The sequence below is a fragment of the Callospermophilus lateralis genome, chromosome 11 (genome assembly GCF_048772815.1).
Source record: "Callospermophilus lateralis isolate mCalLat2 chromosome 11, mCalLat2.hap1, whole genome shotgun sequence".
Lineage (NCBI taxonomy): Eukaryota > Metazoa > Chordata > Mammalia > Rodentia > Sciuridae > Callospermophilus > Callospermophilus lateralis.
The window spans coordinates 20603162-20671225 of NC_135315.1; the positions used below are offsets into that span (position 1 = coordinate 20603162).

General features: G+C 52.3%; 5 protein-coding genes across 9 annotated transcripts; all 5 read left to right on the top strand.

Annotated features, from left to right (window-relative positions):
• Positions 1-1307: 1307 nt before the first annotated feature.
• Positions 1308-7805, top strand: LOC143410050 (keratin, type I cytoskeletal 42). Its single transcript, XM_076870726.2, has 8 exons — positions 1308-1616; positions 3756-3838; positions 3968-4124; positions 5194-5355; positions 5913-6038; positions 6276-6496; positions 7489-7538; positions 7708-7805. The coding sequence occupies exons 1-8, from the start codon at positions 1308-1310 to the stop codon at positions 7803-7805; spliced, it is 1206 nt and encodes a 401-aa protein (XP_076726841.2).
• A 2103-nt stretch (positions 7806-9908) lies between these two features.
• On the top strand, positions 9909-14727 carry LOC143410049 (keratin, type I cytoskeletal 17). Of its 2 annotated transcripts, XM_076870725.2 has the most exons (9): positions 10114-10188; positions 10230-10340; positions 11345-11427; positions 11827-11983; positions 12582-12743; positions 13301-13426; positions 13519-13739; positions 13836-13861; positions 14633-14727. In XM_076870725.2, exons 1-9 carry the CDS (start codon positions 10114-10116, stop codon positions 14725-14727), a joined length of 1056 nt encoding a protein of 351 aa, XP_076726840.2. The 2 variants fall into 2 exon arrangements, with proteins under 2 accessions (XP_076726839.2, XP_076726840.2); XM_076870724.2 differs by having other exon boundaries at positions 9909-10340.
• A 6463-nt stretch (positions 14728-21190) lies between these two features.
• LOC143410950 (keratin, type I cytoskeletal 16-like) lies at positions 21191-23513 on the top strand. Its single transcript, XM_076871766.2, has 6 exons — positions 21191-21688; positions 22132-22214; positions 22341-22497; positions 22612-22773; positions 22869-22994; positions 23289-23513. The coding sequence occupies exons 1-6, from the start codon at positions 21191-21193 to the stop codon at positions 23511-23513; spliced, it is 1251 nt and encodes a 416-aa protein (XP_076727881.2).
• A 17809-nt stretch (positions 23514-41322) lies between these two features.
• Positions 41323-45594, top strand: LOC143410845 (keratin, type I cytoskeletal 14-like). Of its 4 annotated transcripts, XM_076871583.2 has the most exons (8): positions 41323-41841; positions 43058-43140; positions 43669-43825; positions 43985-44146; positions 44230-44355; positions 44448-44668; positions 44759-44805; positions 45359-45594. In XM_076871583.2, exons 1-8 carry the CDS (start codon positions 41323-41325, stop codon positions 45454-45456), a joined length of 1413 nt encoding a protein of 470 aa, XP_076727698.1. In that variant the 3' UTR covers positions 45457-45594. The 4 variants fall into 4 exon arrangements, with proteins under 4 accessions (XP_076727698.1, XP_076727699.1, XP_076727700.1 ...); XM_076871584.2 differs by lacking the exon at positions 43985-44146 and having other exon boundaries at positions 44239-44355; XM_076871585.2 differs by lacking the exons at positions 44759-44805; positions 45359-45594 and having other exon boundaries at positions 41323-41456; positions 41535-41841; positions 44448-44672.
• Positions 45595-53844: 8250 nt separating this feature from the next.
• On the top strand, positions 53845-59961 carry Krt9 (keratin 9). Its single transcript, XM_076870068.2, has 8 exons — positions 53845-54414; positions 55550-55632; positions 55755-55911; positions 56164-56325; positions 57071-57196; positions 57322-57545; positions 58135-58880; positions 59942-59961. The coding sequence occupies exons 1-8, from the start codon at positions 53845-53847 to the stop codon at positions 59959-59961; spliced, it is 2088 nt and encodes a 695-aa protein (XP_076726183.2).
• The last annotated feature ends 8103 nt before the right edge of the window (positions 59962-68064 follow it).

A 68064-nucleotide genomic window follows, 5' to 3' on the forward strand; every position in this document is an offset into this window, starting at 1 on the left:
TGGCTGCCCCCTGAGGCTCCACATTCAAACAGGCCCAGCGCAGACGCCAGTGTCCTGGCAGCGCCTAAATCATTAGTGCCGCTGTGATTAGGCTGCTAATCTCTGTTGGGTGGAGTGGGTGCCGGCTGCCAGGCTATGGGATCCTGCTGGCTGCTGGGACAGGGACATGGTTCTTCACTGGGGCAGGATGCCCACTGAGGGCCACCCTGGCCATCAGCCTGCTTCCTCCCACTCCCCGGGCGCCTCCTCTGGGATTCCCTCTGGACGGGCTCAGACGCAGGGCTGAGAGCTGTGGAGGGTGAGCTGGGAGGTCACCTTCACCCTCTGACCTCAGGCCCCGTCCCCTTGGCCCCCACCCTTGCCTACAGTGTTGACAGAGCTTGACTGCTGTCACTGTCCCTCCAGATTCCTCCCAAAGCCTTGAGAGACAGAATGAGCTCCTTTTACAAGTGAGGAAACTGGGCTCCCACACTGGCTTCCTGACAGAATTGGATCCAAAGCTCCCTCGGGTCGGTGACCATGTCTGTTCCCCTGACTCAGGAATCCCCCAGGCCTGGGGCGACGTCTCCTCTTGCAGACTCAGAATAGTCCCAAGGGAGCTGGGGGTTTCCTCAAGTCATCCTCCCCACTCAGATGTAGGGACTGTTGGGGCCACGCTACACCTGGGGGAGGAGGTTGGGCTCCAAGTCTCTCCACCTTCTCCCCCGAGGCCCTGACATGCTCAGTGGGGGGTCAGACCAGCCCTCTGGCTCCCAGGCCTGTGCAGCCTTGTTCCAGGCCCTTCTGGCTCCCAGGGTTGGGTTCTCCGGACTCCCCCCAAGAATGAGCTCAGCCTCCTAATTGCGGCTGAAGATGGAGGATCACCCTACCCCGGGGCTGAGCTCCAACACCACCTTTGTTTCTGAACAATGAACTGCTAAGAGGCCATCTTGCCCAGGCTGGGCCTGGGCACAGGAAGGGGCCTAGGGGAAGCATTTGGCATGTCCAGCCTGAGCCCCAGGCCCTGGGTGGCTGGTACAGAGGAAAATTATATGGCTGGGGTTTTGGCTTGGACTTCAAGGGCCAGGGGCCCAGCCTCCCTTCAGTTTGGCTATAAAGAGTGGCCCAGGGTCTCTGTCCAGACCAGACCCTGTGCCTGACCTGTGGATACCATGGCTGCCACCACCACCAGCATCCGCCAGTTCTCATCCTCTGGCTCTGTCAAGGGCCTGTGCGTGCCTGGTGGGGGTTTCTCCCGGACGTCCTCGGTCCGCGTCGGGGGTGCCTGTCGGGCCCCCAGCCTCCTGGGAGGCGGCAGCTGCGGCAACATGTCTGTCACCTCGTCCCGCTTCTCGTCGGGTTTCGGGGGTGGCTATGGCGGTGGCTACACCTGCAACCTGGGTGGGGGCTTTGGCTCCAGCTTTGGGGTGTCGGATGCCCTGCTGGGGGGCGGTGAGAAGGAGACCATGCAGAACCTCAACGACCGCCTGGCCTCCTACCTGGACAAGGTGCACACCCTGGAGGAGGCCAACGCCGACCTGGAGATGAAGATCCGTGAATGGTACAAGAAGCAGGGTCCCGGGCCTGCCCGCGACTACAGCCACTACTTCAAGACCATCGAGGACCTGCGCAGCAAGGTGGGAGCCCGCTCTCTGCCCTCTGTCCTCTGCCCTGCGTTCCTGCTTTGAACTCACCCCATCCAACTGCAGATCCTGGCAAACAAGGATCTAGACTCCCACCCCTCCCTCTCCCTCCCTTTCTCTGAACCCAGCCCTGACAATCATACCCTGGGGGCTGACCTGGAGGACATCCTGTGCTGTGAGGTCACTGGGCGCTCTCCAGGGGGACAGAGTAGAACACCTCCCTCCCTAGAGAGAGCACATTGGGGTGGGTGTTGGGAGGAGGGGTGATGTTCCTGGGGAAGTCTTCAGAACCTTGGAGGCAGAGATGGCGTTCCTGGTGTAGAGAACAGCTTGGCAAAGGCAGAGGACTGGGAAGGATTTGTGTGGCGGTTGGAACAGGAGGCTGGAGTGTCTTTGCTATCCCTTGCCCCTCTGAGGCTGCCCTCCTGCCTGCCATGCCTCCTTCAGGCAGCCCTCCTGGATGGATGTCACTTGCCTTCTGTCCCCAGGTCTTCGGGTCTCTTTGACATTCTGAGGTTCAGTCTGTGTGCTTTAGTTGTGGGTCTTCCCTACTCTCTGTGATGGTCTCTTGAATGGCAGGGACCATGTCTCTCCTGGCAGACTGAGGGGCCCCTGAGCTCAGAAGCTGCATTTTCCCACTCAGTCTGAAGCTAGTCTAATGGAGGAGACCCCCCACCAAACCCCCACCACCTTCCCCTGCACTCATACATGCTCTCATGCCCTCTAAGGACATGGCCGTAGTGGTCTGTAAACGTGATCATTCTCATCTTTGGTACTGACTTATTCTGGGAGTGTCTGCCAAGCTGTGGTCCTAGTGGGGGTTGAGGGGGCAGCAGGGCATGCTGGGCCTGGCTGGGCCTGGGCGTTGAGGCCTGCCCAGGCTGCTGGGTGGAGAGCCAGGCCTGAGGCTGCCCTGTGAGGGGCTCTGTCTGCTCCTGCCCGGGACCTCCACCAGGCAGGGAATTCCTGCCATTTCGCCTTGGAAGCGGAGGCACTGGCAATGCCAGATCAGATACCAGTTTGGTTGGGGAGTCGGGGAACCCGGGGGAGCCCTGGTGAGTCAATGCTCTGAGCTACGGGGTTAGCCAGCACCTCACCGCCAGCCCCCGGTGCACCCGGCACCAGACTCGGTCCCTCTGAAGTGTTCACAGTGGACCCTCCCTGTCCCAGCCGGCCTCCTGGGCACTGAGGTGGGTAGGAACTGAGCTCTGATAGATGTCGGCTATAGAGGGGCCCACTGAGGCCCGGAGAGGGGAGCAAATTGGTCTTCAGGCTCAGCGGCTCCAGGGTCACTTCCCAGAACTCAGGGCCTCGAGTGAGGCCTGAGAGGGGAGCTGGTGTGACCCTGGATGCCAGGGATGGCCTGGCTGGGGATCGTCCCTCCCACACCCTCAGCCTTTGGTCTTTTGTCCCAGTCCAACATCTACCCAGCTTAAGTGCCACCTGCAAGCTCTTCCCTCTGCACCCCGGGGTTCTCGATCGGGGCTTTTCTTGCATGTGTCCAAGGATCCCAGTGACAGCAGCAGTGATGATAACCAGCCCTCTGCTCCTCCTCATGCTCATTCAACTGCCCAGCAGGCCTTGCAAAAACCAACCAAACCAAACCAAACAGCTTTGCTCTGGGTTAGAGGCGGAGCTGTCATAACCTCCTCAATCAATAAATGAATCCATCATTTAATTAGACAATCGTACCCTGGGGGCTGACTCTGGGCCGGGCGCTGTGCCCAGTCCTTAGGATTCCAAAAGGAATGAGGTGGATATGGCCTTGTCTGGCTCCCCTGCAACTCAGATTCTAGGGGAAGAGGAAATAATCCAAAAAGTCTTGGAAACCAGACTGCCACCTGGAGAGTGGGAGGGAGGGGGCCTGGGGAGAGGGTCCAGATGGGGCACGTGGGAGGGCTTCCTGGAGAGGATGACAGTGATGGGGGAGGGGTGCATAAGCATCTTTGTCCTGGGCATGGTGTCCCCACTGCTCCTAGGCTCCTGGAATTCACATCAGGGTGCTCAGAGGAGGACACCACAGGGACCCTCATCACCCTCACTCTAGCGCATTCCCTAAAGGCTGCAAGAGGGGTGTGGCCAGGCCTCAGGGATGCCTAGGGAGTGTCTCATGGAACCCACCACCTCTTCCAGATCCTGGCAGCTACCATCGACAATGCCAGCTTGGTGCTCCAGATTGACAATGCCCGGCTGGCCGCTGACGACTTCCGCACTAAGTGAGTCTGGGCTCACAGGCTGCCCGGGGGGCTGGTGGTGGGTTCCCAGCTCTGCACATCACCAGTGCCCTGTGTGTTGACTGGGGAGTCCTGGTGGCACCCTGTGGCTCAGACCTCCAACCCCTCCAGGTACGAGACAGAGCTGAACCTGCGCATGAGCGTGGAGGCCGACATCAACGGCCTGCGCAGGGTGCTGGACGAGCTGACCCTGGCCAGGGCTGACCTGGAGATGCAGATCGAGAGCCTGAAGGAGGAGCTGGCCTACCTCAAGAAGAACCACGAGGAGGTGAGGCCCGGTCCCGGAACCCGGGAAAGGCCCTCCTGGGAGAGAGCAAGCAGGCCTGGGCTGCAGAATCTCCCCAGGTGGGGCGGTGAACTCAGTCCACTTCCTAGCCCTGACCCTGACACCACCCCCCCCAGCCTAGAGGGCCCTGGGGGAGGCCTGGAGGGGCCCATCCTCCAAAGACTCTTCCCTTGCCCCTTGAGGCTTGGCTCGCTGCTTCCTGGCAGTTAACTCACTAATGAGTAAATCAGTCTAACACACAATGCTAATTATTATAATTAATTATAATAGTGATAGTCCTAACAACAAGAAGCCTTTGCCCAGCACATTACATGTGATTCACAGCAATTACTGCAGCTGATATTGACAACATTGCTGGGAGAAAGATACTCTTTCCTTCTTTCTGCCAGTAAAGCAACCGAGGCTCAGAGAGGTTAAGGAATTTAGCCAAGTCTGCACAGGGACCTCACCCCAGGTCTGTCTGACCAGATCTACACTCAGGTCTGACTCCCCCTCTCCTGCCTCCTTTTTCCAGAAAGTTCTGGGTTTTAGGTACCCAAAGGCTTAGTCCAAGAATGGAGATCCAGGGTTCTCTCAGGGACACAAGTAGTCTTCGATCCCCTTCTTGTGGCTGTAGGGGGTGCCTGATTCTCACACAGTAGGACATACAGAAAGTGTTTCCCTCGTGCAGTTGCTTCAGTGAGGCCTGGCTCCTGCTGACACCAACACAGGGCTGGTCCTGTTCCTGTGCTCCCGGGTGGTAGCAGGGACAGGGCAGGCGTCAGTGTGGCCAGTGAGATTGCCTTGGCTCATCTTCCGCATGCTGGGAGTTGCTGTCTCTCTCCTGCCCCCCCCCCCACTGGAGATAGGTGGAATCTCCCCTCAGCTTCTCAGTGTGTGTTGGGGACATTGTCGCTATCCCTAGCTCTGTGCATTTGAGACTTGACATCTGCCTCGGGCTGTCAGGATGAGGAGCCGTTGGTCTGTCTGTCATCAGCACATGCCTCTCTGAGGTCCCGGGGTCTCTCCTTAGGATGGCCCTGGGTGAGCGCCTGCTGTTTTCTCTGCCCAGGAAATGAATGCCCTTCGTGGCCAGGTGGGCGGGGACGTCAGCGTGGAGATGGACGCGGCCCCGGGCGTGGACCTGAGCCGCATCCTGAATGAGATGCGCGACCAGTATGAGAAGATGGCCGAGAAGAACCGCAAGGATGCCGAGGACTGGTTCTTCACCAAGGTGGGTGGCCGAGTGGGAGCAGGTGTGCTTCACGTGTGGGCACATGTGCCAGCGCTGTTGTATGCTGGAGCCCTCGCAGATCCGCAGGCTGTCCCAGTTGGAAGGACCTTTGGAAACCAATTGGACCAGCCCTCATGCTTAAATGTGAACCATGAGATGGGAGAGGCTTCAGCCCTCCGTGGTGGCCAGGGGAACAGGTCCAGGTCTCCACAGCCCTGGCCAGGGCCCCTCCCACCACAGGTGTTGCAGGATATGTTTTCGGATCCATAACTCACACGCGGGGTAAACACACACTGAGCATCTGTAGGGTGCCAGGGTCATTGACATACAAAAAATAAAGCCTGATCCCTGTTTTTGAGGTCCTCCTGGTCAGTCGGGGATAACGGTGCAAATGTCTGCTCAGTTCCATGTAGGCGCAGAGGGTCTCTGGGGACGGATGCCCTTGGTTCCCCAGAGAGGCCAGGAAGATGCTGGGGGGCGTTCTGGGAGAGAGGGCAGGGGCTGCCCCAACCCCTTCTAACGTCTGCTCAAGCCCCTGCGGCCCACCTGACTTCCAGACCGAGGAGCTGAATCGCGAGGTGGCCACCAACACCGAGGCCCTGCAGAGCAGCAGGACGGAGATCACAGAGCTCCGCCGCTCGGTGCAGAACCTGGAGATCGAGCTGCAGTCGCAGATCAGCATGGTAGGCCTGGTCCCTTCCCGCCCAGGGTGGCCCCACCTTGTAGACTCCTGCTCAGAGGGCCGGGGCCCCTGCCCAGCCTTCACTGGCACTCCATGGCCTGGGTCTCTGCCCAGCTACAGCCCCACTGTGCTGGTTGCACCCACAGCCCCACCCGGGGGGGGGGCCCCTGTGGGGTGCCCCGCCTCAGGAAAGTGTCCCAGCTCACGGTCACCGTGACCCCTGCCTCTCGCTCCACAGAAAGCATCCCTGGAGAACAGCCTGGCGGAGACGGAGGCGCGCTACGGGGTCCAGCTGGCCCAGCTGCAGGGGCTCATCAGCAGCATCGAGCAGCAGCTTTGCGAGCTGCGCTGCGACATGGAGCGCCAGAACCACGAGTACCAGGTGCTGCTGGACGTGAAGACCCGGCTGGAGCAGGAGATTGCCACTTACCGTCGCCTGCTGGAGGGCGAGGACTCCCAGTGAGTGGGGGCGCCAGCTGGAGGGCGAGGACTCCCAGTGAGCAGGAGATTGCCACTGACCCACACCTGCTGGGGTGGGCTGGAGGCGACTCTGCCCAGGGAGTGAGATGGAGCAGCCCACTGGGGCCTGACGTGAGGAGCTGCCAGAGGACAGCATCTGGAGTGGATTGTGTAGGCAGTTGGGAGCCATGGAGGGATTTGGAGCCGAGAAGGGAGCGACCTTGTAGATCTTTTAGAACATTCACTTGGGCTGAAGAGGGAGAAATGGATCAGAGGGGTTAGGGTGGGCTGGAGAGATCAGTCAGGAGAGAGAGTCAGGCCAGAGGAGTCCTGCTGTGTGTGGGAGAAGGGGCAGGAGAGAGGCAGGGCTGGACACCCAGCATCGGGCCCACGTGCCTCAGTCAGTGCTCAGTGAACGTCAAGTGAGCACGTGGGGAAGTGGGTAATGATGGCCCCCAGTTTCTGGTCTGGTTGACTGTATGGCTGGTGACGCTATCAGCCAGGACAAGCCTAGGAGCAGGGCGGGTGAGCCTCTGGTTTGGAGTTGGGAATGTTGATGGAGACCCTGCTGTGAAGGGCTGGCCACGTGGTGAGTCTCCACCCTGAGTCACATGTTCTAGCCCTTTGCTTCCTGACAGTGGTGGAGTCCATCTGTAGTCTAACCACAGTCTCTCCTGAATCTATTTGCTGGGCCCTTCAGGATATGGAAAAACCACTTGCTCAGCTCCTCCTTGTAAATTCTGGGTTAGTGGTCACAAAGTAGCCACAAAGTGCCTTGAGGCTGTCCCTTTTTCTTCCTCCTGCTGTGCGGAGTCTGTGAGGCTTGATCCTCCACCTGTGCACTCTGCGCTCCCAGCTGTGAGTTCCCAGTTTGTGGGGAACTCTCTCCCCTCCTCCTGGGCCTCCCTCATTGCAGATCCTCCCCAGCATGCTCCCAGGGGCCCGCTGACCAGCCAGCACCCTTGGGCTGACCCGTCCCCTTCTCCTTGCAGCCTGGCCTCTCAGTATTCCTCGTCCCTGGCCTCGCAGCCCTCCCGCGAAGGTAAGAGCTTGCCCCATCCTGCCCAAGGGAGGGGCAGCGCAGACCCAGCGGGAGGGGAGAGGCTGAGGATCTTTCTGTGTGGGAGACTGGGGGAGCCACAGGTGGGGTGGCTGGTGTGGGTAGGGTCTCCTGCCTGAGGCTCCTGTGCCCCGTCCTCCACCACCTGCAGCCACGGTGACAAGCCGCCAGGTGCGCACCATCGTGGAGGAAGTCCAGGATGGCAAGGTGGTCTCCTCCCGCGAGCAGGTCCACCGCTCCACTCACTGAAGCCCCTTTCAGCATATTGAAGGCCAAGGGGCAGCCATCGCCTCCAGCTCCCAGCACGCTGCTGCCAGGCCCCAAGCGCCTGCCTGGGCCCCACCCCATGAGCTGCTCAGCCTTTCTGTATCTGCTTCCTGCAGCCCCCCAGTCAGGGGCCTCCTGAGTTTGCCTCGTGACTGCAATTAAAGCTTTGCTGAAGTTCGGTCCTTCAACTTGTGATCTGGTCTGGTCATTGGCTTGGGCAGCGTGGGCTGAGGGATTTTGGGGGAGGAGAGTTCACTGAGAGGAGAGTTCACTGAGCGTCTGGTATCGCTTGTCACCTGCCCACCTGTCCTGCCCACTCCATTCAGGCCTGGGGCTCCTGGGAAGATGAGAGGGGAGGAGGCGGTGTTGAGGGTGGAGGCCTGGGATAGCCCGCCAGGCCCGGGAAGTTTCCAGGAATCAGCCTCCGGGTCCCCGTATTCTGTGGCTGGTCTCTGGCAGGACCCCACAGACTTTCTGGGGAACACTGCAATTAAAGAATGCTCCTTGCATCAGGCCCTGGGGGGGGGGAGTTCAAGGGCAGAAGGACAGGGGCTGGGCAGGGGCCTTTCCAGAGGAGTGGTCCAGAGCACTACTGATGGATGAGAGGGGGTGGCAGCTGCCCAGCCTGCCCAGGAAACCAGACCGGCTCTGCCTGGCTCAGCTGGGGGTGTGTGTGGGGCGGGGTGGCCACTGTGCATGTGAGCGTGGGGGGCGTCCTGTTTGCTTTGGTGGCTTGGCAGCGGCTGGGCTATTGGGGAAACGCTCTCAGCTGCTGTCTGGGGGCTGCCTGGGCCTGTCTGGGAGGTGGAACACATTGGCAGCCTGAAACACGACCACATTCCGCCCAGCGGGCCTGTCGGGACCCTGGGACCCAGGGCTGGGCTTGGGATGGTGGGTAGGGCAGGGTGGAGCCGTGGGGCAGGGCACATGGCCGCCCTGGGAAGTCACATCTTGGGGAGTCTGGAGAGGAAGGGCTCCGGGGGCGGGGGGAGTCTTTTTTGGAGCCATGTCCGTTAGGTTTCTGTTTGGCTGTGGGATAAGGGCCCCTCACCCTTCCCTTAGGTCTCTTGGGGCACAGGAGGGTGGAAATGAACACACCACTCACAGATACCCTCTTACCACCACACTCCTCCCACAGCCCCCATTTCCCCATCCTGTAGCTAAGCTCTGCTTTGCATACCTCAGCCCTGGATGTCACCTATAGCGGGAAGGAAAGGGAAGATTTAGAAGAGAAGGCTGGGTTCCAATACCCAGGGATGGGGTCAGAGCCAGAAACCTGACCAGAAGGAGCCTTTGCCCCAGAAGTGCATCCCTAGGTGCCAGGGTGTCACAGAAGGGGAGTCCTGGGGAGAATGGGCATAGTGGCTTGGTGAAGGGTTAAGAGGTAGCTCCGCCAGCCCAGGCTGGCGTGAGGCTGGCTCCCTTGCTAAGCCCTAGTTTCCTCAGTGGGACCTGGACTAGTGACCTGAGGCTCAGGGAGTTCCTGTGTTGTTGGGGGCTAGGGGGTTCAGGTTAGATTCCAAGGCAGGACGGGTGCTCCATCCTTTCTGTCTCCCCAGCACCCAGCCTCGGGACTGCTACGTGTATGTGGTGATGTGTGGCAAAGGAAAGCTACCTGGTGGGGGCGGGGGCCATCCCATTTCTCCATTGGACCCAGCGTCCAGGAAGCCTTTGCTGAGGTGGCAGCTGTTTGGGAGGGCCTGTGACGGTGACGTCCTGCCTTCTCCTCTTCTCCGTATTAGGTCATGGGAAAGCATAGCTGGAGGGCCATCCTGATTCACAGGTGACGGACCTGAGACCAGAGACACACACATGCACATGCAGACGCCCAGCGCGGGGGTTTGGAGAAATGAGGCAAAGCCCTGATGTTGGGAGGGGAGGGGGGCCCACAGCCACCTGGGAGCTGGCAGGTAGCCAAGGGTGATGAAAGCCCAGGGGAATGGAAACAGAGCAGCGAGCCTGTTGTAATCGCTACGCCCACTTGCCGGCCTATAAAGGAAGCAGCGAGCCCCAACAGTAACACGCACCTTGGCGCCTCGCTACCTCCTGAGCCCTCTCGTTCTGTGCCCGCCACCCGCTGCCACCATGACGACCACCATCCGCCAGTTCACCTCCTCCAGCTCCATCAAGGGCTCCTCTGGCCTGGGGGGCGGCTCATCCCGCGCCTCCTGCCGACTGTCTGGCAGCCTGGGTGGTGGCTCCTGCAGGCTGGGGTCAGCTAGTGGCCTGGGCAGTGCCCTGGGGGGTGCCAACTACTCTAGCTGCTACAGCTTTGGCTCTGGCAGCAGCTATGGAGGCAGCTTTGGGGGCGTTGATGGGCTGCTGGCCGGAGGTGAGAAAGCCACCATGCAGAACCTCAACGACCGCCTGGCCTCCTACCTGGACAAGGTGCGGGCCCTGGAGGAGGCCAATACCGAGCTGGAGGTGAAGATCCGAGACTGGTACAAGAAGCAGGCCCCTGGGCCCGCCCCTGACTACAGCCACTACTACCACATCATTGACGACCTGAAGAACAAGGTAGGGCCTGCTGGCAGGAGGGGCCCCGGGAGCATGACTTCTCCCATGAACTGTAGAGAAGGCCTGGAGTCTAGTCTGGGCTGCCACAGGGTTGCAGGAAATCCAGGGCCTGGTGTCCAGAGCCTGTCGTGGAGACCCTACGTGGCCCACATTGCCCTTTCCTGGGGCAGCATCCTGGGCCACAGAGAAGCAGGCTCCGTGAGGCTACTTGGAGATCGATCGTCCCCTCAGGGAGTGTCTTGTCTCCTCGTGCGGTTGCGGGATAGTTCTCGAGGATGTATGTGGAGGCCTGGTCCCAGGCGGGGCATCTGGACACATGGGCATCTCTCCTTTAGAGCAGAGGCCGGCAGGACCTGGAGTAGTGGGATGGGGGTCTGAGCCAGCTCCTGATGGCACCTGCTGGGAGGAGAGGCAGGAGGGCAGGGGTAGAGCTCGGCATAGGGGTGGTCTCTCATGGGCCTTGTTCAGGGATTTCTCTGTCCCTCAAGATTGGGGCTCTGCAAACCCCAGGGAGTGGGACTGAATGATGGAGTCCCAGGTTAGCACTTCCCAGGGGTTGTGATTTCTGATTTGAAATTACTGTTGGAGAGGGTTCCTCTAGCAATCTTTAGGGGGAGACCCTCAGGGGCACCATCTGGCCAACTGTCAACAGGGGATTGGTCACACTCCCTCTTCACTTTCTGGAATTCTGGAAGAGCTGAATGTCTGGGCTGAAGTCATTCTCCCATGCTCCTCTGGAGCTGCCACCGTCCCAGCCGGCTACCTCCTCTGCTTTGAGGGCGAGCCCTGCAGGGGGGATTAGGGATAGATAGGCGTAGGGGAGGCGAGTTTTGGCTCATGAGAGTCCCTCTTGCCTGCCTCTGTCAACAATGATGGTGCAGTGTACGGGAGAGGCTGGTGGGAAGATGGGGTTCCTGAAAAGGTAGCTGGTCCTGGCCCCCAGGCGGGGAGGCCTGCTCGGAATCTGGAGCTAAGCTGACCTGGTTGCCTTCCCAACTCCCCAGATCCTCACAGCCACCGTGGACAATGCCAACATCCTGCTGCAGATTGACAATGCCCGTCTGGCTGCTGATGACTTCCGTACCAAGTAAGTCCCTTTCAGGTGACTGGCCGGGGGAGAGCAGGGGGCACCCCGTCCTCACTCCAGGACTCCCCTGTTGCTTGTGGCTAGGTCGAAATTGGGGTGGGGAAGTCCTAGGGGCCAAGAGCCCACCCCCTTAGTTCAGAATGAAAAATGTGGCCAGGTCTGAGGGTCACTGGGCTTGGGCAGGTGGTAGGAGAGGGAGAGGAGGAAGGAGGCAGAGAGGGGGAGAAGCAAGGGAGAGGGGCGGAGTGGGGTCCTGCTCTATGATGGTTCTAGGGTCCCAGGCTGGAATTTGTTTCCACTTTATAAGTCCTTAGAGCCCTGGCAGAATGAAGGCAGGGCAGGGGCCAGGGCCTTGTCCTGCAAGTCCAAGTCCACTGGAGTCCCTGGTTGCCATTGCAGGTTTGAGACGGAGCAGGCCCTGCGTCTGAGTGTGGAGGCCGACATCAACGGCCTGCGCAGGGTGCTGGACGAGCTGACCCTGGCCAGGGCTGACCTGGAGATGCAGATTGAGAATCTCAAGGAGGAGCTGGCCTACCTCAGGAAGAACCACGAGGAGGTGAGGTGGCAGGGGCAGCAGGTCAAAGAGGCTGAGGAGTGGGTGGCAGGGCCCCGGGGCTGGGCTGTGGTTGAGGCAATGGGAGAGAGCAGAGCAGGCTCGCTGGGTTAGTCACCGCACAGGGCTGCCCCATCTACAGAGCCCTGAGCCCAGTGGTCCAGAAGGCAACCTCCTCCATGTACCACACTGCTTCTCTGCATCCAAAACCTCCCAGGAGCCACCAGGGCCTCCCTCACAATGACAGCAGATGAGTGGGGAGGTGGAATCCTGCCTCAGTTTTTAAACCCACAAATCCATACCCTGCAAATCTGTTTGGAAGTTGGAGGAGGAAATTTTGGGGAGGACAGGCCTAAGAATTAGCTCATTGGAGAGTCTCAGTCTAATGAAGGGAGGCACAATCTGATGGTTTAGGCGGGACCCATGGTGAGTAGAGGATCAGAAATCCTTAAAGGGGTCTGAGGAAAGCAGCTGGGCAGAGCAGAAGAGGGGTCCGTAGGAGTAGGGCGTGGAGAGACCCAGATGAAGGGTGTGGGGAACTTGGGAGTGGGGGGGCCAAGACAGGCTCAGCTGCTCATGCCCACATCCCCCTTGTCCACAGGAAATGAACTCCCTGCGAGGCCAGGTGGGCGGTGAGATCAATGTGGAGATGGACGCAGCCCCTGGTGTGGACCTGAGCCGGATCCTGTCTGAGATGCGCGACCAGTATGAGAAGATGGCGGAGAAGAACCGCAAGGATGCTGAGGATTGGTTCTTTAGCAAGGTGGGGGGCTGTTGCAGGTCAGATGGGGGTGCAGGAGCATGAGCCCCAACAGTAGCCCACTGCCTGGCATCTTGGGGCTGCTCCATCCTCAGTGAGGGGCCTGGACTCGAGAGATCAGGGTCACCAAATACATCAACAGACCTGGAACTTAGCAAAAGCTGGGGCTTGGGGGACGGGCGGGGAGGAGGGGAGCCCCCAAGGAAAAAAGGCAGAGGGAGTTTCCATTGCTCTCTAAGAAGTCAGGAACTAGCACAGGCGCCAGGCTACATGTCCTGGCTGGCCCTCAAGTTTCCTGTTCTCTGCGTCCCACTTGTGGGGTTAACCATAAAGATTGAACACTTCAGAGTTCCTTCCTGGGCTTCAGGAAGTGAGAAGTGGGTGAGAAGGAGGAGAGAGGTTCAGGGTAGGTCAGGAAGGTGGCCATGGCCCTGGGGAGGGGGATGTGCTGGGGAGTGAGAAGAGTCAAGGTGCTTGTCTGAGCCTGTGGTGGCCGGGGGCCATCTGATTTGGAGAAGGGACCCAGGCTCATGCTGCTCTGTCCCATGTCCTGTCTGCAGACAGAGGAGCTGAACCGCGAAGTGGCCACCAACAGCGAGCTGGTGCAGAGCGGCAAGAGTGAGATCTCCGAGCTCCGGCGCACCATGCAGGCCTTGGAGATCGAACTGCAGTCCCAGCTCAGCATGGTAGGAATGCTGCTGTGTGTCGGGGGTGGACCCAGTGCTGGGGAGGGGGCACTGCCACCCTCACTGACCCCTGCTTCCCGCCTTTCCTATAGAAAGCATCCCTGGAGGGCAGCCTGGCAGAGACGGAGAACCGCTACTGCGTGCAGCTGTCCCAGATCCAGGGGCTGATTGGCAGCGTGGAGGAGCAGCTGGCACAGCTGCGCTGCGAGATGGAGCAGCAGAACCAGGAGTACAAGATCCTGCTGGACGTGAAGACGAGGCTGGAGCAGGAGATCGCCACCTACCGCCGCCTGCTGGAGGGCGAGGATGCCCAGTGAGTGGGGCCTAGGGCCAGGGCTGGGGGCCTCGGGGCGAGGCACCGACTCTCAGACCTCCATCTAATCTCCTCCCTGTCTGTGTTTCTTTGCAGCCTGACTCAGTACAAGCCAAAAGAACGTAAGGACCTTGATGGCTGGGGATGGGCCAGGGCAAGGGGCAGGAAACCCACCTGCACGTTGCTGGGACAGAGTCCCCAAGGAGCTCCTCATTGATGACTGGGGGTGGCTGAGTGGACCTATTAGGACTCAGAGTTGATGTTCAGGGAAAGGATCAAATAAGAGGCCCTGGCTGTTCTGAGGAGGGGGCGGGGCAGGGAACTGGTCCTTACCCTGTTAGCCTGGAGACATGGTCCCAGCTCTGGAGATTCTCACCTGATGGGAGTATAGAGACATGGTCTCAGATGTTTGCTCCTGAGGCCTGATAGGTGAGCAAAAGCAGTCCTGTCTCCTGGGGACTCTAGCCAGTGGGAGATAGAGACGCTGTCCTTGTCCTCCAGATCCCCAGTCTAATGCAAAGATGGATCCTAGTTTAATGGGGGGTAATGGGAACCTGGATTTTGTCTTGGAGACTCCAGTCTGATGGGGAAGCTGGAGGCATGATCCCTGTATCAGAGACTGCACAGAATTGGAGATAGAACCCCTTTCATGGGGCATCTGGTCTACATGCCCTTCTCTTGCAGAAGGGTGCAGTGTGTCAGAATCAAATAACCCACTCAGGGAACATGAAGTCACCGGGAAGGGTGGGATGGAATGGAGGTGTTGGCAAGGACAGGAGGGACATGTGATGTTGAGGGGACAGCACAAACATTCACAGCAGCTGGGAGAGGACCAGGGGAGGGGGCTGGCTGCCACTCAGGGGCATAGCTCTAAGTGTCGGTTCCTCCTGCAGCCGTGACCACCCGACAGGTGCGCACCATTGTGGAAGAGGTCCAGGATGGCAAGGTCATCTCCTCCCGCGAGCAGGTCCACCAGACCACCCGCTGAGGACTCAGCTCCTCCTGGAAAGCCCCCCACGTGGCAGGGAGGTGGCTGTCCCCTCTGCCCCACAGCCTCTGGCCTCTCCAGCCTCAGTACCTTGCTTCAGTCCCTTTCTCATATTGTCCCGTCTGATACCAATAAAGCTTGTTGACCCAGATGTGAACTGTGTGCTTGCCTTGGCTATTGAAGTGGGCATAAGTGACAAAGGATGGACTGGGAGGGGACTGGGGAGGGGTAGCAGTCCTCAGACACCCACCCTATTGACATGCAGGTCAGGGGTCAGCTTGGACCAGGTAAAGAGTAAGTCTGGGGAGAGGTTGGGCTGCTTTTCTGCTTCCTGAGCCACCGTCCCCTGGTCATCTGGAGGGTTGTCTGGGTCCAGCCAGACATGGAGTAGGGTCAGCGTATCAGGTTGGGCCTCGGTAGCCTCCCGTAGCCTCCCGTGGAGTTCTGAGACCTTGGGCAGTGGGAAAGTGTCTTCCTCTCACTGGGCCTCATTTCTTATCCATAAATGGACAGAAGATCTCAGGTGCAGGACTGAATTCCAAGGATGACTCATTCAGTTCTTGCTCCTCCCCTGAGAGGGGGCAGGAGGTGGGCGAGAATTGGGAGAGGCCCAGAGGTTGGGTAGGTGGAGGAGGCAGGCTGGGGTGAGGACCCAGGTTCCCGTGGGAGTTTCAGGAAACCCCCCATAGGGGCTCCCGAGGCCCCTCCCCAGGAACAGGGGCTGGGAAGCCTGTGTATCTGGGAAGGCTGTGGCCCCAGGCCATGTAGGGGAAAGGGTGGGGCCTCTCTGGGGATGTCTCAGACGGTCAGCTAGCACCGGGTGGGGCAGGGTGGGGTGGGACTCCGCAGGGTGGCTGTGCCCGGAGTCAGGGCCCTTCTCCCTGGCCATTGGCCCCTCTTGGCTTCCCACCCGGGGCAGGGGTGTTGTGAGGGAGGGTGGGAAACTGCATGGCAGGGAAGGGGAGGAGGGGCAGTCCTGCCCCACCACTCCTGCCACTACTCGGACACCCCAAGCACCAGCCCTGTTTCATTCTGGGGCAGGTGAGGGGCAGGTGTGGGGCAGGTGTGGGAAATAATGAGGAAACACCTGGAAGTCTGAGGAAACACCTGTGTCTTCCTTCGAGTAAATCCGGAAGCCACTGGGTCGGGCCCTGCCTTTCTGGTTTTCTTTGAGGAGTGAAGGCAGGTGGAAGGGGTTAATGAGAGGAGGGTGTCCCCACCCCAGTTCACTGCAGGGCCTGGGGAGGGGTTTGGCTTCTGCAGAATCAAATCAGGGTCCTGCAATATCTTCCAGTGCCTGGAGGTGGGGGTGAGAACTGGGTGGGGGGAGACAGGAACTGCCAGGCCCCCTGAGGCTGGGCATGGTGGGGGCTTGGGACAAGCAGAGTTGGGACAAGCAGGTGGGGGCAATGGCAAGAACAATGGTCACTGGGGTGTGGGTTCATCGGGTGGTGGCAGGTCATCTCTGGACTTTGGAAGCTGCGGTGTGTAAAACAAGGGTGAGAGGAGTTGCTAACGGCCTTCCAGTCTGGGACTGGATAGAGCCCAGAGTTGAGCCCATGGGGGCACCTGCAGGACTCAAAGCCAGGCAGACTCTTCTCCATCAGAGCTGGTTCCTCTCTGCTGTCTAGCAGCAAATATGACAATCGGGATCTGATGGGGGCAGGCGGGAGGCCCATTCCCCCACCCCCCGCGGCACATCTGCCCACAACCAGAAGAACCAGCCTGGGACTGTGCATGGCTCATCTTGGAGGGTGAGCTCATTTATCTGAACCAGAGTCCAGGAACTGGGAAGAGTCTTGGGAAAGGCACCCCATTGTATGGATGGGGACACTGAGGCTCCCAGGAGCAGTGACTCAGCCCTTCTTCTGGAGCCTGGCATGTCAAGGGTGGAGCAGGGCGGGAGAGGGGAGTGATCCCGGTCTGTGCTGGGAAGAGGTGCCCAGCCCCACTGGCTCTCAGACAGGGCTGTCCCTCTTCTGGAGACTCTGGGGATCCACTCTTCCTGAGGGGGTGGGTGAGGAGGGGCCAGAGTATAGGGAGGACTGGTGACGGCTCTGGTTGTACCTGTCTGGGGGGGGGGTCTAAGTCCCTCCCCACAGATTGAGGGGGCGGGTGGCAGAGACGGTGGCTGTCATGTTGAGGGGGGGTTCCCAAGGGATGGTGTGGGGAGATTTAGTGTTTTATCTGGGCACCCCAAACAAGCTCAGGCTTCTGGGTTCATGCAACTGACCCTGGATTGGGGACCTAGTGTTGGGACGACATGGAGAGGGCTCATCATTCACCCACACCAGCTTGCAACCCCGTCCCCATCACCCTGGCCACAGCTGTGGTCTGTGATTGCCCCTGGAGTAGCGGCACCCACTCTCCTATGACGACACACACCTGATTCCCAGGCCACGCCCAGGCCCGCTGAAGCCAGCCCTGGGACTCTTCCTCCACCTTGCTGCTGCCCTGGCAGGGGCTGACCTGACAGATGGCCTGGGGAAGAAGGATGTGGTTGGTGGGCAGCTTTGCCCACAACATGGCCTGGCTCTGCGCCTGGCTTCACACTGAGTGGGAGGGAGAGGACACAGGCTTTGGCTCAGAGGGACAGTGTCTGCTCTGAGAGGCCCTAGCTTAGGGGTGGCAAGCAGGGCAGAGTGGCGGGCCTGTGGGTCTCTTGGGGAGCCGAGGGGAGCAGAGAAGCCAGAGTCAGGGCTGTCCTGCCCCAGGCACAAAGGAGGCTGCATCTGAGCTTGATAGAACGTCGGGCTCCCTTGAAGGCCCCTTGTTTATGACCAGTGTGAGGGGATGTGACTGCTCTCCCCCAGATGGTGGGCATCAAACGTGCAGGAGGAGAAAGGACCACTGAAGTCCTCCTGACTTGGGAACCAGGCACGGAGCCAGGGTCTGGACCAAGACATTTGTTTGCCATTAGGGACCCTGCCCGCTCTTTCCCTTGTACCCATCATGACCCGACCACAGAGTACCGGCACTGTCTTTACCACCCTCTCTCACCCGCTAGATTATGTATTCTGAGGGCTGCTCTGTCTTGCTCTTTGACTCTGAGGGCCTGGCACATGGTGGGTACTTATAGACACCTTTTGAATAAATGTGGTGGTGGCCACAGTCCTCCAGGGGCTTTGTTTATGTCCTTCCTTCTCCTCTCACGTGCCTGTACGATCCCGCTGTTATTCCCATTTCCCAGAGAAGGAAACCAAGGCTCAGAGAGGCTAAAGGGCTTGCCAATCTCCGCCCTGCTGGCCCCATTTCTAGGCTGCTCTGTCCTGGTCCAGTGGGGCTCTGAAGCCCACGGCTCTGGCCTGCCCCCTAGGGGCTGGGGGTTTGTAGCTCCCCCCACCACCACCTCCCAGCACCCTGGGCTACCTTCTGCCTCTCCAGCATGGGAATCTCCTGGGGAGCTTGTAAAAACAGTCCCAGGACCAGGCTTGTCCTGGGCAATGCTAATAGAGGGTTTGGAGCAGGGGCTGGAGTCTGCGTGGGGATTCTGATGATCACGGCAAGCTGAGGCGGGGCATTGGCCAATGATGTTTCCGGGATAACTCCAAGAGTGACATGACCTCATCCTGAGAGGGGTGGGGCTAAGGATGGAGGGAAAGCAGGGCGGGGATGGTGCCTAGATTTGGTAGGAGTCTGCACTCTGTGCCGCCCAGGCTGAGAGGTCCTGGTCTTGATGAGCTTGGGGCAGGTGTGCAACCTTGACCTGGAGGAATTGTCCCAACTCCTTCTCTGCCAACCTGGCTCCTCCCAAGCCCAGCTGCGGCCTCTCCAGGAGAGGACCCTTCAGAGGGTTCAGAAGAGGAGGGCAGCTCCCTCCTTAACCACCGAGGCTTGGGGTGACCCTCCTAAGCTGCTTCCTGCAATGGGGCATGACTGAGGACTGAGCACCCCAGGGTTCCCTGCAGGGAGTGCTGTATTTCTGGCTGCAGTTTTTTCTCCAGGGTCAAGTGACAAATTCTTCTAAGGTTGGAGTCTATGCCATCATCTCCCGCACCCCAGCCTCTGAGTGCTGGGTACACAGTGGGCATGTGATCTGTGGTGTTGGCTGAGTGGTTTGATGGGGCAGTGAGCACACCCTAAGACCTTCAGTGGTGGGGTACAAACACACACGCTGGGGGCAGAGAATGAAGAGATCCCTGAGACCCCAGGCTGAGAGCCGGTGTGGACCTTGGCTGGGCAGTTGGAGCTGGATCCCAGGCTCTGCTTCTCCATTTGCGTGGTGTTCAACCCCGGGCCAGTCTTTCACTCTCTCTCTGGTTGGGGCCTGGTGGCCTTTGAGGCCATTTCTAGCCCTGAGGGTGAAGTCTGTGGTTGAACTCCAGGCCTGGACACTGGGGTTTTGGTCCCTAATTCTGAAGTCTCTTTACTCATATTTTGTGCTAGGGCTAGGCAGTATCAGGTTCTTTTTCCCAGGTCCAGCCCCAAAAGTGCCTGCATCAGCTCTGCTCATACCTCTGAGCTGATGGCCCATGAGCCTGAATGAGATGTGGCAATAACCCTGTGTCTCAGCTCTGGTCATGCTGAGACAGAATTTCCTGTCCCAGCACAGTTCAGGCACAGGCAGGCCTCTCTGGACTTCTCTCACCCCAACAGAGACACCACAGAACAAGGACAGTGGCCAGCGTCTCGGGTTACCCCACAGCACCCAAGGAGGCCTCCGTGTTTTGGCCCAGATCCCCAATCCTCCCTCCGGTTTTCAGTGCCGGGGCAGGCTCTCAGGCCAAGGTCATGACCACTGTGGGCAGAGCTCATACCAGGCACTGCTGGGAGGTGGGTGGAAATTAAAGTTCCTTGGCCCCTGCCTGCAGGGCATTGTGGGAGTTTGGAGAGCCTCTGTTCCAAGGCTTAACGCTGAAAACTTAGGTGAATCCCCTCCTCTCTCTGATTCTCCCTCAGTCCTCCTTACTTTATAGGGTTAATTCAAGGATCAGGAAAATTATATACATTTAAGAAGTTCAATGAGAGTGGCTCCGGATAGTGGACAGGGCATAGGTTGGGGCTCATATATTATCCCCTGTTGACTGATGATGTCTTGGGAAGCCAGCTCCCTTGACTATGGACTAGTGTGGGAGACCCACCTGAGGCCCACCTCACAGAACCGGATATAGCATGTTGGAGTCAGGCAGTCTGTGTGGTGCCTGAGGGGCCAGGGGACCAGAGATTCTTAGTGTCCTCCTCCCTTCCCCCACTGAATGAATGAAGCTGCCAAGCCCAGCCTGGGATCTGTGGACATGACAGAGATCTGTTGAGAACTGGTCCCTGGGCAGGACTCTTTTCATGTGGGGACTCTGAGGTCATGGCAGGACTGGGGGTCACATATAAAACTAGTGGACAGGACAGGGTGTCCCTCCCGCCACAGTCTAAGGTGGGTACCCCCGGTTAGATGAAGGCAGTAGGTGGAGTAGAGGAACCATGTGCTGAGTTGGGGTGCTCATCAGGTAGGAGTGTGGGGGTGCAGGGCCCTGGGTGGGGTGCTACAGTGGAGAGGTGGAGTGAGGGGCAGCTGGGCTGCAAGGGAAGGATGGGAGGCTAAGGAGAGGCCAAGGGGCAGGGCTGGTCATGGGGCAGGGACAAGGGGGTCTTCCTTGCATGTTCTTTTGTGGCTGGTGGTGTGTCCTCTCCTTGTACAGATGAGAAAGCTAGTGTCCAAGGACCAGAGGACCTGCCTGGGCTCTGCAGGCTGTGGAGAGCAGCCTAGGAATGCAGCTGGTAGTGGGTGCCTTTTCCATGGCAACCTCGGAACCAGGCTAGAGCCAATGGGGAAAGAGAGTCCTGGGATTTTTCGATCTAGAAAAGATGCCCCAACCCTCCAGCCCAGCCTTGGAAAAACAGGCCCAGAGAAGGGAGGTGAGAACCCTCAGGTCACACAGTGAGATAAACAGAATCCCACCATGAACCCGGCTCTCTCCTATGAACCCAGCATATTGAACCCCCATAGCTGCACCCCAAGACAGCCCAGGAGGGCATCGCTGAGGGCTCTTTCAATCAAGGCACTCACTGTGGGGCAAGGAGTCCTTCTATTGGGCTGACTCACTGCCTGGGGACGCGACTGGCACAAAGCAGCCTGCACCAGGGCCCCACTGTCCCCTGGGGCTCCAGGAATGGGAACCGGCTCCCGGCCGCCTGGCTGCCCAGCCTGAGTCACTACTAACTCTGGGTTGTGCGTGTTTTTCACTTGGCCCCACACCCCCAGAGTTGGGTGGGAACTCTGAGACGGCACCGCACACAGAGAAGTGAGTCCACCCTGGGCTGAATAATCCAGAGTAGGAAGTCAGATGGGACCGGAGTGATGAAATCAGAGGGGAACCCGGAGTCAGCAGTTGGAGGGCCACGCCTTCCCCAGGTGCATATAAAGGATCCCGGGGATTGAGAGGCCACAGCATCCTCTCAGCCGTCCTGAGCACCTTTCTCTTCCCTCTGCCGACTCGCTCGCTCGCTCACTCACCTCCTCCTTGGCACCATGACCACCTGCAGCCGCCAGTTCACCTCCTCCAGCTCCATGAAGGGCTCCTGCGGCATCGGTGGTGGCTCCAGCCGCATCTCCTCTGTCCTGGCCGGAGGATCCTGCCGGGCGCCCAGCACCTATGGGGGCCTGTCAGTCACCTCCTCCCGCTTCTCCTCTGGGGGAGCCTGTGGGATGGGGGGCGGCTATGGCGGTGGCTTCAGCAGCAGCAGCAGCTTTGGTGGGGCCCTAGGTAGCGGCTTTGGGGGTGGCTTCGGTGGTGGCTTTGGTGCTGGTTTTGGTGTTGGCGATGGCGGCCTCCTGTCTGGCAATGAGAAGGTGACCATGCAGAACCTCAACGACCGCCTGGCCTCCTACCTGGACAAGGTGCGCGCCCTGGAGGAGGCCAACACCGACCTGGAGGTGAAGATCCGAGACTGGTACCAGAGGCAGCGGCCCTCCGAGACCAAAGACTACAGCCCCTACTTTAGGACCATCGAGGACCTGAGGAACAAGGTGGGTGACTGATGGTTGGGGTTTTGAGAGAGACCAGGGCTGCAGTGGCCTTGAGTAAATCGCTTGTTGGCAATTCCATTTACAAACAGGGAGACAGAGGTGCCTTTGGAGAGTGGCCAGATAACTGGTGGCAGAGGGTCCCTTTTCAGCATTTCTGTCTCCGCTGGGTCTGGAGCTCTGCATCTCCATGCAAGAGTTCATTATACTGCATGCTCAATTTCTCAACTTTGGGTCCAGGATAGGGGTGGTGGGAGATGTGGGTGCATCCCTGTACACCCTGAGCCAAGTGGAGAGGTGTCTTAGCCTGGTTGGGGGAATATAGGGCTTGCCCTGCCAGACAGCTGATACTCCAGTTTGGGAAGACTCCTTTTGTCCCTCTCTGCTCTTCACCCTTGAGCAGCAGGGTCCTTGATTGACCTCCTGTCCCGTCATCCCCATTCCAGATCATTACTGCCACCATGGAGAACGCACAGCCCATTCTGCAGATCGACAATGCCAGGCTGGCAGCTGACGACTTCAGAACCAAGTGAGCATCCCGCATGATGGGCTGAGGGCAGAGGACAGGGGACAAAGGAGTAGGGCTATCCATGCAGACATCAATCCTTGGGAACCTTAAGGAGGGGACCTGAGGCTCTGAACTCTGTCTTGCCAGGTATGAGCATGAGCTGGCCCTGCGCCAGACCGTGGAGGCAGACGTCAACGGCCTGCGCAGGGTGCTGGATGAGCTGACCCTGGCCAGAGCCGATCTGGAGATGCAGATTGAAAGCCTCAAGGAGGAGTTAGCCTACCTGAAGAAGAACCACGAGGAGGTGAGGCCATAGCCGGCTTTGGGGTTAGGAGGTTTTGGTTGGTTGAGTTGCTGGATCTGCCTAGACCCGGGAGAGGGGTCAGCTGATCTGACATCCCCTTCTATCCCTTCCTAGGAGATGCTTGCCCTGAGGGGTCAGACTGGTGGGGATGTCAATGTGGAGATGGACGCGGCCCCTGGTGTGGACCTGAGCCGCATCCTGAATGAGATGCGCGACCAGTATGAGCAGATGGCCGAGAAGAACCGCAGAGATGCTGAGGCCTGGTTCATAAGCAAGGCAAGGCTTGGGTCCTCTGCACTCCTACAGAAGGACTTCCTAGCTGGGGAGGCTTAGGAGAGCCTCACACCTTTTGCTCCTGTCTCCTATCTCAGACTGAGGAACTGAACAAAGAAGTGGCCTCTAACAGCGAACTGATACAGAGCGGCCGCAGTGAGGTGACTGAGCTCCGCAGAGTGTTCCAGGGCCTGGAGATCGAGCTGCAGTCCCAGCTTAGCATGGTATGAAGGATGAAGCCCACTGCAGCCCCCAAGTCACCAGCAGTGGCCACCCCCAGCAACACTGTCACAATCCAGTCCTATATTTTTTCCCCCCACTGGTGGAACTGGAGCCACCATAGTATCCATTGTAGAAATGGAGAAATTAAGGCCTAGAATGGTGAAATAATTTTCTCCATGTTATCTGACCCAGCTGGAGTCAAAAATCCTTGCATCTCTCAGGAAACATGGCCCAGAGACCTGGAGGGACAGGTGTGAACACCTCTGTTGACTTTCCTCTCCCTTCTCCATTTACAGAAAGCATCCCTGGAGAACAGCCTGGAGGAGACCAAAGGCCGCTACTGCATGCAGCTGTCCCAGATCCAGGGGCTGATTGGCAATGTGGAGGAGCAGCTGGCACAGCTGCGCTGCGAGATGGAACAGCAGAGCCAGGAGTACAAGATCCTGCTGGACGTGAAGACGCGGCTGGAGCAGGAGATCGCCACCTACCGCCGCCTGCTGGAGGGCGAGGACTCTCAGTGAGTGGGACCCCCAGTGTCGCCTCACAGCCTCTCAGCCCCCTGCTGTGTCCAGCTCATCTAATGCTCCGTTCTTTCCCCCACAGCCTCTCATCCTCGCAGCACTCATCTGGCCAATCCTATTCTTCCCGGGAAGGTAAGGTTCCTGGGGATCCTGGGCACTGTGGCCGAGCCCCTCTCTGCAGAGCCCCTGGGTCTGCCCAGGAGTCCGCTCAGCTCCCAGAGCCCTTCTCACCTCCGTTCCTCTCTCTCTCCGGCAGTCTTCTCATCCTCTCGCCAGACCCGGCCCATCCTCAAGGAACAGAGCTCCTCCAGCTTTAGCCAGAGCCAGAGCCAGAGCCAGAGCCAGAGCCAGAGCTCCAGGAACTGATCGGCCTCTCCCAGAACCTCCTGCCACCTGCAGGCCTCGTCTCCTGGAGGCCTGGGCCAGGACCCTTTCTCCCAGCGCGGCCCCAGCTGTCTCCCTTTCCCTGTGCTGGTGGTGGGCTAATAAAGCTGACTTTCTGGTTGATGCAAACCTGTGTGATCTCTGTGCTTGAGCTGATGAGAGGGAAGTTGAAGGTTTCTCCCAGGAGCCCTCCTGGGGCCCCATACCCAGAGGGGTGCAGGAAACAACATGTCTCAGAGGAGCTGGAAGGGTCTTCCTGGAAGAGCGCCATGCCATGGCGGGATGGGGTGGGCAGGAGACACAGGAAGGGGGGGAGGCTTTGGACATGAGTGGATGGTCTCCTTTGAAGCCTTCCACAGAAGTTCCTTCATTATTCTCCCTAACGACCCTGTGAGGGCTGTTGCCTCATTTTGGGCTTGACAACCCCTGGGATTCAGGGAGGTTAAGTAACTTGGGTAAAACCGTACAGATAGGAAGTGGCATTTGGAGTTCAAACTCAAGTGTACTTGGCTACAAAGTCCGTATCTTTCTCTGACCATCACTTTACCTTTTTAGGTATTTAACCTCAAAGATCCAAAGCTTGAGCTCTTAGCTCCACCCTTTGACTCTGTAGTGTTGGAGGGTGGAAGGGAGAACCTTATGTCTGGAGGATTGTCTTCCCCACGCCATCAGGGCCCTCCTCTTCCTGACTGTCCTTAGCTGTCAACTGAATGCTGACGAGTCCCCTAGGCAATATTTGCCACCCATGTCTTCCTCTTCCCTAGGGCTACCACCACATTCACAGCTTCTCCCTCTCTCCCTGGAACCGGGCACAGGCTACTATCTGGGCCTCTTGCTATCCATCTCGCCCACTCCTGATTTCTACTCAAAGACCTTTCTCACAAGAAGTGGTCAAGCTCCGGATCAAGGATGTCATCAGGACTCCCCACCTTAATAATCCGTGATGGTTCCCTTTTCCTTTGCTGCTCAGCTCTTGAGTCTGTCCTGCTGCCTCTCCCTGCCCCGTGCCCATGAGTCACCCCTTGCTGACTAATTGCATGGCCCACACCTCTCAGTCACTGTTCCTTCTTCCTGATGCTTCCATACTTTATATATTTTAAGTGGGTTTTTTTGGGGGGTGGTTTTGGGGATTGAACCCAGGGGTGCTTAACCACTGAGCCACACCCCCAGCCTTTAATTTTTTTTTTTTTTGGAGTTGTAGATGGAAAGAATACTTTCATTTTATTTGTTTATTTTTATGTAGTGCTGAGGATTGAACCCAGTGCCTCATGCATACTAAGCAAGTGCTCTACCACTGAGCCCCAGCCCCAGCCCCAAACTTTATAATTTTTAAATTAAAAAAAAAAACAAAGCTACATATGTATAACATCTTAATACTTTTGTGTGTGTGTGTGTGTGTGTGTGTGTGTGTGTGTGAAAAAGAGGCATTTCCAAGTGGACCTCATTCCTAAATTTCTACTTCCCATTTTCAACATAAGCTGTTTATTTTGGTATTTAATTCCTTCCTTATTTATTTATTCTGTCGATGGACACAATACCTGTATTTTATTTGTTTTTATTTTTATGTGATGCTGGGGATTGAAACCAGTGCCTCACTCATGCTAGGCAATCACTCTACCACTGAGCCACATCCCTGGCCCCTTACCTCTTATTTCTAAGTAATAGGAGTATACTACCATTTCTTGATTTTTAAAATGTAGTTTTTAATCACTTGGTTTCCTATGAAGGATGAGGGCTCAGTTCTCATATATTGCATTATTCCCCCCACTTCATTTTTAAAAATATCTTTATTTTTATTCATTTGTTTTTGTGTGGTGCTGAGGATCCAACCCAGTGGCTCATGCGTGGGGGACAAGCACTCTACCACTGAACTACAACCCCAACGCCCCCCTACTTCTTAACTTCTCTTCTTCCCACCTCTTAATATATTAATATTTTTCATTAGTTAAATGTTTAATGTTTACATTGGTATGACTACTTATATATTATTCATAGTGTGGTAGTAGAAGCAAATGTGACTCCATTTTGTTTTGTGACTTCATCCTGTAGAACAACCATGCCAAGTAGAAGGGTCATGACTGGGACAAGATGTTCTTTTCCTTTTGCTATAGTTCCTTTAAGAACATGGAACTACCTAATGGGGTAGTTTCTGTAACTAGGGTAACAGGGCTCTGTTTCTGTAACTGGGTTGACTGGGCTAACTGTGATTGGTTAGGCTACCCACCGCTTGACTGCACTCTCCCGCTTCTGTAACCTGGCTTGCTTGCATTGGCTGGACCCCCGAACATCCCTTTTGCGGTTTTCAGGCTTATAAGGAGCGCCCTTGCAATTGTTGGGGGCTGATCAGGGAACAGCTTTTTGTTCTGGTCAGCCGCCACCGGTGTGCTTCAATAAAGGCTTGATTTGATTATACGTGAGTGGTCTGGAAGTCAGTTTATGAAACCCTGGGATGAAGCTTTAACTAATAACAATAGTCAAATCATATTTTTTACTATATTGAATTTCTTTGAAATAAATACATATTTTTCAATTTGCTTAGGTTTTCTATGTACCTATCATTCATTTGTCCCCTAACTCATGGCTGGAAGTATGTCTCTTCTTTATGGTATTCCATTAGTATCAGCTTCTTGAAGGTGTCTCTCCCGGAGCCCTGTCCTCCTGCCCCAGTCTTTTCTGAGGCTCCCCAGGCCTGCTGCCCAACTGTCATCTCAGAATTTCTCTTCACTCTCATCCTGGGCATCTCTTATTTTTTCTGTATTGTATCCATTGTTCTCTGAATCTCATGTCTCCCTGTTTCTCTCCTCCCCCTCTTTTTTAAAAAATATTTTTAGTTGTAGATGGACACGATACTTTTATTTTATTTATTGACTTTTATATAGTGCTGAGGATCGAACCCATTGCCTCACACATGCTAGGCAAGCGCTCTACCACTGAGCCACAACCCCAGCCTCTCTACTCCCCCTCTTAATTTTAGTGAAGCACACCTTGTTCACCAAATCTGCTCCCCAGATCATAGGGTGAACCTATGACTCAGAACTCAAAATCCCAATATGCAAAGGTAACCACTGGTACCAAGTTTCTTGCTCATAAACACACATAACACACAAAAACACACACACACACGAAATATGCTTATATCTACACATTACAATTCTAACTATGATTACACTGGCCGTTCATACCATTTTGCATTCTTGTATTCTTTTTTTTTTTCTACTGGGGATAGAACCCAGGGCCTTGTGCATGCTAGGCAAGTGCTCTATCACTGAGTAGCACCCTTGGCATCCATTTTTATTATTACTATAATAGAAATATCTTTCTATATTATTAAAAGTGTATACTTTCTTTTTTTTTCTTTTCTTTTCTTTTTTTATTATTAGTTGTTCAAAACATTACAAAGCTCTTGACATATCATATTTCATACATTTGATTCAAGCGGATTATGAACTCCCATTTTTACCCCGTATACATATTGCAGATTCACATTGGTTATATACATTTCTAATGTTGTTTCCACTGTTTGCTGCTGTCATTGAAAATAGCCCAGCAATGATCATCTTTCTGCACAATCCTTACACCAATATTTTAGATTATTTCCTTAGGCTAGATTTACAGGAGCATAATTACTAAGTGAGAAGATACAAATGTTTTAAGCTTCTTGATTGGTATTGTGAAATTGATTTTAAATGAAGTTGTGCCAATCTGCATAATTTGCAAACAGGCAATGGGAATTTCCAAACATTTACACTGACTGAGCATTGTCTTTTAAATACTTCTTGTGTAAGTTGATTTGGAAGGCCCTTACACAGGGACATAGACAGGCTTACTACTCAACTCCAGGGCTGGTACAGATGTTCATGAGTTGTTCAGTAGTGAGATGTCGGAACAACCTCTACTTGGGTGCTTTTATTAGTATTATAATAACATATAATATAGTTACTTGTGCCTCTGTCTTCAGAGTGCACACCCTTGGATTACTTAGGCTTGAGTTATTGTCAGAATTTGTGAAATACTAGTTTAGATATATAAATACTATATTTATACTATATATATAAATAATATATATATATAAATACTATATTTAGATGGACCCTTGGGAAGCTCCATAAGAAAGGTCCCTGCTTGACAGATGAGAAAACTGAGGTCTGTGTTTGTCAGGCTTGCATTACTATAATGAAATTTCAGAGGCTGGTTCTGAAAAGGAGGTTTATTTTGACACATGACTGTCAAGGTTCAAAGTAGTAGATTGGGCAGGAGGTGGGTGGGCATTGGTTCGGCCTCAGGTGATGGCCTTCTTGCTGGCAGAGTTCCAAGGTAGTACAGGGCATCACTTGGCAAGAGATGGTGAGTGTATATGCCTGTGTCGATGTGTCTGGTCTGTCCCTCCTCCGTCTCTACCCTAATGATCTTATCTAAACCTAACCACTTTCCAAAGATGTTACATACCCCCCAATACCATAGTTGATTAAGTTTATCCCCTCTTGCTACCATGAACATAGGACTTTCGGGATTGTACTCATTATGAGTTGTGGGGCAGGGAGATCCTATTCAAATCACAGCAAGCTCTAAAGTAATTGAGGGAAAAACAAACAAACACAACAACATTCTCAGGGTCTGACAGCTTGTTGGTAAAACCCCTGAGAGCAAGAGCCATGTTCTTCTTGTTTGTCGCTGTATCTTCTGTTAGTGGAACATTTACCTTTAAATTTTTTTTTTATTGGTTCTTTTAGTTATATATAACATTTGGATTCATTTAAAGAAGGACAATATCAAAGCAGAAATGTGAGTTTCTGTTTCAATAAAGGAAGTAGCTTTTCCATCTAGGAATGCTTACTACCTGGATCTCCCAAACTCAGGTTCAAGTCCCAAATCAGACTGCAGCTGGCTTTTGACGGCCTCTCCCACTTCTAAAATCCTGGACCCGAGGTGAGGAGATTGAGCACTCCCTCTGTGCCTTGTAACTTGTCTATTTGGAACACACCCTCGGATTCCTTAGGCTTGAGTTAGTGTCAGAGTTTGTGAAATACTATTTTAGATAATTGCATGAAGTGCTAAGACAATAACTGGAGTAAGAATTAATGATAGCCCATAAAGTGTATCTGCTGATGTAAATGAATTAGTGGTCAACTCGTAAGGTTTTGCTTTCTTTGGAGCCATTGTTTCCAAGAGCTATAAAAAGCTCAGTGTCTCTCCTGGTGTCTGAGATAAGCAACTGGCTATGCTTGCTTTCCCACCGCTGCAGCATGTTTAAGACCTTCTGACAGCTCCCTGAAAGACAAACACAAAGGAGACTTTTTGTTTTCTAGTCAACAACAACCCCCAGATAGTACCTTACACACAAGGGGTGCTCAGTCAAGATTTGTGGAGTCAAGCCATGGACCTTTGGTTTAGAAGTCTCTGCTCCTTCAGATTTCTGTGAAGTTCTCAAGTGCTTCTGTGCATTCCATGTGCCTCTCCCTATGCCAGCACCAGGCAGCTTCCATGGGTAGGTAGATGAGAGAGTGAATACCCACTGAGTCCTGGAGGGATGGAGCCCTATCTACTAGAGCTGAGGCACCAAGCCAGTGGAGCTCTTGATCTGCTCCTTCCTCTAAGGTGCTCGGTGGGTCACCACCAGGGGCAGGTGTAGCTCCATGGCCACTGATGGCTTTGTGCAGATGGAGATGTGGTAAGGCAAAGATGGCGGCTGCACAGGAGAAGACCCCATTTTTTTGATTTCACTCCCTGCTAACGCATTGCTGGGCTGCAGGGGTCCCTCTTTCTCCTCCAACTATAGAATTATTGCTTATCAAACAGATATACTTTTTTGCCTTTAAGCTTTTAGCTACCACGTGGATAGTATGACAACATAAACAATATGTAGAAAAAGAAAAAATCCATCCATTGTCTAGCCCCAGAGTTTTTATCCTCCAAGACGATTTTCCAGCCTCATAATGTGGGAATCAATAGCAAAGATGATTTGCTGGTTATTTAGGGGGTTTCATTTAATGTTTAATTCATAGAGATAAAAGGATATACATATGAGGATATTTATTGCTGCATTATTTGTAGAGAGAGAAAATGAAAAGTAAATTTTGTACTGGTAATGAATGGGTTGTATAAATAACGATCCATTTATACCATGGAGAATTAGGTAGTCATCAAGGTCAATAAATTGGACCCATGTCAGATGGCAAGGAGGGATTCCTCCAGGTATTGGGGAGAGAGAAGAGCATATGTAGTATATTGATTTTACTTATGTGAAATAAACAATAACATATCCCTCATTTCTCATTTACATATATACATATAGTATGTAGGTATGTATGTATGATTAAATGAACACCAGAAGTATGAACAGATACATATGAAACTATTAACATAGATTGCCTTGAGGTGGGGTGGAAGGATGTGAATGGAGGGAACAGGTAGAGGGCTACAGGGATCCAACAGGTAGGGGGGCTACAGGGATCCTTGAAAAATAGGAAGAGAAAAAATGGTGCACAAACTTTTATACTTATGCATAAAATTGTGCATGCATGTGTATGAATAAAGAAATTAAACAAAAAATTGAACATTGGGCTGGGGATACAGCTCAGTTGGTAGAGTGCTTACCTTGCATGCACAAGACACTGAGTTCAATCCCTAGCACCAGAAAAAAAAAAAATTAAACATCAAGATTCAGTTAATTTGTTGAATACCACATTAACTTCCTAGCTAATCTGACCTCTCAATTTTATATTACCATAGCATATATTTTTAATTTACTTTGTGCTCAGATAATAATAAGATTAGTCTATTAAAAGTGATAACCAAAAGAAAAAAAAATAACTAAAGTAAGATTGTAGTCTCTTGCAAAAGGTGGAGGGTCGAGGCCAATTTAGGTTTGAATTTTGAGGGTGACGTTGGGAAGATCCTCTCGTTGATGAGTCTTGGTTTCCTCATCGGTAACTTCAGGGTATTAGCGTCTACCTGAAGGGGTCATGTAAGGATTAAAAGTGATAAAGGGTAGACAAAACACACAGTGGGCACCCAATAAATATTTGTTCGCTCCTTTCCTCTTCTTTGTGACAGTTTTCAAAGGGGCCCGACCCTTTATTGCCCAGTCAACTCTTGCAGCAGGGCTGGTGGACTGACTCTCAAGGCTGCGCTGGAGCAAATGCCTCCTCCCTGCGTGCTCTCTGTCAGCTCCATTCACCTGACTCATCCCATTACCGGTGAAGAAACTGAGGCTCAAGGAGGCTGAGCAACTTACCTTAGGATGTATGGATGGTAGGTAGGGGGTCAGAATGACTCCCAGGAGGGTGGCAGACCCCTGGCCTCATTTGACTTGCTCAGGTTTGCAGAGAAATCAAGTTCTAGTGGCAGTTCAGTGAATTCAGCCCAAGTTCACTTCAGACTACTCTTGGACCAGGTGTTGCGCTGGGCTCTGGGTAGTACAGCGACAACTCAGGAGCCACCCTGGACTTAAATGAAATACTTCTTATAGCAGGCGGGTAGGGAAGGTGCTCTTTGTCCTCTTTCTCCTGGAGGTGGCTCTAGTGTGTGTGGGGGTGGAGACCATGGTAGAGGTTAGTTTCACCTCTAAGCTAGCCCCAGGGAAGAGTTGCTTAAACTGGTTCTGTTCCGTCTACCAAGACTCAACTGGGGGGGGGGGTGTGTGTCAAAAACTTTGTAACAAAAGTGTTACAAACTTCCCTTTTCTACCACCTCTTCCATCACCACTGACTCTACCACAATCACCACATCCCATACCATTATCACCTCCATCTCCATTGCTACAACACCACTGCTGTACCCAATATCATCACCCCTGCCACCCCACTCCATAGCATTACTACCACCATTCCATCACCACCACCACCTCCGTTACCTCCCACATGCCTGGCACCCTCACCTCCCATCCCCTATTGCTCTTTGAAGGGGCTGTTGTCCATGTGGGTTAAGTTGGACGAGGAGTAAACCAAGTCTTTGGACGCAAAAGACACCACTCAAGCAGGGAGAGCAGGAGGACAGACACGCCCTGGGTGTGGCAGCAGAGGGATCCTCTCTGGATACTGACAGAGAAGTCAATTAATAGAATCCTGATGTTGGGATCCCTTGAAAAAAGACCAGATAATGTGGCCACCCAGTCTTGCACCTTGCCACCAGGGTTCCCATGGGGCTCCCGGGGGCAGGCAGACCTTGGTTAGGCTGGTGAAGCCTGGGTAGCTTCTGGATGCAGCCTCCACTTCTGTCCACCTGGAGAGTCTCCTCTTATCACTGGGGCCACCAACTCTTCTCCTTCTCCCAATCTGGTTTCCCTCTTTCACTGGGAAGCAGGGTTGCTTTGCTTTTTGCTTGCTTCTCCTAGTCTATTGTTTAATGGCCTAAACTTCAAGGCCCATCAGCGTGCTGGAGCTGCCTTATATTGGCTCTTGAGAGCCAAGGTTCAAATTCCAGGAATTTTTCAAGCTGACTGTTAAACACAGCCAGCATTTAACAATTAAATTCTATAAGCTTAAGGTTAATTAAATTACATCGAGAACAAAGGTAATACATAAAGCCCATTACTTCCAGCTTATTTTACTACATTTACTACACCTGTGCTCTCCAGGTTACTTATAATTATTTATTCCAGATGGTGGATATTCTATATACTGGTGTGTTACTGTACATCTCTCCCCAACTCTGTGTTAAGTGACTTCACCTCCATTGGTTGAAATTGGCCATGGTGGGGGTATTTATACCATGAAAATAATAAACACTATGCATCAGAGCTTGATTTATTGATTGTTTAGATTTAAGAACATGATAAAATTAGCCACTGAGTGCCCAGAAGTGTTTGGAGGTTGGTGCCTGCTTGGCACTTTTGGGACACCCACACATTTAGCAGTGGCTGGAGGAGAATTCCAGGAGGCAGGAGCTGCAGGAGACACTGGCTCTTGGGGCCTGAGGCCCAGGGAGGCCTCCTCTTGAAGTCTGAAGATAGCCCTTCTCACAGAAAGGTTGTTAGGATTCAACGAGATACTGAGTTCCTGGCACAGCAGGAGCTCCGTAAACTGAAGCTCTCCGTCTCTTCTGATTCTATAAAGACCGACTTCTGAGACTTAGAAGATGCTGTGTCTGTCCTGACTGTCAGATATGCCTCCAGTTAGTGAGAGTTTTATATTCCATGTTTCCCTTTTATCTTGACTGCCAGGAAGCCCAGAGCTGAGTGTCAGGTATAGTTAGCCTTCTTCTTCCCTGTAACTATCCCCATCCCACAACTTGGGATGACTGCTTGGATCATTAAGAGTTGGGCCAGGTCTGTGCCCCCTTCTTTTGATACCAGACACTTCTTGGTCATTTTTATGGGTCAGGGGGGACATGTATACTTGTTGGGTTAGTCATAGGAATCCAGTCACTGACCATGTTGAGCCATGCAGAAGGCTTTCCTGTGATTTTTCAAATTTAAGTTAATCCTCTCTGGGTTTAAGCTGAAGGATGAGCTTAGGGCTGCCTTGTAGGTGCAGCTGGATGTGTGCAAATAAAGAGAAAGAGCAAGGCAGAGGTGTCAGTGTAAGTGTGTGTGTGTGTGTGTGTGTGTGTGTGTGTGTGTGTGCATGTAGAGGCTGGATGCAGTGGGCCTCTCCCTGTGGCAGTCTTGTGCCCCCTTTTCCCTGTTTTGGTGATGAGAGCCAATGAACCTCCTCTTTTAGAAGTTAATTCATGTTGGTTTTCGGTTGCTTGCAACCAACATGTGCTCCTAAATATACTCCGTTTCCCAAGTTTTTCTTTCTTTCTTTCTTTCTTTTTTTTACAGGCTAATTTTAATTCTTTAATTTTACCAAACTCTTGATTTATCTTCTACTCTTGCTGGATAGTTTTAGTTTTATGATAGAATATGTCTTTTTTCCCTAAGCCAAGCCCTCTTTTGGAACTGGGAGACATAAAAGTATTGCAGACATTGCCTCCATTGCCCCCAGAGTCAGGGCTGGGAGGAGAAGAACCAGCTCTAGCTGATGATGGGTGATCTAGGGGCACTCCTTGGTCTCAGGACTACATGAGAACTGAGCTCCTGCCTCCTCGGCTCCTAGTCGAGGTCAAGGGAAGCCAGCACTGGGCCCCCAGCCTCACAGGATTGTGGGTCTTCTCCTCTTATGTCCTGCTGACTTCCTCAGCAGGGTCCCACAGACTCCATCCTGGCCAGGTTCTTACAGACCTAGATCATCACTGATGGCCTCTGAGCTCCCCCTGGCCTCCCTGCCTGTTCCCCCTCCATCACTCCAGAGGCCAGTCCTGTTCAGGACTCTTGTTCTTTACCTCAAGATCTTTGCCTGAGTTTTGATACCTGTTCTCTTTTGCGCTCACTCTTACCTCCACTGGTTGAACTCTAGGACTTAATTGAAGAATTTTTAAAAATCAAACACTGACTTTGCACCAAGCTCCTTAGCAGCCACTCACGCTGAATTATCTACTCCTCTTGATGCCCCTGCCAGGTGGGAACTATCTTCATGCCCATGTGGCAGGACACTGAGGCGTGGGGACTGCCGTGGCTTGTCAAGGTCTCATGTCTGTGTGGGGGTGGAGTCTAGACTTGAACCACAGTCTTTCGGACAGGGGAGGTCCTGCTTCTTCCCCCGTTGTGACACCTCTCAGTCCAGGAAGGGGGGTGGGCTGCAAGATGCTGGAGCTCTGAAGCCTCTGACCGGTGGAAACAACTCCTTTCATTTCTACCCTTGAGGCTGCCGAGACTTGACACGGCTCCTTTCCCTGGGTCCTCGTCCCTCCATCCTGGCCTCAAAAAGACTCCTGACCCAGCTATTCTGACCTAAGTGCTGACTCTGGGGTGACTCATCTGCTGAGGCCTGGAGTTCCCACAGCCATGCCCCCAGCTGGGAATGCCCTCCCCACTCCACCCTTCAGGCCTCTTCCTGCTTTCAAACCTGAGTCAAGGCACCCTTTCCAAGAAGCTTCTGAGGGCTACCACGCTACGCTGCTGCTCCTCAGCTCTGGGCTCCCCTGAGCCTATGGGATAGAGAAAACCCTGGGCTTGGTTACCCTCCACCATCAGACTGGATGGACAGGGCAAGGGCTGTGCCTTCTTCACCAGACCCGAGTCATCACCAGGCACCTGCTATGTGAGAGATGCTGTGACTCCCTAAGGCATGGCGTAGAATAATGATGGGGGCTCAGATCCCAGAGGCAGCGGGAGGGCAGGAGAGAAAAGTGACATGAAGTGCTGGGGTGGGGACTTCCTGGGAGAGGAGAGGTCTGAGCCAACACCATCCTTTACCTGGATAATGGTGAGTCCTCCCTACCAGTTTTCTCCTCAAGTGTGTGCCACAAGATACCACAGGGACCTTTGGAAACATACCCAACAGTATCACTGCCCAGCTTAGAGCTCTCCAGGAGCCCCGGTGTTGTCAGGACGAAGTCTGAGATCCTCAGTGCCTTCATATCAGGGGCCTCTGCTCTCAATTGCGCCAGGCAGTGGTAGCCATATTTAACTGCTTGCAGTTCCCACCAGACCTATTTAACACCTGTTCATCTCCGCTCAGGGGCTTCACTGAGCAAAGGGGATATCTTTTCCTCTTTTTTGGCTTGCTTAGTATCCATTCATCTTCAAGGTTCCATTGGTTAAGAGCTCTTCTTGGATGCTTGGGCTGGGCTGCCTGCCCTTTCTCTGAGCTCCATTCATCCCTCAATACCTGTCCACCCACCATCCACCTTCCTTTTAGTCATCCCTCTGTCCATCCACTCATCCATCCATCCATTATCATTTCTTCCTTCCAGCCATTCATTCATCTGCTCCCTTGTCCATCTACCATCTTTCTTTCCATTTACCCAACCATCTGCCTAATCACCCTCCATTCATCCATCTACCACGCATCCATCCATCTGGTAACCCATCATCATCCATCCACCCACCCATCCATCTAGTCATCTACTTTTCCACATTCCCTTGCTTTTGCCCCATTTTCCCTCTTTCTCCTTGACTCTTCACCCCCTCCCACTCTGTCCTTCCTTCCTTCAATGAGCACCTGCTTTATGCCACATAGTCTTCAGAAATCACATCTTAAGCTATGTGTTGAGCAGAGACTTTGTCCTAAAGAAGGTGAGGGATTTGGGTAGGAAGAGAGGACAGATGTGCACAGAGGCTAGGAGATGGATGGGGATGTAGGGGTCAGTGAGGAGACTGACCTGTTGAGGATGGGACTTGATTTACTGGGGAGGGGTGCAACATGGGTAACGGGCTGGAGAATTTAAACTGTGTTTTCCCTCTACTGGGGACTCACGGAGGGGTTGTGAACTAATCTGTTGCTGGTTCTTAGCCACCTGACTCTCTGTGTTTTCTTTTCTCTCTCTCTCTCTCTTTTTTTTTTTTTTGGTACCGGGGAATTAAACTCAGGGGCACTTGACCACAGAGCCACAGACAGGATCTCACTGAATTGCTTAGTGTCTTGCTTTTGCTGAAGCTGGCTTTGAACTCACAACACTCCTGTCTCAGCCTCCCAAGCCACTGGGATTACAGGCGTCTGCCACTGTGCCTGGCTCTCCATGTTCTTAACAACATGAATGTCACTCTGGGGTACAGACACAGCACATAATCTCACCCTGCCTAGCTCAGAGCCCTGATGATACTGTTAAATATTTTTCGCTTTTGAAGGAGACTATGCTGTGGGACTTTGGACATGCCCCTTCCCTTTTCAGTGTCTCATGATTTCCCCTTATAAACTTTTGACATTGAACTAGATGACTTCTGAGGTCCCTTTGGCTCTGAATTTTGGGGACTTTCTGGCAGGAGGTGAACTGTCCTTTGAAAGTGAAGGTGGAAACCAGGCAAAGTGGGGCTGAATCCTGAGTATCTTCTTGTTGTGGACACTGAGAAGCTCCTTGACACCTGGGCCTTTGTCATCTACACCGTGGGATGATTAGCTCTTGGTCCACTAGCTTTTGCAGCATAGCTAAGAGGCTCAGACCAGGCCATGGACATTGAAACACTCAGCTTGGCCTGCCTGTTGTCATACCAGACTCTGACGTGGACGCTTGGCCCAGATGGGCAGGCTGGCCTGGGAAAGCAGTGGGTGGCAGAACTCTCTAGGGAAAAGGGGACTGCAGGGCCTCAGAAAGGTGCTCTAGGCTTTCAGTGAACTCCCGTGCCTGCAGTTCTGCCTGCTCACCTGTTCCTTGTCCCTATCCTAGCCCTGCCCTCTGGGAGCTGAGGCTGATTAGGCCCCAGACCATTATCCCTGCAATTGACAGTCTTGAGTGCTATACACAGATGCCTGAGGCTTGGAGAGAGGGGTGGGCAGAGTGAAGGGGGCCAGCAGAGAAGGAAAGAAGCCCAGTTCTGGGAAGACCCTGGGGGTCTAGGGATAACAATTTGTCACTCAAGTCTGAGCCTTTCTGGACCTCAGACTTCCCACCTGGGGCCTGGGGAGGACCTTGCTTGACTACCCACTTTTTCCTGAAAGGGCTCTCAAGGCCTAGAAAAAGACTCCAGGCAGTGGTGATTAGAGAGACACTTGGTGTCTCTCCAAGGAAAGCCAGTATGGAGTGTCCTAGGCAGGCCCAGGAGAGGGTTAGAGGAGGGAGCAAGAGAGTTCTTTTTCTAGGTCTGTAACTCCAAGTCTCTCATGGAGGCACAATTCTTCAAAGAGTCCAGAATCAATAAGTTTCTTTTTTTAAAAAAATATTTATTCTTAAGTTTTAGGTGGGCACTCTATCTTACATTTATGTGGTGCTGAGGATTGAACCCAGTGCCTCATGCATGCTAGTGAGCACTCTACCACTGAGCCCCAGCCCCAGCCCTCAGTAAGACTCTTGAGCCCACTGGGCAATACATAATTTAGTGGGTGAAAGTTGGAGGAGAAATGGAATTTGTTACTAGCTTTCAAGTATCTTCCTCAAGGTATTTCTTAGGGAAAAACCAGAAACTTCACAGTGGACAATTCTAGCAGATGTCACCTTAGCCCAGTGAACATGGTCAACATCACCGCAATAAGACAAATCAACATATCTGTCCTATATGACTGAATAGGAGGAATAAGAAGGACTCAACACTATTTCTATGGTTTTCTTGCTAGAATGAATAACTTTAGTCTGAGCATGAGCAAACAACAGGAAAATTCAAATTGAGGGATGTTGTACAGGATAAAGGATCCGTACTGTTTAAAAGCATCAAGGTCATGAAAGACCAGGAAAGACAGAGGAGCTGTCACAGTTTGAAGGAGACTAAGGCGATATGCCAGCCCAAAACAATGTAGGATCCCAAATCAGATCCTGTAACAGAAAGGGAACATCAGTGGAAAACTGGCAAAATCTCAGGAAAGACTGTAGTTAATTAATGACATTGTGCCAATGCTAATTTACTGGTTGTGAATATTGTACAATGCTTATGGAATATGTTATTAGGGGAAGCTGGATGAAGGATACAGATAAACTCTTTATACATTTTTTGACACTTTTTCCGAGAATTTAAAATCATTTCAAAATTCAAAATTAAAAGCACTGCCCCCCCCGCCATGAGCAGTTATCTATTGGTGAGGTAGCCAGAGAAATTGGTGGGAAGGAAAGATGCAGTTCTGAGAATCCTGCCCCTCCCTGCTGCCCAGTCTCAAAGCTACTTTGAGTTGAGCTCAAAGTAGCTTCCAGAAATCTTCCAGATTGGTCCCACCCACATCTTATCATAACCATTGCCACCAACTTTTAGACTGTGGGCTCTGAGGGCAGAGGCTGTCTCCCTCAGACAGGGTTTCTCTTTCCTTAGGATGCCACCCCCTAGTGCCCAGCCTGATCCTCGGCACACAATGCGGGCTGTGTTGGGGGCTGCCTGGCCTTGCCTACTTCACCTGTTTGGATTGGCATGGGTCTCCCCCCAGTGGTGTGGTGCTGGGAGACTCACTAACCACAAGAGGCACCGCCCCAGGCTCTTCCTTCACTTTCTTCCTTTCTGGGTAGGCTGGGGGAGGGGCAAGCAGTGGCACCCACACAAAGCCTGCCTAGAAGTGGGGAGTCCTCTAGGCCCCAGCAGACAGAGCTCTCTGATATCCACTAAGCCTTTAACCCCTGCTGCCCCAGAAAACGGCTTCTCAAAACTGCCAGGAGCACCAGGGGGAAGGGATGGGATTATAGTGTCTTCTGATCCCTTTCTGGCTGGGCCCATGGCAGGTCCTTGATCAGTGAGTCCACGCTGTCTGCTGGCCTCAGTGTATTCCATGCTGGGGATCCACAGTCCAGAGTGAGGAGGGCAGGCAGATGCCCTCTCTGAGAATGTGCATGTGGATTCATCTGTCATGGGTTCCCTTCATCTTTATTGTTTAGATCCCCCTTGGAAGAGAAGGAGGAGGAGGAGGAGGAGGAGGAGGAGGAGGAGGAGGAGGAGGAGGAGGAGGAGGGAGGTTCCATTGAATTGGATGAAGGGGGAAGTAGAGCTTTCCTTGTGTCCTCACCTGGATGCGGGGGGGGGGGGGTGGTGTTTGTCTCCTTGACTTCTTGCAGAGAGAGAGAGAGAGAGAGAGAGAGAGAGAGGGAGAGAGAGAGAATGTGTTAGGGTGGTAGGTCACTGAGGAAGCTGTTACTGGGCTCTGCACCCTTCTCCAGCTCCTTGGATCTCTCTGGATGCTGCATTTTTCTCCAGTGAGGGCACCCCACCCCCACCCCAAACCAATAGCAACATGCCTCCCAACAAAGGCATCTGTGCCCAAGCCAAAACCCCTGCTGCCTCTCACTGGGGAAATTGCAGGGCTGGGCCCAGGTGTGGGGGGGGACCATTCTCTGGAAGGAGATTAGGAACGTCTGTCAGGGGCGGGTGGAGCAGGGTGGGGCTCTGGCTTACTCACATCCTCGCGAGTCCTTGGCACTGCAGATTTGGGGAGCCCTCAGCCTCAAGAGTCTGTCTCGGCATTGTCTTCTGAACTCTTAAGCCTTATAGGGGGTGGGTCTCCTTGAATTCTGCTCTGGTGGCAGTGGAGGCAGGGTGGGGATGGCGGGAGTCTGTGCTTCCTTCCTGGGAGCAGTTGATCCTAGGAAGAGCCCTGGAGCCTCCAGCGGGGGCTGTTGGGGCCTGTCTGGGGAGATGGGATGCGTCAGGCAGCCCCAGACACGACCACATTCCTGCCAACATGCCTGCCGGGGTCCGTGGGGCTGAGGGGCTGGCAGGAAGACAGGTGGGGCTGGAAGGGGCTGCTTTGGGAAGTTGGTGGCGAGAAGTGGGATCGCTGAGGTCTAGGTATACAAACCTCTAAGGCAGAATCAAATGAACTCCTGGGTCTCAGGAGTCAGGGACCCTCATGTCCACTCTGGCCACACCTTTGGCACAGTTCTGCTCTACTCCCAGGTGCCTGCATTCGTCCCTAACACACCTATTGTGTCCCTTGATGGAGGAGCTCAAGTGAGGGTGCCTGAGGCAGACCCCTGCCCCTATCCGGGCTGTCCTGAGCAGTCTCCAGGGGCTGGAAGCAGAGAGAGCTCCTGAGGCCTGTCCCAGGGGTGCTCCCTCGCCCCCTTACCAGAGTTTGCCACGCTCAGTTTACATACGTTGTCCCATTGGATCCCCAGACTTGACTGCAGCAGGCACAGTGGATGGTATTGGCTCCCACTTGGCAGAAGAGAAGCTGGAGGCCCAGAAAAATGTCCCGCCCTGGCTCACACAGGTGGAAATGGCAGAGCCAAGACTCACCTGTCTCTGTGCTTTTTCCTGATGTCTCTGGCTGTGCCCATGAGGCTTCCTGCCTTTGACCCCATTGAGCAGCCAATGCCAGGAGCCTGTCCGCTGATGTGCGGCAGATGTGATCCCCCGCCCCCCCACCCCAGGAAAGATGTGGAGACCTGCCAGGGTTTCCCTTCATGGGGGAGTTGAGGGGCAAGTCTGCACCACCGGACTGGCTGGGGGTGTTTCAGGGATGTGATAGGTTTTTGAGCACAGCCAGCCCAGCACTGCAGTCTCGACTTCTTTAATAGGTGGTAATGGCGAGGGTGGCATGTCTGGACCCCAGGTGACTTTGCCTTGCTGGTGTTCCTCCAGCCAGGGGTCAGTCAGCTGCAGTGGTGGTCTTCCTCTCTGTGGAGGAGAAGGGCCCAACCAGGTTTATGGTGGAGAACGACTCTGCTCTCTGTCACCCTCGCTGAGCCCAGCATGCGGGTTCCTAAGGGCTGCAGCTCCCAGGGCTCCATGGGAAAGTGTAGCCTGCAGGCCCACACCTCCCCCTGTGAATCACACCTGGCGGGACAAGAAAGCCAAAAACACCCCAAACAATGAGTTTCCAGTAAAATATGACAGACATGACGAGGCGGAGGAGAGGAGGGATCTAACTGGGAGTTGGCCCTGGCTCGTGCGTGATGAAAGCCCAGGGGATGGAGGATGCCAGGCCCGCCCCCTACTCACGAGTATAAAGCTCCGGCATCCTCTCAGCCGTCCTGAGCACCTTTCTCTTCCCTCTGCCGACTCGCTCGCTTGCTCACTCACCTCCTCCTTGGCACCATGACCACCTGCAGCCGCCAGTTCACCTCCTCCAGCTCCATGAAGGGCTCCTGCGGCATCGGTGGTGGCTCCAGCCGCATCTCCTCTGTCCTGGCCGGAGGATCCTGCCGGGCGCCCAGCACCTATGGGGGCCTGTCAGTCACCTCCTCCCGCTTCTCCTCTGGGGGAGCCTGCGGGATGGGGGGCGGCTATGGCGGTGGCTTCAGCAGCAGCAGCAGCTTTGGTGGGGCCCTAGGTAGTGGCTTTGGGGGTGGCTTTGGAGGTGGCTTCGGTGGTGGCTTCGGTGGTGGCTTCGGTGGTGGCTTTGGCGGTGGTGATGGGCTCCTGGTGGGCAGTGAGAAGGTGACCATGCAGAACCTCAACGACCGCCTGGCCTCCTACCTGGACAAGGTGCGCGCCCTGGAGGAGGCCAACACTGACCTGGAGGTGAAGATCCGAGACTGGTACCAGAGGCAGCGGCCTGCTGAGACCAAAGACTACAGCCCCTACTTTAAGACCATCGAGGACCTGAGGAACAAGGTGGGTGTACTGGGCAGCAGGAGGAACCATTCCAGTTACCTCCCTCTGGGCATAGTAGAGGCCTTAGGCCATGAGCACCTTTAGATTTGTAGACAGGACAAACTTCCACCCCAGATATCTTCATCGGAGGTCCTGGACACCCCAGACAGGGCTTGGTGAGTGAGAAGAGGGTCTCTCCTCCCCCACCTTGCTCATACCTTTCTGGGCTCCAGTCTTCAGACTGTGTGAGACCCGTGTTTCCTACCCTTACAATTTGCCAAGGAAGAAGTTGAAGCTTTGAGAGGTCATGTGACCTGCTGAAGCGCAAAGTCATGGCAGAGCCCAGATGATAGCCCTCGCACCCCACCTTCTAGTATAGCTCAGGAGGCAGCTACCTGTTCTCCAGCGCAGGGGAGGAGCGAGGCTGTAACGGGACGAGGCTAGACACCCAAACCGCTCATTAGCTCATTAGTCTGAGCTGCGGCTGCTGCCGCCCATGAGCCTTGGCACCGTGTGACCTCTCTATAGTCAGGCGGGGATTAAAAAACCCACAGCCTTCAATCATGGTCCACATATGTGCCCTGCCAAGAGGAAGCCTGGTGGGCTTGTGCCATGTGCCTCCAGTTCCCCTCTACCCACCCCCTTGAACCCTTCTTGCTGAACCTGCTTGGCTCTGGTGCCTTGCACAGATTAAGGTCAATTGGGGGAAGGATCATCATCCAGCTTGGGGTTCCATCTAATTTCTTTTTATTCCCCTGCTTCCTTTTTTTCTAATCCTCTGTGCTAGTTGGGTCTCATCTCTTGGTGAAGTCCCACTTGAGGTCCCATGCCCTGGGACTTGAATCGGAATGTGTGTGCTGCCGAGGGCTGGCAGGGCAGCTTATGCCAAGAGGAGAATCCAGAGCACGAAGAGGGTCTAGGGAGCGGCGGGGGGGAACTCCAGCCCTGAGACCTGCCTTAGGTTTTGCGACAAGTCAGTGACAGCACTGGGACCAGAACCTCAGGGATTTTGATTCTAGGGCCAGGACTCTTTCCACCTCCTCTGATGATCATGAGCCAGTTTTGGGCCAAAGCCTGATTACTTGGGGTTGCCCTTTAGACCACTATGATAAAGACTTTTGGGGAGGAAGGGGACCAGGCAAGGGTAGGAGGGTAAAGGCCAATGTAGGCTGCGGTGACCTCTGACTACGGATGGATGTCCATCTGAAAAGTGACCTGTTCCCTTCCTATTCTGCAGATCCTCACAGCCACTGTGGACAATGCCAATGTCCTCCTGCAGATTGACAATGCCCGCCTGGCCGCTGATGACTTCCGCACCAAGTGAGTTTGCAGTGGTGGCTCAGAATGTCCAGTCTTCCCAGGGTGGGGTATTTTTGGATCAGTGTTTCCTACACACAGTTGACTAGTGCCCGTGGGGCACTTGTAAAAGTACGAGACTCCTGGGCCCCACCCTTGGAATTTTGGTTCAGTTATTTGTAATAGGTTGCCTGGGTGATTCTGATCCACAGCCAGGTTCAGGAAGCACGGTTTCAGGGAGAGGAAGGAACTCCCTCTTTCCCACCTACCCCTGAAGTGCAGCAGACAATTATATTTGGAAGCTCTGAGTCTTATTTGTTGACTGAAGTTAGAAGCACCTCCCTCCCCGAATTCTGCAGCATAATGCACTGTCTTATTCCCACCATCCCAGGAATTTTCAGATCTGAGCAATCAATGGGCACTGTGTCTAAGATTGGCTTCCCAAGCCACCCACCGGGTGCCAGCTCTGGGAAGAAGCTGCAGGGAAAGAGAACAAAGCTCTCAGTGTGACCAGGATGGGTACCTCATTCCTTTTCTTTGGGGTCATTCTAGGTATGAGACAGAGATGAACCTGCGCGTGAGCGTGGAGGCCGACATCAACGGCCTGCGCAGGGTGCTGGACGAGCTGACCCTGGCCAGAGCTGACCTGGAGATGCAGATCGAGAGCCTGAAGGAGGAGCTGGCCTACCTGAAGAAGAACCATGAAGAGGTGGGAGCTGAATGGAAAATCCAGCTTTAAGGAATGGCTGGAGAGAAGAGATGGAATTGAGATGATGGGAGGGCAAGGTTCAGGTGACCTGGCACTAGAGACCCCCAATCAGCAGCTGTCATGAGGCTCCTGACTATGGACTCTTCTCTGGTTATGCAGGAGATGAATTCTATGAGAGGCCAGGTGGGCGGAGATGTCAATGTGGAGATGGACGCAGCCCCTGGTGTGGACCTGAGCCGTATCCTGAACGAGATGCGCGACCAGTACGAGAAGATGGCGGAGAAGAACCGCAAGGATGCCGAGGAATGGTTCTTCACCAAGGTGGGTGTCATTTGGAGAGGAGGGGGCCCAGACCACCAGCCTTCTGAGGCCTTCTGGTGCGAATGTTGTTCTCTTTTCTGCAGACAGAGGAGCTGAACCGCGAAGTGGCCACCAACAGCGAGCTGGTGCAGAGCGGCAAGAGCGAGATCTCCGAGCTCCGGCGCACCGTACAGAACCTGGAGATCGAACTGCAGTCCCAGCTCAGCATGGTAGGAATGCTGCAGGCATGGGGTGGGCACAAGATGACAGAGAGGGAATGGCCATCCTCAATGATCCCTGATCCTCTTTCCTTTCCTCACAGAAAGCATCCCTGGAGAACAGCCTGGAGGAGACCAAAGGCCGCTACTGCATGCAGCTGGCCCAGATCCAGGAGATGATTGGCAGCGTGGAGGAGCAGCTGGCACAGCTGCGCTGCGAGATGGAGCAGCAGAACCAGGAGTACAAGATCCTGCTGGACGTGAAGACGCGGCTAGAGCAGGAGATCGCCACCTACCGCCGCCTGCTGGAGGGCGAGGATGCCCAGTGAGTGCCCAGCCCTTCCCCTAGTTCGTGCCCCTATAGTTCACCCCACCCCCTACAGTATTTAATGGTCTTTCTCCTTTGTCTTCACAGCCTCTCCTCCTCCCAGTTCTCTTCTGGCTCTCAGTCATCCAGAGATGGTAAGACCTTCCTTTTCATCAAACCTGGGCTCAAGACCACTCCAGGTCCCCGAGCAGGTCGAGGGCATAGATTAAGAGCTTCTCAAAGGGTGGAGCTATAGTGTTCTTACCCAGTATCTGTTAAGAATCCATTTGGGTAGAAGAAGTCATTGTCTTACCCTCTTAGGGCTAGCAGCCTTGACTCCTATCTTATAATTCTCCCACCCTAGGTCCAGGCAGACCCCATGGTTATACGGTCAGCACCATGGACAGCAAACAAATCTCCTTCCATCCAAAACCAGTCCATTGGGGTCTATTTGGATTGAACTAGCTGGTCTGAATTATTAGGGAGCTTCAGTCTGATGACACAGACTCTGTCAATGACCTTAAGGAACCCTAGTCTGAAGTGATTGGATGGTATCAGTGCTTAGTCAACAGCAGTGAGTGAATGAATGATCAGGGGAGAGGGCAGTAGGGAGATAGTTCATGTAAGTCCCAACTTCTTGGCCTCTCCACTCCTGATTTGTCCATTGCCTGTTCACCTCTGCTAATGCCTTATCTCCTTCTTCCTCAGTGACCTCCTCCAGTCGTCAGATCCGCACCAAGGTCATGGATGTGCACGATGGCAAGGTGGTGTCCACCCACGAGCAGGTCCTTCGCACCATGAACTGAGGCTGCTCAGCACGGCTCAGGCCTAGGAAGCCCCCCGGGTGGACCCAGATCCACCTGAAGATGCCTTCTCCTGCCCTCCAAACATGTCACACCACACTTTACCCCTGACCCCTCCTGGCAATCAATACAGCTTCTTTATCTGAGTTGCATAATTCCTGCCTTTGCCTGGTCATTGTTGGGAGTGGGGGTGGGAAGAGGGCGTGTGGGGGGGAAGCATTTCTTTGGAACCCGTCCTAGCACCTGGCTGTGGCCTCTGGGACTGGGAGAAAGGGCCTGGGGGTGGACTGGGCTCAGGTCCCAGAACGGCTTTCACCATCTCAGAAGACAGAGATAGATGTGTGTACCAGGTCATATGTGGCAATCTCCCAGGGCACAGAGAGACATTCAGTCTTTCACTTGTTCATTTATCTATCAGATATCTGGTGCTTTTAGGTGCTGGGCATTGTGTGTGGTCAAGGATTCTTAGCATTTTTTTTGTGATTGGAGATTCTTTTGAGAATATATTAGAAACTACAGATATTTTCCCTATACCACAACTTCAGAGAAGCACAAACATTTGCCTACAGTTTATGGGGTTCTGGGTTCCCAAAAGCTTCTCAATAGAGGCCCATGAACCCAAGATAAGGACTTAAGCTCTACTGAGGGGTTTATCTCCTTGCTCTGGAATGAATCCTCCAGGACCAGGTCTAATCCTGCCAATACTTCGTTGACCTAGGTCAAGTTAATTACCACCTTAAGCCTCAGTTTCCACATCTGTAAAAGGAAATAAAGGTAGTACTTACCTAGTCCCATATGGGTGGCGCATGCTTGTCATCCCAGCAGCTCAGTAAGCTGAGACCGGAGGATCACAAGCTCAAAGCCAGCCTCAGACATTTAGCAAGGTCCTAAGCAACTTAGCAAGACACTGTCTTAAAATAAAAAATAAAAGAGGGTAGGGTTGTGGCTCAGTGTTTAAGCCAATCCCTAATATCCAAACACAAACAGACAACAAATATAATTCCTACCTTGTGGGCTCGTGGTGACTCAGGGTTGGTTTGTGAGCATGCTCCTCTAGCACAGCATCTGGCACCGTACAGGCTGAAGCCTGGCTGTGTGATACCAGGTGGTGACTATCCATTTGTGATGAGGACATCTTTGGAGGCTTTAGGAATGGCCTGACTGGTTTCTAACCCTGACTGGGTTCTGAATTAGCTCTGTGACCTAGTAGAGTCTGAGCCTCCGTGTCTTTACTTACACAATGGAGAGGGTGAACCTGGCTTCTTAAGGCTGGTAGACAATCCAGTGAAAAAATGCACGTTGAGAGCTAGGGTGGTAGGCAGGGGAGCATCTTTCGCTTCTTGGAGGGGGGGGGGTTGGAAACTGGGAAGGGGAGCAGCCTGACCTGAGTGAGTGGAGGAGATTCCTGGAGTGGGCGGGGCTCACTGCCCCAGGCTAGGAAAGCCCTGACTGGTCCTGTGTCATTTCGACAGCTCATTCATTTGGCCTTGTGAAGGAAACTTTTAGGGGGAGTCAAGAATTGGGTGGGACTGGAGAAAAGCCTAAGTCTGGGAGAGGGGACTAAAAAAAACCTGTGCTTTAGAATCAGACATCTTGCATTGGAGTCTGGGCTCCTGTGCTGCTCAGGCTAAAAGAGTCTGGGCAAGACGCGGAACCCACATTCCCTTTCACAAAGTGGGGAGCAAACACCTTCGCTACAGAAGGCTGGTGGAGGGTTAAATGATCTCATGGTGGCAGCGAGGTTGGCATCGCGTCTGGCACATGGCCATCGCTCTATACATGGTAGTGAAAGAGGGTGCGTTATTAGCCAAAGGAATGAAGTTACGTTGGCTTCTCTTGTCCCGACCGACGCGTCAGGAGAGAGAAGACTGCTTTGTGTTCCTGAAACTCTGGGGTGTCTTTTTAACCTGAGTTCTGGCATCAAGAAGGGTTGAGCTGGGGCGATGCTTCGGGGAAGGGCGGGCTGTCCTGGGGCTGAAGGAGGAACATGGGAAAACTGAGGGAGGAGGAAGGCTGTGGGGGGCTTCCTCAGAGACTAGGATGGATGGGGTTTCAGGCCTTGGAGTGATACCACCTTAATGGAGGGGGGGCTTTACGATACTCCTAGAGATGCTGGGCCCTGGGTACCAGGATTCCCAGCTGGGCAATGAGCCTCCTACTCAAATGGGGCATGGAATCTGGGGAGTGGTCTACATTTGAGAACTCACATGAGCCTGGACAGAGAGAAAAGCATAGCAATAACCACCAGTGGTGACCAAAGCCTAGAACACTCTGGGAGGTACAGGAATCCCATGCTTTATAGGTGGTGCCATATGAAAGTCTTCACTCTCCAAGGAGGTCTGCTTTAGAGAAATAGGGGAAGGTGAGATTTCTGAGACCTGAGTGTGGTGGGGTGGCATTGAGTGTGCTTGAGTGTTGCCATTGCTATTTGAAGGGATTCACAGGAAGTGTGGACTTCAAGGCAAAGATGGCGCCACAGGCTATCTGGCTGGAAGCAGGCTCTGAACTGGGGAGGGGAGGAAGTCAGACAGTGAGCTTGGGGTGGTCTCCTGCTGTACTCTCAGGCCCGAGAGGAAGAGGGCAGACGTGGCAGCTGCCTGGCATCTCACATGGACTCCCCTCTCCTCTGGGGTTCCCATCTCCATAATCCAGTGGACAGGGTAGAGCCAACATTTGAGTCCTGCTTGTGATTAGTGCTCTTGTCCATAGGGCCTGCAGGCTGCCCATCCAACTCAGGATCTGGGCCCTGTCTGGCCATCAAAATAAGACAAGAAAAGTGACTCGATAGCACCGTCTAGTGGAGGCAGGAGGGCTTGCTACAGAGTCCCGGGCGGGTCGGATGACTCCTCTGGCTCCACATCCTTCTAATGTAATCTGGGAGGAGTGATTGTCTCTCTACCTTGGCAGAAGGCAGAACAGGGCAGTGCTAAGAGAGCCGCTGAGATCATTCCCCGGACCTCTTCATCTTCAGGAGACTGGCCTGCTCCAAGTCACATACACCGAAAGTGACCAAGTCACCATGATCCTCCAATGTTTCTGTATCTTCCACGGCCCTCATCTGGCATAGGTTCTTGATCTTAATGGAGGTCCAACAGAGGAATGGAGTAATAATAACCAAGACAGCAAGAACCCAAGTCCATCCAGATGGTCCAAGGGGAAGTCAGAGTAGATAGGAAAATGTCCCACTGGGTGCTGGACCCAGGCCAGCAGTTTATCAATAGTGGATATTCTAAGCCTCAACAACCTCATGAGATCAGAACTCTTTTTTTTTTTTTTTTTTGTTCCAAAATCCTTGGTTTGATCTAACCCATTGCCCTTTAGCCACACTGGGCTTCTGTCCTTGAGGTCTCATAACTCCTTCCCACCTCAGGATATTTGCATATACTTTTGCCCTCCCCTCTTCTCTTTTTCTTTCTTCTGGGTCAATCCTACTCAAGTGTCTCTGATCCCCCAAAACCATGCCACATCCCTTATAATGTATGCCCCAATTTTCCACTAATAGTGCTCATGTCCGTTTTGAATTGGACAATTATTTTGGAGGGAGGTCTGTTTTGTCCTGTAACTGTCCAAGAAGGTGGGGAGCCTTCTTCGTCTCTATTTCCTCAGCTCTCAGTACAGTTCCTGGTACAGAGTTGAAGCTGGATAAAGGATGAATCCAGTGAGAAAACTGGTTCAGAGAGGGGAAGCCACTTTCTCCAAATCAGTGGAAGAATCTGATTTTAGACTCAAGCCACTTTGGTCTGGTGGGGGTCTTTCTAGGTGGGGTGGTGGCAGGTGACTATTGGATGAGAAAGAATCAGTGTTGACAGACAGGTAAGTGCAGACACTTCCAGCCCGGCGCCAGTGGGCCCAAGCACCAGAAGAGGAGCCATGACTCATGCCTGCGCTCGCTCATCTTCTGATGACTCAGGGCCTTCCCTGGGCTCCACCTGGAGTTCAATGACAGACGGTGGTGGGGAGCAAGTGTGTGTGCATGCACAGAGAGGGGGGCAGGTGGATACCGGCAAGGAGCTGGGCTTCCATGGCAGGAGCAAGCCTGCTCTTGTTCTTCCTCCAAGTCCCCATACCCTCAAAGGAGGATCCTTGCAGATGCCATCAATGTTTGGTTCCCTCTCTGGCCTTCTGTCTGCCTCTCTGAGTCCTCACGGTCCCTTATCTCTGCTCCACACACCTTCTGAGGGCTGCAGCTGTACTTGGGGTGCTGACACTGTGGTCCCAAGCTGCAGTCTTGCACCTGAGCTGCAGAGAGCAGTGCTCATTCTCAATGGGACTCAGATGCCAGGGGCCCCTGAGTTATGTGGGCTCCATCCCTTGTTCACTCTTTGAAGGGTTCCCCCAGGAGGTGGGGCTCAGAGGGCAGATCTTGAACCTGGGAGGATAGAAGCATGAGCCATGTCACAGGGTCACTCATTGGGTAAGGCTGTTGGCTTGCTCATCTCTGGCCCCACGTTGCCCAGTCCATTCCCCATGCCAGCAGAGAAGGGAAAAGATGGTACCAAATTGCAACAGCAGCAGGAGCTCCTACCTGGACTGTAGATGAGATCCGGCATGGCCAGCTCCTCTTTGTATTGGAAGCAGAGCCTGAGGTTCAGGGGAGGCAGGATGGGGAGGAACATGGATGTGGGAAGAGGGCAGATAGGAGGAGGAGGAGGGGGATGTGGTGAGGCTGCCGGCTCACGGGTAGTAGTGGGGCTTCATCCAGAGACCCCTCCACCCCACCTGCAGTATATTATGCCCCATGAGGAAACAGAGGCCAAGGCCATGGGGGGCAGGGAGCGGGCACTGGCAGGTGGTACCTCTCTGGCTGGGGAGCTGCTGCTCTCTCCACTACACTATTCCTGGAGGCATCACGGGAAGGACCAAGCAGTGAGGGCAGAGGCACTGGGGCCAACATGCAGGGATAGCCCGATGCGGAGGAAAGGCCTGTGCCTTCTAGTACTCACAGGAGGGGGGGCAGTGACTAAGGACCCCTCAATCCAGGCAGAGAATTGGCCAGATAGGTTCAACATTCAGGGAGGGCCAGGTTGGACGGCTGAGCTGGAGAAGATGGATGCTCAAGTCTTCTCTGACTGGCCCCTGGTGATGGGAGTGGGACATGGCCAGTTGCTGTGGTCCCCATGAGCAGCTCAACCTCTTGGGCAGCTGGGTGGAGGGGTCTCTGAACGAAGCCCCACTACTACTTCTGAGGGCAGAGCCCGCTGTCTGGGCTGAGTGAGGCTTGAGGGCAGGGCTGGAGGATGGGAAGTAAGGGGGGCAACTGAGGCATTGGTTAGTTTGGCTGGAAATGGCTCTGGCATCAGAGCCATCTGGGCAGCAGGGCCCCAGTTTGGAGCTTCCAGTCAATCAGGCAGGATGCCCCCAAAGAATGCACTTCACTAGGACAGAGTGGGGTTGCTGAAGCACGGCCCTGTGGGCTGTCCTCCAGCTGCCAACCTCAGCTCAGTCCCCAGGGCCTGGGGTTTATATCCCAATTGTGAGGGCATCAGCACGGGGAGGGCGAAGGGGTAGGAAAGCAGCAGAAGGGGATCCAGGCCCAGGTCCCAGCAGGGCGGGGACCTTTCCAGGCCTCAGACCACATTGCAGGAAGATCTTGGGCTTCCCAGTGGAGCCTGACCGGAACCTGGAGAAAGGTGTAGAAAGTAGTCGGGACCTGCTGTGGTGCTGCACACCTGGAATCCCAGCTTCTTGAGAGGCTCAGACAGGGGGATCCCAAGTTCAAGGCCAGCCTCAGCCACATCGTGAGACCCTGTCTCAGAATAAAAATAAAAAAAGACTGAGGATGCATGAGTATGTAGCTCAGTGGTGGAGTGACCCTGGGTTCAATCCCCAACACTGAGGGTGGCGGGAAGGAAGTAGAAAGGGAATCTATGCACTCCCCACTAATCTTGGCCTATGAGTTTCCCACACATTAGGCGTTCCCCAATTCACGTATGGATTATGCCTCTATGTTCTCTATTCTTCCTACTTACTTTTTTATTCCTCAGTTAACGAATTTTGTATCGCCCATTTACATACTTGTTGAACACATTTTGGTAAATTAGTTCAACTTTAATTTCAGCAAATACATTTATAAAGGAAACCCTCCTCGTCGGTCTGGTTTTGAGCTCTCTTTCAGCTCTTAGGATCTCTCTGGAACAATCAGTTATCTTTCCTTCATCCCATATATGTTGGGATCCTACTTGGACCAGACATGGTGTTGGACACTGGGGTAAGTTCAAGATGAGCAGGCACAGGCTGAAGGGAGCCCTGCTCTCTGGGGGAGGTGCCATGGGGACATAGTATGAAAGGCAAAGTGACCCAGAGTGGGAGAGCTCAGAAAGCCTTCATGGAGGAGGAGGCACACAAAGGGGCGGTTGAAGGTGAACTGGAGTTGTAGTTTGCTTTTTTTCTTTCATTTCACATTTTTAAAATTTGCTCTAACTAGTTACCCATGACAGTAGAATGCACTCTGGCACATTATACATAAATGGAGTATGAAGCAAAATCAAGAATCAATAAATGTGATGGATTCAAACTAAAAATCTTCCCAGCAAAGGAAACAATCAATAATGTGAAGAGAGAGCCTACAGAATGGGGCATGCACCTCAGAGAGAGCATTCATGTCCAGGGTATATGAAGAGCTCAAAAACTTAACACCAAAAAAAAAAAAAATCAAATAATTCAATCAATAAATGGGCTAAGGAACTGAACAGAGCTTCACAGAAGAACAAATAAATTGATCAACAAATATATGAAAAAATGTTCAATATCTCTAGCAATTAGAGAAGTGCAAATCAAAACTACTCTGAGATTTCATCTCACTCCAGTCAGAATGGCAACAAACAATCAAGCATATCAAGCAACAATAAGTGTTGGTGAGGATCAGGGGGAAAAGGTACGCTCATACATTACTGGTGGGGCTGCAAATTGGTGCAACCATTATGGAAAGGAGTATGGAGTTCGAGTTTTTTTTTTGCATAGAGGAGATGTAAGGGACATTTCACTTGGAGGAAACTGCAAGTGTGGTGCATTCTCTGAATTCTGAAGGGCATTTGGGGAACACTGTGGTTTGGTAGGGAGTCTGGGGACGGGGAGAGATGGGGCAGGAATGGAAAGATTGGAGATGGGCCTTGAGTGCCAGGAACGTGGGCCTTGTCTTGGGGCAAAGGGAAGTCAGGAGAGTGACAGAGTCAGAAATGGGTTGGAAAGGTCATCCTGGCGGCTGTGCAGAAGGAGCAGGGGACAAGGGAGAGGCGAAACCCATGGCTAAGGATCAGGGGAGGGCAGAGTTGCCGATAATCAGAGACAGTTTACTATTTCTTGAGAGTTTCTCATGTGCCCTTCTGGGAAATGGGCAGATTATTAGTACAATTATTATTGTAGAGGAGGGGACTGAGGCTCAGCGTGGTTAAATAACTAATCAAAGCCACCCAGGAGGGAGTCAGGATGGAACTCGGGTGGTCTGGCACAGTGGCCCGCAGCCTTCTTTACCACTCTCTCTGGCTTTGGTGACCAGAATGAGTGTCTGAGTTTCTTCTAGAAGCAAGGGTAGCTAGCATCTTTGTATCCTGTTCTTCACAGGGCTCAGTATCCAAGGTCAAATTCCATCCCCAGGGCTGGGCCCTGCAAAAGGACCCGGACAGTCGGGCCACTGGTTTTACTGCTCAAAGGTCAGCGAGCGTGGACTCCCAGGCCTCAGCGTGAAGGCTGCACTTTCTTCCGGAGGGCCCCCGGCAGATACATTGCTTGGTGCCTCTCTCCATCTGTTAGCCACCTGTCCCTTCAGCAAACTGGAGTCTCCTGAGGTCAGAGCTCTGTCTTTCCTTGTCAACCTTGAGGACTCACGAGGGCAGGAGCTGAGCTTCCTGCTCACATTGGCAGCTCCCCCGTGGACAGGGCCATGCCTCCCCCAATCTCTGTGATCACTTCTTGTACCCCATTCCCAGCTCAGTCTCCAGCAGGCACTAGGTGGAAGTGGGGGAGGGCTGCAGACTGCGACAGTCATCCACGGGGGAGAGGACTCCACACCCAGGAGCTTCTATCCCAGAGGGGCTAAGTCTCAGACCCGCTGTCAGGGTCAGCTAGTCACGACTCTAGGAAATAGGTCACCCCCTTGGCAGCAGAGCTGATTTATGGTGCCCTTGACAGCCTAATATCACCAAATTACCCCACACAATGGAGAGAGGCTGGGTCGCCGACAGGCAGTCACCGAGGGACGCTGAGCCTGGGGCAGCGGGGCTGCTCCCGAATCCCAGACCTCCTCTGAGTCTGTGGGGGGGAGGCTGGCACAGACCGAGGGCACACCCAGGGGTGCCACCTCCGGTTGGTGGTATAAGTAAGCGGCCCTGGGGACAGCTCTGTACCAGCAGCACTCCTGCGACGGCTTCCTCCCCACGAGCTCCGGGCAGTGCCATGAGTTGCAGACAGTTCTCTTCGTCCTTCTGGAGCCGGGGCAGCTGCGGGGGCGGCGGGGCCAGCGGGGGCAGCATGCGTTCCTCCTTCAGTCGCTTCAGCTCCTCGGCGGGCGGTGGAGGAGGGGGCCGATTCAGCTCTTCCAGTAGCTATGGTGGGGGGATCTCGGGGGCCTGTGGGAGAGGAGGTGGTGGTGGATTTGGCTCCAGCTATGGTGGAGTATCTGGGGGTGGCTTCAGCGCTGGGAGCTCTATCAGTAGCTTTGGAGGAGGTTCCAGAGGTTTCGGTGGTGGTGCCGGAGGAGGCTTTGGTGGCTCTGGGGGCTTTGGAGGTGGCTTTGGTGGAGGTGCTGGAGGCGGCGATGGTGGCATTCTGACTACCGATGAGAAGACCACCATGCAGTACCTCAATTCGCGGCTGGCCTCCTATTTGGATAAGGTGCGGTCACTAGAGGATGAAAATGCTACCCTGGAAAAGAAGATCCAGGAATGGTACAGGAATCAGGGGCCCAGGGTCTTCCAGAAGGACTATTCCCCTTACTATGACACCATCAACGATCTCAAGAACCAGGTAGGAGCAGGAAACGATCTCTAATCTCTCTTTCCTCACTTGATCTTCTTAAAAGGTTAAGACGCTAGACTTGAAGCTTAGACCGTAGCCAGGCACCCATCTTTTGGAAACATTCAACTTGCATCAGAAACAAACTTGTGTTTGGTTCCTGAAGGGCCCTCGGGCTGGGATGCTGGCCTGTGCTCTGGATTCTTGTCTCCACTTCTTCAACTTTCAGAATTTGGGCAGAGCAAGAGAGAGGCCTGGATTCACAGACAAGGCTGAGACTGGACGTGGAGTCTTCTTCTGGCCTAGTCTTGAGTCGTTACTATCCCTCCCTTCCGTCTCTCTCGATGTTCTCCGGTTTTATGGAACTCAGCTACACATGCTAGTTGTTCAAGTGATAGAAAGGATCTTGAATTCTGGGGATGGAACCCATCTCTCTAACCATCCATCCTTTCATCCATCCACATGTCCATATACTATGTCCATATTTATTCATCCTCTCAATTCAGTGAGCGACTACTCTCAGGGTTGCAATGGGCTGATATAGTAACGTGTCAGACAGCCTTTGCCTCTGGGGAGATCACAGTTTGGTTCTCCACTGTTCTCACCCATTCCTTTTACCTTTTATACCTTAATTTTATCTGCTTACTTTTATACCTTCATGCATCTGCACATGCTGTATTTTTTTTCTATCCCAAACCTCTTCCATCTATTTATTCATGTGCAGTCTTACCAATTCCTCAGGGTCTAATTCAGGTGCCTTCTCCTTTCTAAAGTCTTTCTTGGTTTCCCATAGCCACAGCCATGCTTCCTTTCCTTGAACTCTTTTAGGACACTTTGGACTTTGTAGTTGGTGGTGGGCTCCTTAGGGAGAGTCATTGATTTCTAAAGCCAACTTGCAACCGGTGCAGTAGATCTTTCAATGTTTGCTGAATGAATGAATGAATGAATGAATGAAGGCCACGCTGAATACGTTTGCTGAAGGGCGTGAGGGGTCTGTGCTATGTACCAGCTGTTGGAAACTCCCTTGCCTCTTGAACATCTTTTAGGATGGGATTCTCCCCTCCTGTGGCTTTGTCTGGCCGCTTTCTCTTCCACTGGTGAGTCATAGCAAGGCAGCAAGGTTTCATGCCATCTTCTCTTTTTACAGATCGTGCACCTGACGGTGGGCACCAACAAAACTCTCCTGGACATTGACAACACGCGCATGACACTGGATGACTACAGGATGAAGTGAGTCCTGTCCTCTTTTCCCCTCTCCTTGTCATCAATTCTTCCTCCCTCTCTGGTACTCTGGAGGTCCCTCTAGGGCCTGGTGTCCTCTTGATCACTCCATACTCCTGACTGGTCTGCAGGTTTGAGATGGAGCAGACCCTGCGGCAAGGGGTGGATGCTGACATCAATGGCCTGCGGAAGGTGCTGGAGGATCTGAACATGGAGAAGTCTGACCTGGAGATGCAGCTCGACTCTCTGCAGGAGGAGCTGTCCTCCCTCAAGAAGAATCATCAGGATGTAGGTTCCTGCTGCTCTGGCTTAATTGGGACAACAGGAGGGGCTTTGGAGGATTGTGTGAGAGATATTGCCTCCCTCACTCTTGATGAGGACACTCCCAACTCCCTCCTTAGCACTACCCATGGTAGTGGCTGGGCTTTGACTTCACCATCATGTCCCTTTTGGGCACTCCGAGGAGAACAGCAGGAGAGTGCTGAAAAGTGGTGGAAGGAATCCCCCCTGCTGACCTCATTTCTCCTTCTTCCCTGGCAGGAGATGTCACAGCTGACCGGGCAGAATGGTGGGGACGTCAACGTGGAAATAAATGTTGCTCCTGGCATAGATCTCACCCAAACCCTCAACAACATGCGCCAGGAATATGAGCAGCTCATTTCAAAGAACCGTAAGGAAATTGAGCAACAATATGAGACCCAGGTGAGCAGAGTGGGTTAGCTGTTCAAACTTCTACCCCACCATCCATAGACCCCTCCACTCCCCCACCCATGGCTCCTTTCTCCCATCCCCCACATCCTATTTTTCCAACTCTTGGTGCAGCTGTCATCCATCCACCTTCCAGTGGATGTCATTCATCATCTTCAATCACTGCACACAGACCCAATTGCACAGTAGCTTCTCGGTGCCAAGTTTTACAGGAAGTGCTGATGTCTCAGAGACGAACCAAATAAGATTGTTTCTGAGAAACTCAGAGTTTATTAGTGTGCATGAATGAAAGCCGAGCATAGACAATGGACAATATTGCTGCGGGACACAGATTCTATTAGAGGGATACGGCTTGTCTCCCATATGGCACTGAGTTCTCTGATGGCTCCCTTCCTCCCTGGGTCTCCAAAGCTTAGCATAGGAATTAGCATATGTAGCCATGGTCTGGGGTGTGTGTGTGTGTGTGTGTGTGTGTGTGTGTTTGAAAGGTAGAAAGAAATAAGATTAGAAAGGTGATTTGGGGACATAGTATGAAGGATTTTGAAGCCTTGCTGAGAAGGAATATCATGTGGCGAGAACTGGACAACTCTGACCAGAGGGACCCAGAACTCAGAACAACCTGTCTTTCCTTTTGGCTCAGCCTTGGTCTTGGATGTGAAGATCCTGCTAGGTGAGGCAGAATCTTGACTACTGAGGCTCTTAGCCCTGCCTGGTCCTAATTGAGTCTTTGGGTTTGCAGATGAGCCATCTTGAACAGGAGGTGACAAATAGTAGCCAAGAGATTGAGACCAACACAAAGGAGGTGAACCAGCTCCGGCACAGTGTCCAGGAGTTGGAGATCGAGCTGCAGGCTCAGCTCAGCATGGTTGGTGTCCTGCTGTAAACTCTGTGCCAGGCTGCGGCACAGGACAGTTTTGCATGATCCCCAGGAGTGGGATGGAGAGGAGATACGATGTGTGCACTCTCCTCGAGCCTCCTCTTGCTTCCTAGAAATCTGCCCTGGAGAAGTCCTTGGAAGACACCAAGAACCGCTACTGTGGCCAGCTGCAGCAGATCCAGGAGCAGATCAGTAACGTGGAGAACCAGCTTGCCGAGATCCGGGCAGAACTTGAGTGTCAGAATCAGGAATACAGCATTCTCCTCAGCGTCAAGATGAGGCTGGAGCAGGAAATTTCAACCTACCGCAATCTCCTTGAAGGCGGCCAGGAAGACTTGTAGGTCCCCAGGATTCTGTAGAAGCCCCAGGACTATCTGGGCCTCTGATACTACTTCCATTCCACTGGATAGAGGCGGCTAGGGAAGTTCTTGTATGCAAAGATCTGAGGGGTTGAGGGTTTCTTCATCCTGTGGGGACAACCTCAGGATACTTAGGCTTTAGGAACAAGGATGGTGACAATGAAAGAAGGGGTTGCCTTATGCTCTGGGGAGGGGGATAGTACTATTATCCTATTTGGAGGATCTTTCCTCCCAGCTGTTGTGCCAGCTCCGTCTCTTTCTCACAGAAAGGAAAAATTAATAGGATTCACATTTGGGTCTTGACTGTCCAGGTCTATTTTTTTTTTTTTTGAACTGGGGATTGAACTCAGGGACACTTAAACACTGAGACACATCCTTAGCCCTTTTAATTTAAATTTTTTTTTATTTTGAGGGAGGGTCTCACTAAGTTGCTTAGGGCCTCGCTAAATTGCTGAGGCTGACTTTGAACTTGCAATCCTCTTGCTTCAGTCTCTTGAGTTGCTGGCCAGGTCTATCTTTCCATATGTCTGTGGGGCCCACTCATTTTATCTCTCTTTTCTTTCTCAGTGAATCATCTGGAGCTGGACGAATTGGCTTTGGAAGTGGTAAAGGAAGACAAAGAGGAAGTGGAGGCAGCTACGGAGGAGGCAGTGGAGGCAGCTATGGAGGAGGCAGTGGAGGCAGCTACGGAGGAGGAAGTGGAGGCAGCTACGGAGGAGGCAGTGGAGGCAGCTATGGAGGAGGAAGTGGAGGCAGCCATGGAGGAGGAAGTGGAGGCAGCTATGGTGGAGGGAGTAGTTCTGGAGGAGGAAGTGGGGGTGGCTATGGTGGAGGGAGTAGTTCTGGAGGAGGAAGTGGGGGTGGCTATAGTGGAGGAAGTGGGTCCAGGGGAGGAAGTGGGGGTAGCTACGGAGGAGGAAGTAGCTCTGGAGGAGGAAGTGGAGGTGGCCATGGTGGAGGAAGTAGTTCTGGAGGAGGAAGTGGGGGTGGCTATGGTGGAGGAAGTGGGTCCAGGGGAGGAAGTGGGGGTAGCTATGGAGGAGGAAGTAGCTCTGGAGGAGGAAGTGGAGGTGGCCATGGTGGAGGAAGTGGGTCCAAGGGAGGAAGTGGGGGCAGCTATGGAGGAGGAAGTAGCTCTGGAGGAGGAATTGGAGGTAGCTATGGAGGAGGAAGTAGCTCTGGAGGAGGAATTGGAGGTAGCTATGGTGGAGGAAGTAGTTCTGGAGGAGGAAGTGGATCCAGGGGAGGAAGTGGAAGACCATCCCAGTCCCAGTCTTCCTCCTCAAAATCTGGTGACTGTGATGACACACAAGGTAAGGGATAATTCTAGGTTGTGGGTGGTGCTGGAGATTGAACTCGGGGCCTTGTGTATGCTAGGCAATCACTCCTTTTTGTGTACCTTTGAACCTCTCTGGGGAGTACATTTTCTGAAAAGAACTAGATTTTAGGGGGATCTTTATTGAGGTGCTGTAGACCTATTCTTGGTTCTGAATTTATCATTGAACTAGGTTAGGATCAAATCTACTTATGGCCAGAGTCTCAGTATTAGAGATGGGAGTAAGGAGATGGGTTGAAAATTGTGCATTATCATATATATTTTCCAGTATTCCTTATTATTATCCTTATTGTAAGGAAAATGAGGCTTAGAGAGAGCAAGTAATTTACTCAAGGTCATACAATTGGTAAGTGAGCGACTCAGCTCTGTGAAGCTCCACGGTCAGACTTTCTACCACAATGAGGGAGGGGAGACCTGGATCAGCAATGGTTCAAATGGAAAGGAGATTCAGGGGTTGGAGTCAGTGGTCATCTCTACAAACATTAACACAATGCAACTGCTAAAAGGAGCATTAATGAATGTGATAATCTAAATTTAAGAATGTCATGCAGGTGAGGTGGTGTCAAGTTGGGGAAAATTTCCCTACGTACACATTGAATTTTTTTTCAAGTAAAGATTTAATATGAAATTGTGGTAAAAGGCTGGCCAACATGACTTGGAATGTTTAGCTCAGAGAAACCTTACAGTACCTGGCAACTGTCCCCTGTAGTGTATCTGGTGTTTTTTTTTGTGTGTCCAGAGTCATTGCAGGGCCATGGATGGACATCTAGGGGTGAGGCCAGGGTGATTTTTGCCTCAATATCCAGAGTTTGCTAACAGAGGTGTGGGGTGGTGCCCAGCCTCAGAGATGGAGAGCATCTGCCAGGGTTGCTGCAGCAGAGATTCAGAATTGATGGGACCACAGATTGGGTGACCCCTTGGTCCTTCCACCTCAGGGTTCTCTAGCTTTTTGAGCTACAGGCTCCTTGCTTGCAATTCCCTCAACTTCCTCCAAGCCCCTGCTTGAAGTCCTCTCTTCTTGTTCCCATCTCTCCACAGAACACCAGATGCGATACTAGAGCCCTAGTCAACTTCCTCTGCCCAGCCACAGCTGACCGTCCTTCAGAGGGACAGACCCTGGATGAAGCCTGCTCACTACATCTTGACCTCAGGGCTCGTTGGCAACAAGCCCCAGTGTCCATTTGGGACTGTTCATTGTGCCCCTGGCTCTCCATTCTCCCTCTCCCCTGCTGGGCTTTGATGATCTCAGGGATGGGGACACCTCCCTTCCTCTGTGGTAGCCTGGGGGTGACCCCACTCCCTTCCTAATCCTGACTTCCAAATAAAGCTTTCCTACTGCAAATCCAACTTGGACTTTGACTCATTGGTGTATTAGGATTAGGTAGGAATGGAGGTGCATTTCAATCCATTCTTAAAAAGTGTAGGTTAACTTTTGTTTACTACCAGGCAACATGCATTTTAGTGGCTTAAAATAACCATTTATTTGGCTCATGATTTTGCTTTTGGAGATTTAGACTGGGCTGTCCCATTTTCCTTTATGCATCTGTGATCAAAGGTCAGGTCGTTAAGTAGCTCTACCTCTAGGGTTGCTGGAAGCTGATAGGGGCAATGGGGATGAATGAGCCATATGACTGTCACCCTCCATGCAGGTAGCCTGAGCCACTGTTACTAGACAATGAGAAGAAGCTTGCAAGATTTCTTGAGGCTTAGGGTACGGTAGTCACTTCTGTTGCATGATATTGACCAAAGCAAGCTATCACCTAGTCCAGATTCAAGAAGAGCAGAGGCAATAGACTTCTCTTGAGGCAAGGAGCTACAAGGTCACATGGAAAAGGGCATGGATGTAGGGAGGGTAATGATTAAGGCCATTTTTGGCAAACAATCTACCATGGTTCATTAGAAGGTCATGTGTTGGTTGTGGAGGGAAACGAGACAAAAATAATTTGGCTTATGCTTTGGAAGTTTTCACGGATGGTGAAAAAATATAAGCATAAATAAGGTGCTCCTAGTTAAAAAACATTCCATAAGATTGTCCAAGGATTCTGATTGGGCCTGATGGTCAAAATTCCTTTTCATAGAGAGGGACAAAATTTTGCATTAGTATCTACAATCTTGACAGGGCTTGGCAGAGACAGCTGGTTTCGGCTCCCCTTGGGTCCCTGTGGCTCACAGGCTGGGACCAGAGTCGAGTCTGTGAGCAGAGTTGGTGCACCTGCTTATTCTTAGGTCCCCCGTGGGGCTCCTCAGGCCTCATTCTCACTCTCTGCAGAGTCTCTCAGTGCGATCCCTCCAGGAGGGCAGCTTCGCAGTAGCTGAACTCCTTCCATGATGGATCTGTGGATCCAAGACATATGTCCTAAATGAGAAAGAACAAAGAAGAAGAAGCTGTTTTGCTTTATCACCTGGACTTGGAAGCCCCCCATGTTACTGTTGGTGTAGTCGCAGGCCTGACTAGATTCAAGGTCAGGGAACATGAATCTTATGGTAGGTGAATTCTCAGACGATCCCCCAAGATTCCTGGCTCAGGTATATACACACTTCCTTACAGTTATTAAACACTAACCTATTTGCTACTGTGAAGGTATTTTGGTAATTAAGATCTCAAATGTGATTTGACCTTAAGAAACAAACTATCCGTGGGCCTGACTTAACACACGGGCCCTTTAACAGCAGGGAATTTTCTCAGGGTGATCATAGAAGAAGTCAGAATTTGGAAGCATAAAATTTCAATGCTGGTCGAAGAGGCAGGGGGGCCGTGTGGCAAGGAACGGGGATGGTCTCTTGCTGACCACAATAAAAAGGCCACCGCAGTTCTGCAGCTACAAGGAACCAAAGTTGTTCAAGAACTAGCGTTTGGAACAGATTGTCCCTCAGAGTCTCCAGATGGGACCTTACCTTGACTTAAGCTTTTTGATACTCTGTGTAGAGAACCCAGTCACACCTCCTGACATGTCAGATAATAATAGAAGAACTGTTTAAAATTGCTAAGTTCACAGTGATTTTTTAGGCAAAAATAGAAAACCAATACAGACCCCATTTCCCTCACATACAGACACTATCTTGTGGAGAAAACATACATAGACATATACAGATGAAGGCATGTCAATGTCACGTGGAAGAACAGCATGTGCAATGGAACACGTTGATGTGGCCGTCTTTGGGAAACACAACTTGCCACAGGGTAGCTCAGATCTTTGGGGGTGGGTATTGGGAGGGAACACTTAAGGAACTAAAGGCACAGAAGCCCAGAAGATGTAAGATCCTGAGGTTTATGGAGGTGGGAGGAGAATGGTGTCTCTGGGTCAAAGGCAGCTCCAGCAAGATGCTTCAGCAGTGAGTTTGTGACCCTTTCTCTAGTGCTCCACCTCAGTTTTTGAAAGATGCTCCGTTTCCCCTTGTTTGTGTATTTCTAAATAGCCAGAATCTAGACTGTGTCCTCTGGACTCATAGTTGGGGGATGAGAGAATGGATTCCACGTGACAATTCCACTCCAACATGCTGGTCCTTCTAAGTGGTCAGATTCCTTCCTCTTTATTACAACAAGCATTTTCTGGAAACAGCTTTATTTTGAATAGCACACCATTGAGTTCAATTTCTGTTACCCAACGGAGTCAACATTGAGATCTACTCCTAGATAATAAGCCAGCAGTTGAACTTCCAGTCTCTGCTGAAGGCCTCCATCTTGGTTATTTTAGCTGGGTAAAAAATTCGCATTAATTCCCGGCTTCACATTTCCACTGATATAGATTAACAACATCTTGGAATTTTCTCTGGTGTGGAAGCCTTTTTCTCCAAGCTTTGGCTTTGTAATTGACCACTCTCCCAGGTATACAGTATCTAGCTTATTTATCATTTTGGAGGCAATAAAAGGAGGTAGAGGAGCACATGGAGATAATTTGGAGCTGTGGATACTATGAATTAAACTCTCTAATATATTCTTGTTCCAATTCTGTAGGGGCCCCTCTTTCCTGATTGATGGCCTAAATTTTATTTGAGACACTTGGCAAGATTGGGGTTTCAATTGATGTTGTAACTCAGAGAACTGAATTCTGAGTGTATAAGCTGCTTCAGCTTTGCAACTGCAAGAAATAGATCTTCTTGTCATAATTGTCGAAAGTCCCTGGTCTTCTGACTGCCCACAGAGTCAAGCATATTAGTCTTTCTCCAAGGTCTCCAATAGTTAGAAGAAACTAGCCAACTCCTATTTTATTAGTATACCATGGGTTTCTAGAATCCTATGAATATATATATATATATATATGTGTGTGTGTGTGTGTGTGTGTGTGTGTGTGTGTGTGTGTGTATTTATTATAAGGCATTCAATCCAGGCAGTAGTGGAACATGTTCATAATCCCAGCTACTTGGGAGGCTGAGGGAGGAGTATCACAAGTTCAAGTACAGTCTGAGTAACTTAGCAAGACATTGCCTCAAAATAAAATAAAAAAGCAAAAGGGTTAGATATATGAATCAGTGGGAGAGTGCTTGCCTACCATGTGTGAGGCTCTGGGTTCAATTCCTAATACTTCTCCCTGCCAAAAAAACCCCCTCCCATTTAAAAATATTTATTTGTTCTTTTTAGTTATACATGACAGTAGAATGTATTTTGACGTATTATACATACATGGAGTATAACTTTCCATTCTTGTGGTTGTACATGATGTGGAGTTAAACTGGTCATGTGTTCATACATAAACTTAGGAAAGTTATGTCCAGTTCATTTTACTATCTTTCCTATTCCCATCCCTGCTACCTTCCCCTCTTTCCCCTTTGTCTAATCCAATGAACTTCTATTCTCCCCCTACCTTATTGTGTGTTAGCATCTGCATATCAGAAAGAACATTTAGTCTTTCCTTTTTTGGGATTGGCTTCTTTCACTTAGCATAGTCTCCAGTTCCATCCATTTACTGGCAAATGCTATAATTTTATTCTTTTTATGGCTTAGCAATATTCCATTCTGTATATGTACCACTTTTTCTTTGTCCATTCATCTGTTGAAGGGCACCTAGGTTCGTTCCACGGCTTAGCTGTTGTGAATTGATGTGGCTGCCTCACTATAGTATTCTCATTTTAAGTCCTTTGGGTATATGCCGAGGAGTGAGATAACTCCTCAATTCCAAGTTTTCTGAGCAATCTCTATATTGCTTTCCAGAGTGGTTACACCAATTTGCAGTCCCACCAGCAACGTATGGGTGTACCTTTATCCCCTCATCCTTGCCCACATTTATTGTTATTTGTATTCTTGATAATTGCCATTCTGACTGGAGTGAGATAAAATCTCAGTGTAGTTTTTTTTAAAATTTTTTTTTAGTTGTAGATGAACACACAGTGTCTTTATTTATTTTTATGTGGTGCTGAGGATTAAACCCAGTGCCGCATACATGCGAAGCAAGCACTTTACCACTGAGCTACAGCCCCAGCCCCTCAGTGTAGGGGGAAAAATTGCGTTTCTCTAATTGCTAGAGATGTTGAACATATTTTTATACATTTGTTGACCATTTGTATTTCTTCTGTGAAGTGTCTGTTCAGTTCCCTTTCCCATTTATTAATTGAGTTACTTGGTTTTTCTGTGTTAGGTTTTTTTTTTTTTTTTTTTTTGAGTTCTTTATATATCCTGGAGATTAATGCTCTGAGATGCAGGTGGTAAAGATTTTCTCCCATTCTGTAGGCTCTCTCTTCACGTTCCTGATTATTTCCTTTGCTACGAAGAAGCTTTTTAGTTTAATACATCCTATTTATTAATTCATGATTTTACTTCTTGCCCTTTGGAATTCTTATCCCATATTTTGAGGACTTTGGTTCCTAAGCTGACTTGATGAAGAGTTGGGTCTATTTATTCTTCTAGTTAGGCACCTCCATCCCGTATTTTACCTTCCATCAGGCCAGATAACCAATCTGATTCTCATATCAGTCATTCAACAACCTTTGTTGGATAATTATTTATTAAGTACCTTAATTGTCAGATACTCTTCTAGGTGTTTGGGAGACATCAATGAACAGAAGAGGAAAAGATCTTGCCTATGTAGAACTTACACTGTAGGTTAAGAGGAGGGAAAAAAAAAAACAATAAATGTAGTAAATAAATAAATAATGTCTTTGAAGGTGATATGTGATATGTGTTGGGAGTAGTAAGGGGACGAGTGCTGTGGTGGGATGGGGGTGAAGCAAGAAATCCCCAAACCCATGAGAGAGAGAGTCAAATTTGAATTTGACTCAATGGGTTGGCCCAGGTCAGGATCACTAAGTCACATAAGCATTGAGTCGACCGAGTGAGGGAGGCAGTTGAGCAGGTATGTGGTCCATCACTCCAGACCCAGGAAGGTGTGTAAGGTGAGAACCATTTGGAATGTTCAAAGAAGAGTAGAGAGTGAGGCCAATGTTGCCAGAGCACAGTGAGAGAAAAACTCAGTGCTGGAAGATGAGGCCAAGGAGGACAGGGGTGGGCTAGATTACACAAGGCACTCTGAGGAGCCTGGCTTTACACTCGGGGAACCCCAGAAGCCCAGCTAGGGGCAGATGGCTCCAAGATGGCGGATGCCTGAAGATACAAGGAGCCTGGAGGCCTGAGCTCACTCACTGCTTGGAAGAGGACTTTCCGGAGAGCCGTCCAACCAGGAACAACCACGTCAGCCACTGACATTTGTGACCAAGGCACACATGTTTGTGATGTGAAGCCAGTGAGATTTTGAGGTGGTTACAGCGTCTGGCGTTGATGATCAGGACCAACAAATGGGGTTTGGAGCAGAGGAGTGACACACTGTTTGAGAAGAGGCCAAGGGGCTACATGTAGAAGCCCCAATTGTAATCAGAGGGAGGAAGTCCAGGGTGAGACCTGGGTGTTCAGAGTGGCGAGGATCAGAGGTGGTTGGATTCTGGAATAATCTGAAGGAAGTGCCATCAAGACTTCTGGGAGGACTGCACATTGTAGAAGACAGAGAGGGTCAGGGAGGTCTCCGAGTCTTGTCTGAGCAACTGGAGGAGAAGAGATGTCATCACTGATATTGGAAGGCGGGGAGTGGGGATGGTTGTGTGTCTAATAGATGTAAATGCATCAGCTTTGGATGTGATGAACTTACCTCTGTTAGACACTCAAGCAGAGATGCCTTCGAGGTCTCATCAGCAATCACTCCTGCTGCCAAATCCTTTAACCATTTGGAGTTTTACTTGCAAAGAAAGATTAGCATCCAGGCTCTGAAGCCGGTTTACTACAAATTGTTCGGCAAGTCTTAGGTTCTTTGGGACGCTCTCCCGGAGAACAAGGCTTGAAGGCTGCACAGCATGGCGGGAGGCCCACCCTCGGTGCCGTCTGCAGGAACAAGTCCCACTTGATGCTATCACTTCCAACACTGCTTCTTCTAGAAGCTGGATGTCTCTGTGGTCATTCCTGCTGGAATGTTTTGCATGGGGCGCCTACTTCTTCAGAACGTTAGCTCCCAGCTTGCAGGCTTATGTGTTGTGTTTGGCTGGGGGAGCCTGGCATGCACCTGTGCTCCTTCTAGAAGGTTCATTGATGGCTTCTTTATGAGGAAGGCACAGATACCAGATGGAGATTCTTTTTTTCAGAGGAGCCGAGTGACTAAGAACAACAGTCTACAAGAGAAAGGGGCAAGAATTAACAAAACTTTACATTCATTGAGCACTTACTATGTGCCAGGTGCTGTGCTAATTACATATATTCCTTTATTTAATCTTTACAGTAACTTCATGGTGCTGTTCATATTTTCATTGTGTACATGAGGAAACTTGTTCAGTGTCTTTTTGACTTGCCAAAAAAAATCACATAGCCCTTAAGCAGAGGAGCCAGGATTTGAATCTAGGAAGCCTGACCCACTAAACCTGGGATTATTATGCTCATTTTACAGATAAGGAAACTGTAGCTCTGAGAGGTTAAGTAACTTGTCCAAGGTCATGTAGCTTCTAAGTGATCAAGCCCATTCTCAGTTGCATTTGGCCTATTTCCAGAGCCGATGCTCTTCTCCCTGCCCTTTGTGGTCTCAAGCAATTATTGAGTCTCCAGTGAACACGGAAGCAGGCAACTCCTAGAAATAGAAGCTTGCCAACATTACCTTATGTGGGAAGGAGTGCTGAGAATAAGGCTGGTGACCTTGCACAGACGGATCATTTCCTGAGACCTCCGTTTCCCCCGTCCCTAGAAGACCCTGGATCTGCATTTCCGAGGGGAAGAGTGGGTGAATGGGCAAATAGCGGAGGAATGGGAGCGACTGCTGGATGGTCCCTGCAAATCCTCTTGGCTCCCACATCCTAGTATTCGGTCACTCGTAAATCTTGAGGGCTTTGATCTCCAGAGTCTCCGCCCTTGTTGAGGCCGCTGCTCTCTTGGCCTCAGGCTCTGATGCTCTTTTCCCAGGGAGAGTTCAAGGGAATAAACCCAGCAGCACCTCATGCCAGTCTCCCCTCAAGTCTGGCCAAACCTAGCCAAATAGGAACCCTTTCCTGTGTTCCCCCCAGCGCGACTGAGGCGCGGTGGATGTCGTCGGAGGCGCTTTTGTCAAGACGGGGAGACCTCAGGGAAGTGAAGCAAGAAATCCCCAAACCCATGAGAGAGAGAGTCAAATTTGAAGTCCCAAGGTGGGGTGGGGTGGGAGGCAGGTCGGTTTCTCCTCCCTGCTCATCAGAAGCCTCAAGTGGAGCCTCCGTCTACTTTTATCAAGTTGTTGGTCTTCTGCAGGGCCTGCTCGGTGCCAGGCCATGACTATGACCCTGGCAGAGACTCAGGCTCTGCTCCCATAGAGTCTTAGGGGGGACACCAGTGAGTAACAGCAACTGCAGGACCGTGTGCGGAATTCCTTTCTGGGGAAGTCCAGAGACTTGGAGCACAGAGCAAGAAGGCCTAACCCAGGCTTGGAGGTCAGGTGACATTCCACCTGAAGGATGGGTGGATTGACCCAGGTGATATTTGGTGAGGCTGGTGTGCTTGTGGGTGTCGGGTGAGGTCAGAGATCTGGGCAGGAGGCACCACATCCCTGAGGCCTAGAGGTGACCATGAGGAAACACAACAGAGGAACTGGAACTCGTTTCCTGGGGCTATCATACCGAGAAAGAGGGGCTGGCAAGGGCAAAGTGGGGGGACAGGGGAGGGAAAGTCATGGAGCACTTGGTTAGGCAGCCAGGCTGAGGAGCTTCAATGGTACCCGAGGGCTGCA

Excerpts from the sequence above, each read along its gene's own strand:
- LOC143410050 (XM_076870726.2), top strand. The coding sequence starts at position 1,308 with ATGTCTGTCACCTCGTCCCGCTTCTCGTCGGGTTTCGGGGGTGGCTAT. Across the intron at positions 3,839-3,967 it reads GCTGACGACTTCCGCACTAA|GTACGAGACAGAGCTGAACC; the intron begins GTGAGTCTGGGC and ends CAACCCCTCCAG. Across the intron at positions 7,539-7,707 it reads CTCGCAGCCCTCCCGCGAAG|CCACGGTGACAAGCCGCCAG; the intron begins GTAAGAGCTTGC and ends CACCACCTGCAG.
- LOC143410049 (XM_076870724.2), top strand. The coding sequence starts at position 9,909 with ATGACGACCACCATCCGCCAGTTCACCTCCTCCAGCTCCATCAAGGGC. Across the intron at positions 11,428-11,826 it reads GCTGATGACTTCCGTACCAA|GTTTGAGACGGAGCAGGCCC; the intron begins GTAAGTCCCTTT and ends TTGCCATTGCAG. Across the intron at positions 13,740-13,835 it reads CTGGAGGGCGAGGATGCCCA|CCTGACTCAGTACAAGCCAA; the intron begins GTGAGTGGGGCC and ends GTTTCTTTGCAG.
- LOC143410950 (XM_076871766.2), top strand. The coding sequence starts at position 21,191 with ATGACCACCTGCAGCCGCCAGTTCACCTCCTCCAGCTCCATGAAGGGC. Across the intron at positions 21,689-22,131 it reads TCGAGGACCTGAGGAACAAG|ATCATTACTGCCACCATGGA; the intron begins GTGGGTGACTGA and ends TCCCCATTCCAG. Across the intron at positions 22,995-23,288 it reads TGCAGTCCCAGCTTAGCATG|AAAGCATCCCTGGAGAACAG; the intron begins GTATGAAGGATG and ends CTCCATTTACAG.
- LOC143410845 (XM_076871583.2), top strand. The coding sequence starts at position 41,323 with ATGACCACCTGCAGCCGCCAGTTCACCTCCTCCAGCTCCATGAAGGGC. Across the intron at positions 43,141-43,668 it reads GCTGATGACTTCCGCACCAA|GTATGAGACAGAGATGAACC; the intron begins GTGAGTTTGCAG and ends GGGTCATTCTAG. Across the intron at positions 43,826-43,984 it reads TGAAGAAGAACCATGAAGAG|GAGATGAATTCTATGAGAGG; the intron begins GTGGGAGCTGAA and ends CTGGTTATGCAG.
- Krt9 (XM_076870068.2), top strand. The coding sequence starts at position 53,845 with ATGAGTTGCAGACAGTTCTCTTCGTCCTTCTGGAGCCGGGGCAGCTGC. Across the intron at positions 57,546-58,134 it reads GAAGGCGGCCAGGAAGACTT|TGAATCATCTGGAGCTGGAC; the intron begins GTAGGTCCCCAG and ends TTTCTTTCTCAG. Across the intron at positions 58,881-59,941 it reads TGACTGTGATGACACACAAG|AACACCAGATGCGATACTAG; the intron begins GTAAGGGATAAT and ends ATCTCTCCACAG.